The sequence below is a fragment of the Pinus tabuliformis genome, chromosome 2_1, assembly GCF_031772625.1.
Source record: "Pinus tabuliformis cultivar Carrire ecotype Pingquan chromosome 2_1, CPIR1, whole genome shotgun sequence".
Lineage (NCBI taxonomy): Eukaryota > Viridiplantae > Streptophyta > Pinopsida > Pinales > Pinaceae > Pinus > Pinus tabuliformis.
The window spans coordinates 4,981,949-5,054,037 of NC_142299.1; the positions used below are offsets into that span (position 1 = coordinate 4,981,949).

Consider the following 72,089-nt stretch of genomic DNA (forward strand, 5'->3'; position numbering starts at 1 on the left):
GACCTTTGTTGGTTAATATCCAAAGCATGGGTGCAATGGTATGTCGCAAAGTTTGTTCGAAGAAAGTCCTGGGTTCAACCCCCCAGCCTACCATAAAATTTTATGACTGCCCATAACCGGTCCTTTGGGGAGGGACACGTGGCAGCCTCTGGGCTTGCCACTTGTCCCCTCCTCATTGGTCCATTTTCAAACCAATCAAAACTTGCCAATGCACCAAACCTGATAACCAACAAAAACTTGACACTTAGCGAACTATGATTGAGCCATTGACCACCATTGACCTTGCACAGTCACCTGCCACGTCAGTAGTACGGATTGTTGACTGTGCAGTGACTGTGCATTTTTTTTCAAAAATTTCTTCTGTTTGGCAAAGCAGTCAGCAGGCTCTATCTTCTTCATACAAACTTTGTTTTGAACGAAACAAGTTGCGTTGGGATCGTTTTTCCGAGAGGGACGCGACTGTTCTGGTTTAAAGCAATTTCAAGCACTTTGATTTTTGAGCTAATTTTTGCCCCAAATCTAGATTCTGATCAGGGGCATACACCATCACCAAGGTTGTCGGTGACAATGCCTTCGAGGTCAGCATCCCCTCATTCCTTGATCCGTACCTAGTGTTTAATGTAGACCACCTTCAGCCATACTTTCCACTGTTGTTGGAGACATCTGATATTGCATAACAAATCACACCAACAGAGGTCAACCCAGACTACATGGAACAGGACACAACTGATCAGCGCATGGACATGCAGGTCAAGAACACTCCCAACAGAGGATCTAGCTATATTGAGTTGTCAAAGCAGTCCACCTCCTTCACCATGGCAAGTGGTTCACCAGGGACCAGGTTCAATAGACATTTCCTCACCTCATGGAGGCTCTGCACCTAATGGGGACCATTGCTTCCCAAGGGGGGAGGAGTGATCCAATTGGATATTGGTAGCAACCCGCCTATTCCACCTAGACCTCCAATCGGTTTCATCTGTTTCCTTATTTATTTCAGCAATTACTATTTTTAGTAGTTTTTTGGGTCTTGAACTTCCAATGTAGTTTTGACCCACTAAATGATGTTCTTTTCTCTATATGTCCATTGCCATAGGCAAGGCCTACGAAAAATCTTGTACTACTCAGAGAGGCCTTGCCAACAAGGTATCGTATGCGCCAAACGAAGATAATATGACCAAGTTACGACCTCAAGAAGTTGGTTGCCCATCTAACCCCAATGTGGCCCATAAACTCTTGGCGTTACATCTTCTCGGGTTAAGGTTTTGGTTGTTTAGGGTTTTCTCTTGTTATTCAATAATAAATATTAGGCCTTTGAGCCTCATTGTAACACAATTCAGAGGCATGTAGATGCCACATCTCTTCTCAGAGATAAGCTACCATCGCCCGAGCTAGTTTATTCCCATTATGTTTGTAAGCATAGTTCAATATTTTTCTATTAATGAAATGAAGTGTTATTTCTGCTGCATCTCTGTATTTATGTTTATATCTATAATTTGTTGTGTTTTGGTTTAAGTTCGGATCATGCAAACCATAAATATTTACCACCATTTTACCATGGATACCATTAATTTCTAAATAAGTTTTCTAACAATACCAAGAGCCAATATCACAACATATCAATACCACATACCCAAAGATCATAACTCTAGAACTTCTGGAATCCTGTGTATTATATTTGTAGAGCCCGACGTTTCAGGTGAATACTTCACCCATCTTCAGAGGCTCGCCTAGAAGGATCAAATCCCTTGAGATGCAAACCTCTTTTAGAGTAAAAAGAAATTTGATCGCTTTGAACACTGGGTAAATCCAGAGTTAAGCTAAATCTAAACTAATATAAAATATATTTAATTTATATATACTTGTTATATTAATTTCCATATATAATTAAAGATAAATCTAAATATGATTAAATTTGTATACTTTTATATTAATTTCCACTTTTCCATATATGAAGACAAGGTGATCCCTCTTTATTTTAACCCGGATTGTTTGCTAAACAGAAAAGGCCCTACCTAATCCACAAGTAATCTTTTGTTACTCTCTTTTGGGCTCCTTCAATGCTCAAATCTGACTACGAAGTGAATGAAAAAATAACGAAGGCCCCTTTTCCATGGCCATGGCCATGAATTGGAATAGGCACGATGTTAGGTGGATAAGACCAAATTTTCGAATGAATTATATTCTTCTACTTGTAAATGTGGGTTATAAAAAAAATATTATAAAGTTGTGTTATTAAATAATTGAAAAATGGTTGAATTGTTTTATTTAGCTAATTTAAATTTAATTATAAAATTATTCCTATTTTTATTATAAAATTTCAAAAATTTTGAAAAGAGAAAGAAAATTTTAATCATGGACCTGAATTGGTGTGCGCATATGAGATTAGAGAAGTTGTTGGCAGGTAAGACCTCATCATATCCCTATCTTATTTGATTATTAAATAGTAAATTTGGGTAGTTGAAAGATAAAGAAAGTCAATGGTTGATTTTTTTCAATCCATTAGATTTTATTTTAATTACACATTTTTTATTTAGATTTTATTTTATTTTAATTGATGATGATGATGATGATGATGGTTAACGTCCGCTGACCAAATAATGGTCTATCGGACCTAAAGAAACAAATTATCTATTTTGATTTAAGATTTTATTCCTATGCTCAAAAAGCTTGGAGAGAAGCCTCCCGAGCTCACTATAATTTTGACATTGTAAAAGGCTAGGAAGGTCAGTATTGTAACAAAGATTGTGAAACTGAGATCTAATGTGGTTATACGCGGGGCACTCTAAGAGGAAGTGGTTTTCATCCTCGATGTTCCTATTCTTACATATATGGCAGATCCTTTCCGTCCATGGCGTTTTAGGAACTGCCCAACGACCTGTTTCACTATGGAGCTCATGAGAATTCGTTCTAATCTTTGCTATATTAATTTTCTTCTTTGAGCTAGTTAAAATAGAGAGATACTTTTGATCTTCTAGGGTGGGGTTGATGACCTTCTTATAATAACTTAATTTTCTTTTAGCCGCTAAGTCTTTTTCACACCACATTTTTTCTTTGAACTTAGAAGTAACAATATCTTTAATGTTATTTATGTTTTGCAATGCATCATTTTCGTTGATCTCCCAATAGTTTAACTAGGCCCTTGTGTCTTTATGCCACCCTCGATTGAGCCTTAGGTGGTTTTGGCTAGAATTTAAAGCTAGCTTAGGAAGTCTATGATCGTTTATGTTACTGATTTTGTGCTTGTACAACAGAAACCTAAGCATAGCTAGGCTCTCAATAGGGGAAAGACCTGCTTCTATAAGGAGAATAGGATAGGGTGTATTACTTTTAATTTTCAGGTTATAAGTTATAAAACGCTTCTGGATTTGCTCAATCTTTCTCCATGATTCTCTGGAGATGCTGCAACCCCAAACCTCACAGCCATATAAGATAACAGGAGTGACTAAAGTTTCAAAGAGGAACTTCTTTTTATCCCACATTACAAGGTTTGCAATTTTACAATTATTTTCAAGACCATAGTAAGCTTTCCACCCCCCATTAATCTTTTTCTCAATGCTATGGTTCCAGTTGAGCTTGTGATGAATATCAATTCCTAGGTACTTGTAAGAATACACTTTCTCCAAGTTATTATTGTCATACATAAAATTAGTGTAAGTGTCCATACAAAATTTTTATTTTTATAACGCATTTTAAGCTATTTATTTTGAAAAAAAACAAAAAAAATTAAATCAACCATCTAACGTCACTTTCAAATTTCAGAAATATTTAATTCACACAAATCAAGTATAACTACAGGGTCCAGAAAGTCAACAATTAACCTTTTAGAGCGCTCAATTAACCTTCGGATGACCCAAATCTCAAATTAAGGTAACTACAGGCGGAGAGAGTAAGGCAATCCGATAGGCAGCTACACACATATGCCGAAGCTTCGTTCTTAAAAACAACTCAGCTTATTGATCTTTTCTACGTAGTTTTGTTTCTTAATTAATTTTAATTAAATATTAGTATGAAACTTTTGGAGCCATAAGTTAGGGTGTTTTCCGTATTTTATTTTGAGGGGCTGAATTTATTTATATTCATTTTAAATCACTTAAGTTCACTATTTTGCTAAAAATTGTTGTTAAAAATGGTTTTCTTAATGATTATTATCTTGCCAAGGTAAATGTTTTATCCCAGGTTAGCAATCACATGGTCTATGGTTTTATATGGGGAGTTTCCAATTTTCTAAATACTATTGTTTCTCTTCTAAAATCTTAATAAGGAAAAAATAAAATTTATTATAAATAATATTTTGTAATTTGGAAAAAAACATTTTGAAATATATATATATGATAGAATTTTATATATTAATTTTACTACTATACATTTTACTTATTACAATTATGAAATTATTATTAAATATTATCAAATAATATATTGTTAAAAATATCTATATTTATATTAATTGCATTTATTAAATTAATTATATCAATTTTACAAATTAATATAAGCTAACAAAATAATATACTAATAAAGAAAGAAAGAAAAAGATGTAATTTAAAAAATTAAAAATTTAACATGTAACATGAAAATTCATTGAACATACCAGTGGGGAGGTGGAGCGGCAAGCTGAAAGCAACCAACCAAACTACTTTCGCCATGGCTTTCATACACTCGTCTCCAATCAGTGCAAAGGGGGAACGCAGGGAGCCAATGCATGGATAGCTCACGATCTCAACCTACACGTTTTTTTACTCCGGAACTCCGTTGATAGCTCATGCACGTCTCGAGCTCTTTGTGCTCGCCACCTGCCAGTATATGACTCTCCTCCTCCATGCCATCCGATAGAATGACACGTTCACTCTTCCACTATCAAGCCTCGTTCCCTAGCAGCAGCTATAAGTTTCATCTCTGCAAGTAGTGTGAAAGTTTGGCAAGCTTTCCTCTTCCCCTGCGCGCTCTGGTGCAGGGACGTCCCTTCTGCTCGCTTTCTCATCATTCCTTTTCTCTCTCATCTCCGGCATCGTGGTTCTAGTCTGGGTCTCGCTGGAGGTTTACTGCTGCTCTACTCTCGGCATATGCTCTGTAAGAGGTCAGTTAGTCCAGTCCCTTATCACGTCTTTTAAATATTTTCACAGTTTAATTTTAATCTTACTAAAAGGCAGCCATATATTTCTGGAAATATTAAGTGCTTTTTAGTCTCAGTAAGCGAATTATAGTCTGTGTTTTTCACCTTAGTTTGCATGCTGGCAAAGATATATGTTTTGGGAAAAGCGTGAGAGTTTAAATTTCGAGCACTCCTTGCCCAAAGTCTGGTTTTACAGCATGTTTTGGTTTTTCCACAAACTGAAGCAATCTGTAGTTATCTATAAACCCTGTTCAAATTTTAGGATAAAGATTGGAGCCTGGTGGTGTATTTTTCAAATATATTGTTGTTGCATTGACTGCCATGATGCCTCATCTAGTTAACTCTCATAGGTTCAGATGACTCCATTGGATGCTTTGTTTGAAAGCTGGTTAGGAATTGTCTGTTGCCATAGTTCTTGAGCAAGAATCGGATCTTCCTCCTCCTCCCCTGCACAGGACCGGAAAACCACTTCCCGATGTTCGGTTCTTGGGATCCGGTTTTGTTTAACCCCAATTTTCGGTTCTGAGATCGCCCCCATCTCTCTTTGCCTAATTAAGTGCAGTAATTCTTAGTAAATGCTCTTTGGACAACTGTCCTTTTCTATTCCCACGCCTCCCTTGATCAACGAGTCCTCTGACAGAAGAGTCTTTATCATATCTCTAGCTATATTCTATCCAGGTCATATGTACAGGAACTAGCCAGGTCCTCATTTACTGCTGGTACTATATCCCGATTTGGCAATCCATCATCCTCGTGGTTATCCTTGGAAAAGAGGATTTTCTATATCTGAGCCCTTTAACATTCCCCTCCGAGACTCCAAATTGCCAGGTTGTTTGTCATAAGAGTCTTTTCCCCTTCAGGTGACAATATCTCTCCTGGGCCTTTCGTTTAGAGGTCGAACTGATGCTCTTTAAATTCTGGGTAAAAATCTTGATTTGAAAATCTTTTTAGGAAAATATCCCTTTGTCATAGCTTGGAGATCGAGCTAGTGGTGCATGGAGGGTGGGTCTGATGTATCGGCCACGGAGGCCATGATACGTGCTACCATACAAGCTGAGAAGGACTGGAGTGGTGCCACGAAAGTGGGTGACTGGCAAGCTACTTTGGATGACGTGGTAATTCAATCAACAATGCAAGTTGCTGACAAAGAGAGAGTCCGGTCACAAAAAGTCTCGTATGATGAGGCAAAATGATATAACAAAGCTCAGACCCCTGTAAGAACCACTCCTCCGCCTGCTGCTCTAAAAATGGACAATATCCACCTGTCTGAGCGCATAGAAAGCCTCCAAAACCTTGCCTTGGTGGGTAGATGGCATTTCTCAGAAATGGATGATGCCACAATGAGAAAATGGCTTGCATCCCAGTGGAAGCTGCTGATTGGATACTTCCCAATAGTATCAAAGCTCATGAAAGAATGGTATTGTTTTCATTGTTTAAAAGCTAGTGATGTAGAAGCCATCCAGAATGTCCCTTGGGTATATGGAAAAAGCTTCCTTGTTCTCCATAGATGGTATATCAGTTACAACCCATTTAAAAACACTCCCTCAAATAATTTGATCTGGGTAAAGCTCCTAAATCTTCCTCTGGAGTTCTGGTCTAGGGAGACTTTAACCGAGATAGGTAATCCAATTGGAAGATTTGTCTACGTTGACCCATGGTGTTTGGGGTAGAAAGACAAGTGCATTGCATGGATTCTCATCGAAAAGGCTTACAAGGGAGGTTTTCCAGATCATATAGAGATTGCCTGGAGGGACTTAAAAATAAATCAAAGGCTCGACTTCTGGGGTATTCCTTTTAGGTGTTCCACCTGTCACAAGACGGGACATCTAATAAAAAATTGTCCACAACGCCCGATTATAAAAAGAAGGATGTTTCATGATAAATTCCGGGTGGCCTCCCCTCTGTCCTCTGAAAAAGAGAAGCAATCTCCCACAGTCAGCTGGACTCAGACAGACCTGGAGGATGCACAGGTTTTCAAGAATCTAGAAAATGGAACCAATCTATCTCCCCAGTATTTCTCTCAAGACCGCTCTCTATGCCTTGGATCCAAGCCGGGATCCTCCAAGCCGGATTCATTGCCTATATCTGATTTTAGCGTCGAAAAAGAGTTTCAATTCCATTATTGTCATCATACCCCGGAACCTATAGAGGGAAATCCAATTCCTTCTCCCCCTCCGATCCCCAAACCAAAGAACTTTAAAGTGGGATCTCAAACCATCCTTATTTCATCATCTTCGCCTACTCCCGATAAAACCCAACATCCCTCCATTAAAGGTAAAGAACCGATGGTATCTGCCACCCCTTTAAACTCCCCGTCATCATCCCCACCAAATTTATATGACAGTGACTTGGATTTCCTTTTGAGCAAGAAATCTCTCGAGTTGGAGCCCTTAACCATACATAAGCCTCGGCTTCCTTCGCCCCCGCTCATTAGCCCTAACTCTGCAAAAAATATAACTGTAAGGAAGAAGAACAATGGTGGAAGCAGACATTATCGGGGGAGGACTAAAGATGCGGATAGTGGTATAAGGAACCTGTCACTTGTGGATGTTCCCATTTTTGACATGTCTGAGAAACAGCCTCTTAGAGCAAGCGCGGCTGCCCCCCCCCCAACAATGACTTTCATCATTTCAATGAACATACGAGGTCTGGGAGCAGATCTCAAATTTTTGGCGCTTAAAGACCTTTTCTTCTCTGCCATGCCAAAAATCATTCTTATACAAGAAACCATGCACAGCAAACAAGCGGCCATCTCCTATTTCAGGAAAATGTTTCCTTTGTGGCACATAGCAGCCTCGGAAGCCAATGGTCTTTCGGGGGGTCTAGCGGTTATGTGGGACCCTTCTTGGATCAATGCTAAAGCCTATAAATGCTTTGCAGGAATTCTCATCTCAGCAGTTATTAGAGGATATTCCAATCCCATCAATATCCTGAATATCTATGCCCCTTATAAAAACAGGTCTCACTTCTGGGAAAAGTTTTTTGATTCAGAAATATTTGACATTGATTCATTAATGATTGCAGGTGATCTTAATATTACTTTAAGTCCGGAAGAACGATGGGGCAAGTGCAGAAAGAGAGAACCGCTCTCTGATAGAATCAAGTATGAATTTCTTCACAGGAATCTTGTAGATGTTGTTCCAACCAAAATGATGCCTACGTGGAATAATGGAAGAATAGAAGAAGCCTATATTGCAAAAAGGATAGACCGGTTTATTGTCCATGTCAGCATCATTGATAAAATGGGAATGCCTTTCTCGACCATTGAAAATGCATTCATCTCCAACCATAGGCCAATATCTCTCTGTTGGAAGGAAAAGGGATTCAGGAGTGGGTACCCCTTTAAGTTTAACAGATCTTGCCTAGAGGACCCTGCGTTCGAGTTAGAAATATCAAAAGTCTGGAAGGAATTATCCGCTAACTGCTTGGCTCCTCCTTTTCTGACCTTTAGAGATAAGATGTCCTCATTGAGAAAAGTGGTAAAGGCATGGCAACACAAAAAAAGACAATCGGACAGATTGGCTCTTCAAGAAATACAAAAGGAGTTGGACGATATCTCCAAGTTATTGAAAGCCAACTCTCTCCCCTTCAGTTTGAAATGCCGAATAAATGAGCTTGAAAGGAAAAAACAGAATATTCTAAAGGAGGAGGAAGCCTTATGGAGGCTAAAGAGTAGGGCGATATGGCTCAAAGAAGGTGATAGGAACACCAAATTTTTTCACAGGTATGCAAATGCTAGGCAGGAGAGAAACACTATATGGAAAATTAGTGATGGACAGGGAGGTTTTCTCTTCTCTCACCAAGAAATTTCAAAGGAGGCAGTGAGACATTTTAAAGATCAATACAAAAGAAGAGAGAATTGCAGCTTTCAGGATATTCTATGGGGTATTGATCTGGTCCCCCAAATGTTTGATGATGAAAAAAATGAAGAGCTGTTCCGGCCATAACAGAGGAGGAACTTTTAGGAGTTATGAAGGCTTTTAAGAAGGATAAATGCCCTGGTCCGGATGGCTGGACAATAGAATTTTTCATCCACTTTTTTGACATCATCAAACTAGATCTCTTGAGGATGGTTGAGGCAGCAAGAATCTCTGGCAGCATCCATCACATTACTTCATCCACGCAGATAGCCCTCATCCCAAAGAAATTGGAAGTGGACACCTTTAAAGACTTCAGGCCGATCTCCTTGTGCAACATTACTTTCAAAATTATCACAAAAATTATAGCAGAGAGGATCAAAGCGACATTGGCCGGTTCATTAACAAGGGACCAACATGCTTTTTTGAAGGGTAGGAATATATTGGATGCAGTTGCCATCACTGAGGAAAGCCTATTCTCCATGCTCTCTAATCGATATGAAGCGGCCATTTTGAAAATAGATTTGAAAAGAGCCTTTGACTGTTTAGATTGGGGTTTTATGAGGTGTTTATTAGCAAAAATTGGTCTGAAATCAAATGTCATTAATTGGATTATGGCATGCATTGAGAACGTGAATTATGCAGTCATTATTAACAGGATCCCTTCCCCTTTTTTCTCAGCAGAAAAGGGGCAGCAAGGATGCCCTTTATCGCCACTGTTGTTCATCCTAGCAATGAACTCTTTGAGCCTTCATATCAAAAAGGTTGTTACAGAGAACACATGCAGGCCCGTGAAGATATGCCGGAACAATTTCGTTTCACACAATTTATTTGTTGATGATGTGCTTATTTTTGCAATGCTGTGCAGGATTACGTGGAGATGTCTAAACGACATTCTATACAGGTTTCAAAGGGCCACTGGTTTACAAATAAACAAGTCCAAATCCATTCTATACCACAACGACGCCAATATGGAATTGGTGGAATGGATTTCTGAGTTGTTTGGAGTCGGTATAAGGTCTATTAGGGATGGAGTAAAATATTTGGGTTTCCACCTAAAGGCAAAGGGTTATTCTAAAGATGACTGGAAATGGCTCATTGATAGATATTATAAAAAGATATCCGCCTGGGAATATAAATGTCTATCTCTGGCTGGAAGAATCGTCCTAACTCGAGCAGTACTTTTGCAACTTGCTGTATATTGGGCTCACATTTTCTTCCTCCTGGCAAGCATCATTCAGAAAATGAACAAGATCACTGCAAATTTTATATGGGGCGGCAATTCAGCTCAAGGAAAATATCATCTCGCCTCTTTGGAGAAGATTTCCAAACCAAAGTCTTCTGGTGGTTGGGGCTTATTGGATTTGAGGACCTTCGGGAAGGCACTCCTGTGCAAATCCTTGTGGAGGGGGATCTACGGGGAAGGACCTTGGAGCTATACCATTAAGATGAAATACATGAGAGGAAAAGGAATCGAATACTAGTTTCGTTTAGGAAGGATTGGGGCTAAGTGCGGCTCTGCCATCTGGCTCAGTTTCTGCAAAATAAAGAAGTATTTTTTAAGGAACCTGAAATGGTGCTTTCATTCTGGTAATAGAATCCTCATCGGAATTGATCCCATCATGAGCGGGCGTGAGATCATATCAATTCCCGATAGGATTCTATTTTTCCTCCATGGCAAAGGCTTCTTCACGTGGGATAAGTTGATTTCAGGTTGGCAAGGCCCCCTCCCTATATGGAAATCAGTTGTTGATCTTGGTTTGCCGGAGTCGTTGTTGAGCCAATGGGACTCAGTCAGGAACGTTCTGAGAAGCTACGGGTTTCTCACGTTCATGCCACAGGACTTTTTGGTCTGGAATCTGTCTAATGAAAATTTTCAGGTATGCGTAAAGGATATTTATGCTGATATGATTGGTTCAAAGTCTATGCTCTCTTATCCCACTTTCCCATCAGCGTTTTGGAAATCAGGTTGCGCATCCAAATTCATATACTTCTCATGGCTGGTGTTTTACAATAAAAATTTGTCCTGAGAGAATTTTAGGAAAAGAAAGTGGCATGGGCCGAGTAGGTGCCAGATGTGTGAATTAGAAGAGGAATCCAATCTTCACATGTTCTTCCAATGCAACTATATTCAAGAAATATGGTGGGATCTGGCATTTCTATATGGTTTCCCTCTTCTATCTCATGCTTCTACTCTTGCTACATTTGATTGGTGGAGTAGGCAAAGAGAATCATGGAGATCGATCATTATAATTGGTTTATGTGTTAGGATATTCCGACACATAGGAAATAGTTAAGTATAACTTGGTCTAGAATAGACTTAGGTAAAGTGTGTTTCTTTACTATGTACATTTTGTAACTTACAATCCGACAATCACGATATGTAGTGATCCGACGGTTCATTCTCTCCTCGGTATTACCGACACTTGATCCGTGGCTTAACACCCGATTGGTCCATGATCTCTATTTAAAGAGCATGGAGGGTCATTTGTAGGTTAATCGTCCACGAGAGAAGCTTATGTAAATTTTCATTCTTTTATTAATAAATTGCCTGAAGTGGCCGCGTTGGCTCAGGCCGTGGACTGTTTCCCTCTTTGAGGGTTTTAACCACATCAAAAGTACTGGTGTATTGATCTGTGATCTATTTGTGAGCGGTGTCCTTTGGTGTTCTGTCTGAGGAACTTACCCTGTAAATTCCTACATGGTATCAAAGCTATTTGAGGGCCGCGTTCGTTGGTGATCCAAATCTGAAGCTGGTAGAACTACATCCGACTGTCGTTTCCTAGATCTACTATTTATGACTACTTTTAGGCTGAGAGGACTACTCTATTGTGTTGGGAGCATCTGTTCCAGTGAGGAACCCCTTTCGTTTCATGCGAAAAGGTTTCTGGTAGCCCTAGCTACGTCATTTTTAAGATCTGGAGGTATACAGTGTTTATTTGCAGTTTACAGTTATTTTCTCTCTGTTTATTTCGGTTTCGGTTTATTTAGCATTTTTTTATTACTGGATCTATACCTTTCATTTTTGCATATTCTCTTTGCCCCGCGACTCTGTGCGATCTGCGCAAATCAGAAACATAAAGGAAAGATTTTTCTCATGCGTATGCTCTTTTCCGTTGCGCCTTAGTGTGATCTCGGAAAATCAGAAACATTGAGGAAAATATTTAGTTTCCGGCTAAAGCTAACTTTGAGCCGCAAGGTTCATTTTTTTTGTATGTCCGTGTTGGGTTTTGTGTTTTTTGTTTTGTAGGGAAAAATAGCTTTCTCAAAGCAAGCTCGCAACCCAAAGCTTCAACCCCCCCCCCCCCCCCCCCCCCCCTCTCTCTCTCTCTAACTTTTTGTATAGCTCACTTGGTCCAAAGCTAATTTATGAGAGTAGAGGTATTGAGTTCAAGTCTCCTTTTTGTGGGGGCAGATTTTTCATTTCTGCACATTCCCACACTTCGTCGGCATCTTCATCAAATTTTCTTCAAAAAGCCATAACTTCTTCATCCGGAAGCCGTTTTCAGAACCATTTTTTTTGAAACAACCTAATTTTTCGAGATCTTTCCATTGGAACACTTAGTTTCAACATATATAGCTTCAGTTTCTGTTAAAATGGAAAGTCCATGGCAAGTTATTCTTGACAGCACCAACTACTTCCAATGGTGGTCCTACATTGTGGATTTACTTAGAAGTAAAGGTCTCTATAGAATAGCCTCAGGCCAAGAAACCAAACCGAAAGATGAAGATAAGGTAGCTAAATGGGAAAATAGGCAAGATCAAGCACGTGGGTTGATAGGGATGTCTATTTCTCCAGATCTTAGATTCCATATTGCAGAACTTGATACTCCTGATGAAGCATTGAAATAGATTACTAAAGTTTTTGGAATAAAAAATGAACTTGAAAATGAGTTGCTTACATTGGACTCCAATAATTTTTCTTGCATTGAATATTTTTTGTCCAAGTTCAAGACCCTTAGAATTCTCTTGGAAGGTGTTAAGGTTAAAAAAGAAGATAGTAACCTTATCTATTCCATTCTTACTAAGTTGGGACCAACCTACTCTGTGTTTGTTTCCACCTTCCATTCTACAAGAGAATCCTTCATTTCTCAAGGACAAGACTACAAGTCCCCTTCCTTTGATTCTTTTTGTGATTCTTTAATAAGAGAACAATAAAAACTCTTACACCTTGGTCTTCTTAATCTTGGAAACTCTTCTAAGAAAGAGTTAGCCGCCCAGCAGCAACCAAATCCAAAAAATCCTAAGAAGTTGTATCCTAAAAGGAATGGTCCTAAACCAAACAAGGGTCCTAAACAATTTTAGCCTCAAAATGATAAGACAAATAAAAACAAAGGGAAGAAGACTGATAGACATTGCAACTTTTGTAATCGAGATGGCTATCTAGAATCCAAATGCTTTAAGAAGATGGACGCAATGGAAGCAGCAATGAAGAAGCATAACATCCATTTGGAGCACTCTTCAACTTCAACTTCATCTTCAGGAATGGCACTTTCTGCATGTGGTTGTCAAGCATCTCGGTCTGGCTATGCACTAAATGTATCTTCTTCTTCTCATTCTCATGAGTGGCTCATTGATTCTGGAGCTTCTTATCACATGGCAAAAAACAAAGCCATGTTTTCTTCTTTAAATGATTGTAACACCAAAAATATATATGTTGGTGATGATAGATCTCTTAGTGTTGTAGGGACTAGAACTGTTCATATAGACAATGGTCAATTTAATGATGTATTATGTGTTCCAACCTTATCCTGCAATATCTGTATATCAGATAACTCATTCAGGTGAAGGTAAAATCGTTGAATTTTCACCTCACGATGTTGTAATTAAGGACCTAAGAGAGCCTAGACAGATTTTAGCTTCTGACATTGCTGATGATTCTACAAGGTTGTATAAGTTTCACAACTTTGGGTCATCAAATCTTCCCTCGGTATTTGTTGCTCATAATGATGAAGTGAGCAAACTTTGGCATGAGCGATTTCGTCACTTAAACTATCACTCCCTTCAGAATCTATGTAAAGAAAATATGGTGACATGTCTTCCAATGGTATCTTGCAGAGATGGTGTTTGTTCCGGATGTGTACTCAGAAAACATCATCATGACAGTTTTGAAAAACGTGCCTCTTGGCATGCCTCAACCCCTTTACAGCTCGTGCATAGTGATTTATGTGGTCCACTTCCAGTTGTTTCATTCTCTGGCTACAAGTATTTCTTAACTTTCATTGATGATTTCTCCAGACGCACTTGGGTATACTTCTTAAAACTCAAGAGTGAAGTATTTAACATGTTCTTGGCCTTTAAGGCCTTTGTTGAAAAACAATCTGGACATCAAATTCTTAAGCTAAGATCTGATAATGGCGGAGAATATTTTAACAACAAATTCATCAACTTTTGCACTGAGAATGGAATTCAAATGCAACATACTGTTCCATATACTCCACAACAAAATGGTGTAGCTGAAAGGAAGAATCGCACCTTAAAGGAAATGGCTAATTGTATGCTTCAATCTAAAGGACTTAGTCTTAATTATTGGGCAGAAGCAATTAACTGTGCAAATTACATAATAAATCGCACTCCTACTAAGGTTTTAAAGAATATCACTCCAGAAGAAGCATGGAGCTCAATTAAACTAGATGTAAGTCACTTTCGTGTTTTTGGAAGTGAAGCATGGGCCCATCTTCCAGATGAGAAACATAAAGCTTTAGAACCTAAGAGTGAAAAATGTATTTTTGTTGGATATTCTGAAGATGTCAAAGGATATAGACTTATTCCACTTAAGTCCAAGAATGTTATCATTAGAAGAGATGTAAAGTTTGCTGAAAATATATCGGCCTACGAGCCTAGTTCGGCGGATGTGCCACCTCTTCCTATCTCTTCTACTTTTGAAAATATTTCTTCTTCAGATGATGAAAGCGAGGATGACAATCCTACCCCACCTTCTCAGGATCCTCCTTCAGCTCCTCAGCTTCCAAAATGGGTCTGTGCTACTCAGGATGCAGCAGGTGATCTTGCCGGTGATCCTACAGATCAGCGACGTACACGTTCTCAGTTTGATAGAGCCTCTTCTTTACTGGCTCAAGCTTCAGTGAATTATGATCCTGACACCTTTGCAGAAGCTTCAGGCCATCCAGATTGGGAAGCAGCTATGAATGAAGAATATCATTCATTATTGGCAAATGATACATGGGATATTGTTCCTCTACCAAAGGGACGGAAACTTGTTAGATGCAAATGGGTTTACAGAACCAAGTATGGACTAGATGGGAAAGTTGATAAACATAAAGCTCGTCTTGTTGCTAAGGGTTTTTCACAAGTTGAAGGCATTGACTACACTGAAACCTTCTCCCCTGTTGCCAAAATGAACTCTATCTGCCTTGTTCTTTCCCTTGCTGCCTCTTTCAAATGGGAAGTCCATCAGATGGATGTTAAATCTGCCTTCTTGCATGGGGACTTGCATGAAGAAATCTATATGGAACAACCTATTGGCTTTATAGAAATAGACTCCAGCCTTGTATGTCGGCTTAAGAAATCCCTTTATGGACTCAAGCAATCTCCTCGAGCTTGGTATGCCAAAATGGATAACTTTCTTTTAGAAAATGGATTTTTTAGGTGTCATTCTGACAATATTGTCTACACCAAGAAAGTGGGCAAGTCTCTTATCATTCTTGTTCTTTATGTTGATGATCTTATCATGACGGGTAGTGATCCCAACCTTATAAACCATATGAAGTCTAGCCTTAAAAGGAAGTTTGAAATGATAGACTTAGGACACTTACATTATTTTCTTGGTCTTCAAGTCTTGCAATCCAAGGAAGGTATTTCCCTTTCCCAGTCCAAGTATGCATGTGATATTCTACGCCATTTTCACATGGAAGACTGTAAGCCAGCCCCTTCTCCCTTTTAGTCTGGATTCAAACTTTCAGTCACTTTTACTTCTCCTGAAGTTGATGCTACCTTATACCGTCAACTTGTAGGAAAACTTTTGTATCTAACCCTTACTCATCCTGACCTTTCCTTTGTTGTTGGCCTTGTTGCTCGGTTTATGCAAAACCCACGTGAAATTCATTGGAAAGTAGCTAAAAGAATAGTTCGTTATGTTCGAGGTATAGTTCAGTTTGGGATTCATTACAGTGCCGAAGCATCTCCTCTATTGGTTGGTTTCACTGATTCCGATTGGGCTAGTGACCCTAATGATCGGAAGTCTACTGCAGGTTATGTGTTCACTCTTGGTTCAGGACCTATTACATGGGCTTGCAAGAAACAAGGTGCCATTTCTCTTTCTTCAGCAGAAGCAGAGTATCGTGGTGCCGTAGAAGCTAGTAAGGAAGCCTTGTGGCTTCGTCAGATCCTGTCAGAGTTTGGCTTTCAGTAGCAGCATCCGACTACACTTTGGTGTGATAATCAAAGTGCCATTCAACTATGCAAATATCCAGTCCAACATCAGCGCAACAAACACATTGAACTGCACATGCACTTCATCAGAAAGCTCATCCACGACTATGTTCTTGAAGTGCAATATTGTTCAACATATGATCAAGTTGCAGACATCTTTACAAAGGCTCTCACAGAGGCGAAGTTCACTAAACTTCAATTTATGGTTGGAGTTTAGGAAGTTGTCACTAAGGGGGGATAGGCTCTAGTGCCTCCTTCCTTCTCCTATTTGTGTCATATTTGTAAATCCTTCAATCCTATCCCAAGTTGTTCTTAAGGGGGGATGTTAGGATATTCCGACACATAGGAAATAGTTAAGTATAACTTGGTCTAGTATAGAGTTAGGTAAAGTGTGTTTCTTTACTATGTACATTTTGTAACTTACAATCCGACGGTCACGATATGTAGTGATCCGACGGTTCATTTTATCCTCAGTATTACCGACACTTGATCCGTGGCTTAACACCCGATTGGTCCATGATCTCTATTTAAAGAGCATGGAGGGTCATTTGTAGGTTAACCGTCCATGAGAGAAGCTTATGTAAATTTTCATTCTTTTATTAATAAATTGCCTGAAGTGGCCGCGTTGGCTCAGGCCGTGGACTGTTTCCCTCTTTGAGGGTTTTAACCACGTCAAAAGTACTGGTGTATTGATTTGTGATCTGTTTGTGAGCGGTGTCCTTTGGTGTTCTGTCTGAGGAAATTACCCTGTAAATTCCTACATTATGGTGTGCCTGGAGGTGGAGGAATAATAAAATCTTCAATGAAGCAAAGGAGCCCCTCATCGATATATTACATCACATAATTCTCATATATGACTCTGTCCCCAATAATCTTCCAAAATTGAAAAATGTCAACAGAAGTGGGCTGGCAGATTCTTTCCTCAAGACCCCGAGGGCCTTTTTTTACAGTGCTGCCCATAGAAAATTTTAGGGGTGAATGTTCGCCCTTTGGCGAAATTAAGGGGTTTTAAATTTTTAGTGGGCGAATATTTTGTATCATAGTACATTTTTACAAATCACCTCAAATAGCCCACCTTATTTTAAGGGAGAGGGTAAAAAAGGTAAATTTGGCCCTTGAAATTAGGAGTTACAACCTTCCATTCGCCCATTTTCAAGAATAGGTTTTATTTAAGTGAATCCATTCACCCATTTTCAAGAATAGGTTTTATTTAAGTGAATCCTATGGGCCAAAGGCCCAAATACCATATTTATAAAAGAGGTATGGTAAATAAATAAAACATTTTTTATATTTACTCCATAAGTCACCTTATATACATGCAAGGGTGTAAACAAATAAAAATATAAGTAAAGTGGAGGTATGGTAAATAAATAAAACGTCTTTTTATACTTACTCAAAAGGTATGGTAAATAAATAAAAATATAAATGAACTAGAGGCATGGTAAATAAATAAAACCTCTTTTTATATTTAGTCCATAACCCTCATTCTATTTATGAAGGCTCAAGAAAGAGGTTTTATTTAAGTGAATCCTATGGGCCAAATACCATATTTGTAAAAGAGGTATGGTAAATTAATAAAAATATAAATAAACGAGAGGTATCGTAAACAAATAAAACATTTTTTTATATTTACTCCATAAGTCACCTTATATTTACGAACACTCAAAAAATGCGTTATATTTAGGTGAAACCTATGGGTAAAATATTATGGGACAAATACCATGGACTAGATTGTTATTAATACCATGCAAAAAAACATTATTAACCCTAATATTAGTATTAATAAAAATAAAAATGGCACATGGTATTGACCCATGGTATTCACCAAAATGGCACATGGTATTGACCCATGGTATTCACCTGGAATGTAGCCTATTTAAATGGGGGAATTAAACCATGATAGATCCATCTTAATATCGTATCAAATATCGTGATATTTGATCCGATAATGTATGTTAAACATTTTAGCTTGGTTAAAATAAAAAATAAAATAAAAATCAACTATTAATTTTATTAATTTTTATAAATTACTAATAGTAATTTTTAAGCTCTAGGTTTATGATAACCCATGGTATTGACCCATGGTAATATGTGAGCATAGAATATTTAAAGGGGAAATTCTATCATCTTAGATCGATCTTAATTCTGGGTCTACCAAGTGCTTAGAGGGATAAATAGATTTCATCCCCCTAAGAGTGGTAGATGTGGAGTTAAGATGGATATAGGTTGGTTTTTATGATAATGAAGATATTAAATAGACTTAGGAAATTATATTGTAAAAACATCTTAAGGTGAATGGTTAAAGCATAGACATTGGACAAGTATATTTGTATACTTCTGTTTTAAACTGAAACAAATCCAGGGCTAAAAGGAATGGATTGCACTAGTCATCCTTCTATAACTTTCCAACATATGCTGGAGTAAACAGATTGTAATTTGAGTAACTTTTCTAATTGCAAACAGGAACATACTTGTGTATTGGCAAGGTGGTTACGAGGTCCCTAGAAGTGATGAATTTGAATTTTTCTTGGTTTTATATATAGTATTAGGTTTGTTCTCATGCTTTTTGTGAATGGCATGGGTGAATTTTACCCTACACCCACTAGGTTATCGATATGTAATTTCGGTAATTTTGATTTCAAAAGATATTTTAAAGAAATGCAATGATTTCATTTGTGTATTCAATAAACACAAGATTTTATCATTGAGTAAAATATTCGCCATTCCTAGTGAGAGATTCGCCAAAAAATATAGATACATATCATATTATTGATAAAATCGCCTTCCATTTTTCCTATATACCATGGAGATTCGCCCATTTATTATACATGTAAATTTGGGGGGGGGGGGGGTGGGTTCTTAAAATTTTCCCTGGTGCTGCCCAACAAAATTCATGCGGCTGTGGGGTGGTCATTATTATGGATGAGAATCTACATTACAGCCTGTCCTGGAACGCAGGTAAGGGTACAAACAGCTTGTCGGAGGCAAAGGCCCTCGCAGGTCTTCTCGCTTTCTGTATTTTTTTTACATCCATTCTATCTCAATCTTCAGGGACTCAAAATCTATGGTCGATCATGTCAATGGTAAAAGCCTCATCAGGTGCCCTCACCTCGCATGCTGGATAGATAGAATTATGTTTTTTTGGGGTCAAATGGGAGGGAGTTCCATTCAGCACGTCTACAGAGCCCGGAACCAGAAAGCGGATTGCTTGTCAAAGGAGGGCCTTCACCTCGGCTCAGGTTCATGGTCATTGAAGGTTTCAGATGGCAAGGAGTCTTTTTCCATTCAGGACTTCTGCATTCCATGTTTTTAGCTCTCTTTCTATCTGCCCTTATGATCTGTTTCTGGTTTCTCCTTTTTTATTTTTGATTTACCTAGTATCTGTCGGAATATGTATGGCTTCATCTATCACTGATTTCTTTCCCAGTTGGCGTTGGGGGTGTCCTTGCATCTGTGTATCTTCGATTTTTTGGCAATCTGCTCAGAAGAAACTCTCCTCTGGTTTTTGTCGTATGCTTGTCTTATTTGCATAATATGTACCCTCTGGAACTGTTTATACAGACTCAATATAATACAATATAGCTTTTCCTTTCTGAAAAATGAAAATTCATTAAATTACAGTAATATAGTAATATTACAAATTCAGAAAGATAATAATCCAATTCTAAGATAATGACATAATTACTTAAAATTTCAATAACATTAGTAATAAAAATAAACATAATCACGAGGCTTACCACATTTAATATTCATAATAGCACTAACCATCAAGCTTATCTGATTCATAGAGATTTAAAATTAAAAAATCAAAATGTCATCTTGGAATGAAAGGAATGAATATTCAAAATCGCAATGCCAGAGAGGAAAACGATACCAAACGATAGGACAAAGCGTATTGCAATAAGTTATTCTTGAACAAATTGGTATTCTGCCAATTCTAAATTCAAATCTAAATTTAGGCCGGAGAATGTGCCAAAAGCCATGAATATTGAGTTCAAGTTTGCATTCTTGTGAAATTTAGAATTCTGCTATTAACGCAGGTTTAACTGGTAAAAAATAAAGTAATTAATATCATTACACATTATGCAATCTCTGTGTGGCTCAGCGCACTTAATGTCACAACATTGAAATATGTATTATCGTATTTAAACCCAAGAGAATGCAAAACACGCGTTACCTGGGTACCAAATCTGTAATCGTAGCATCGGCATTAGACAAAGGAGCGTGAAATGAAGCAGATGACGCAGAAGAAATGCTGGCAGATTGTGAAATCCCAGAGCCACAACCGGTGGCCTTGCTGTTTTCGAAAACACAAGGATTCACAAAAGCAGGCTAGGTGGGATCCGGTAATGTCACAGAATGAGATGAAAGCATCAAAGTGATTAGAGACATTGATGGACGAAGTGATGAGTCAGCTTGTGTACATAAAAGAACAACATGAATGCATCTTAATGCTTCCTCCACGTTGCACATTACAATTATAGCTGGATCAATCATCTCCACAATATTTCCCCGTTTGTATAATCTCCACACCTGCAGCAACATCATAATGGATAGTCATTATGATATTAATGTAATTTCTTCTTCTAATTAATGTAGAAATTCTGAAATATTCTCCCAATGCTATAGCATTCATAATCAATTTAACTCATACTCCGCTGAACTAAATAACATGGCCTACATAGTGTAGCTATGTTCATGTGTAAATAAAGTGAGAATAGTATTAGTGTGTCTCACCCATGCTAGAAGCAACTGCATTTCAAGTGACAGATTAAAATTGGTGTTCTTTCTTCCTGTAATAAGTTCCAGGAGAAGAACGCCAAAGCTATAGACATCAGCTTTTACAGATAATTGCCCATGCATAGCATACTCTAGTGCCATATACCCATTGCATATCCAAGTTACAATGTCAAAGATTATATGGGATGGAAATTTTAGGAATTGAGTAACAATAAAGTGCAAGATTTTTGCAAAGGAAACTGTATTCCTACAAAATTAAAACATAATCAAGAAGGTATTCCCGGATCCTGGAAAATTAAAACATAACCAAGGTAAATCTGCAGAAGAAATTTTTCATAATGTAAAAATTTACAATACTTTCAATCCTCTTTAAGTCGACATCACAGAAGTAAAACATATACATCTCCAAATGTGAATAGCTTTTCACAGTGTGTAACGATGATAATTGTTTTGAAATCTTACTAAGTTCCAGCAACTCTTGTGCTGACATGACTCTGATATTCACGAAAGAGTCTTGCCAAGCTGAAATCTGCTATCTTAGCATTCAGATTTTTGTCCAACAAAATATTGCTTGCTTTTATAAATCCGTAGTTGAGAATCCTCGTGCAAATAGAGAAGCCCATGAGCTACTCCCACTATTATGTTGTAGCGTTTCTGCCAATCAAGCTGGTTGCGTTTGTTTGTATCTGTGTCCATGAATGATGGAGTACACTAATCAATTATCATGACATAATTATATATCAAAACAAAATGCGAATAAATTACCGAATAGGATTTTATCGAGACTCTTATTTGGTAAGTACTCATAAACAAGTGATGCAGGAGCATTTAGTGAAGGCCACCATGACCGGGTGTTGGTCTCCGCCAAGGTGGAAAGTTTTATCAGTGATTGGTTTTTTTATGTTTAAATAGTCAAATTAGAATGTAGGAATTTGTTTCTTTTTAATTTCAGTATGAGTTAGGGAACAGTGGTCATTGACTTGTCTGTCTTTAATAAACAATAGTTTTATAATTGTTTCTTTCATTTTAGAAAAAAAAAGACAAACATGTCAAATGTAAAATCTTGCAATGCAAGTAGAACCGAATGCATACACAGTTGTATAACTAATAGAATAGAGACTGAAAAGTAACTACGCACAGTTCAGATAACTGTGGACAAAAAGTACAAATGGGAGATTGTAAATCATTCTGAAGGTTCAGCGTACCAGCATAAGTAATAAAAAGTAGAGCAAACAATTTTTATTCATTCGAATCCATCTGTAACAGCCATTATAATATTTCTTTATTGTTTTCCTAATCATTGAACAACCAAAATAGCATACATGGTGCATGCAGACTATTTCATTTATTTTCTTTTCTAAAAGAACAGCACACAGACAACAAGGGTTGCACACCAGTTTCCAGAACGAAGGTTGGTAATCCACGAAGAGAGACCATGACTGAAACAGACAAGCGAAATTACAAACAGTTCGAGCAAAGGCGAGTATGTGAACGCTGGTAATAAAACCCCAGAACAGAGGTAATGGACATAAACTAAAACATTGTGATTTCTTTTCATTCCAGAACAAATATATATATATATATATATATATATATATATATATATATATATATATATATATATATATATATATATATATATATATGACAGAGGGTCTGGAGATAGCCAACTAACAGTTAAAGAGCCGAGTTAGCCATTAGAACCCTAGACGAGGGTTTCAGTTCCAGAAAGATATACATAAACATATTTAATTGTATACAACGAACAATTATCAAATCAAATTAACCAGTGGAACCCTAGAAGAGAGTTGTGAACAACCTCCAGGCAGTCTTTCAAAATCATTGTAACATTACAAAATTTCGCAGAGTCAAACGAGGGTTTGTGCCAACAGCCCAAGTCGCATAGCGATGACAAAGGCATATTAACAAAGAAATACCGGGACTCAATCCCATTAAACTGACACAAACTAAGCACAAGAAAATAAGTCGAGATAGTGGCAGATCCTACCGCAACAAGGACCGTGGCATTCATACCAAGCATGCCCACAAACCAAACCCCAACCTGCACAACCGAAACAGGGCAAGACTATTAGCAGAGTGTCAACTGAAAGAAATAAACAAAGGGTAGAGAATTTTCACTACATTAAGGGAAGAAATTACCTGGAGTATTGTACGCACAAGGAGAAAGCAAATCCAGAAGTCACGAGTCACAGTGACAACCAGAGATGGAGGAGCCAAGATCGTTATAACTAGCATAAGATGAAGAGAAGAAAAAAATCATGGAGGGTTAAGTTACCTGAGTGAAATCACTAATAGGAGGAGGCCACTGTAGACGTGACCTGTAGCATGCACAACATGAATCAACTCTAAATCAGTGAGATAACCATTAAAAAATAATAACAGTGAAGCGAGAACAAGCCAAACGACTGAATAGGACATACTGTGACTATGTCTCTACGCAAACGAGCAGAGTCATCACCTTGTGCTCAAGGAGCTGAGCCCACAAGTCACCCAGATAAATGCAGGTGCCACACTCACAGGCAGAGTAGTCCATGACCGGCGTGCACAGAATTGCAGCTTAATATCATACATTTGCAGCATAAGAATTTCCAGACCAAACCCTCATCACAGAAGAAATGCAGAGCAAAAATGACCGAGTAATGATAGGAGGAAGGGTTTTGGCATAGACCGAGGAGCAGGAAACGCAAACCAAGGTAAGTACTACCAGCACAGTGATGTTAAAGACTGTCATAAATGCCACCTTAACAAAGTCCAGAATCATCTGAAGATTAAACGTTAACCACAACTGTTAAGTCCACGAAATCATTATTTAATCATTTAATCAGTGATTAATGTAATATTTTATTATTTAAAATTTTTGTTGTGTGGAACTTTGGGCTGGTCCCATCATAGTGGTATCAGAGCAGGATTTAGAATTGGCTTGAGAAATGGAGGTAGGAAGACGAGGCCATGGAAGGGGTGCTCAGAGGATAGCAGAGGAAGGATTGAGAGAGGAGATCAAGATCCTTACTGCTCGTTTGGAGGCAGTTGAAGCAGGGAGAAGAAGGGGTCCGGAGGTAGGTGATGACAGCGAAGAGGAAGTTATAGTAACAACAGATGGATCGAATGAAGAAGGGCCGGAAGTGAGACTGTTGAGATTGGTCCTATTGGCGAGCAACAAACCTAAACCAGAAATCCCAAATTATGATGGCAGCTTGTCCACAGAAGTTCTGTTGGACTCGATCAGTGAGCTGGATAAGTATTTCAAGTGTGAAGAGGTCAGTGAAGACCGTAGAGTTAAGTTCGTTGTGACAAAGTTGAAGGGACACGTAGCCCTGTGGTGGGACAGTGTCCAAACAGAGAGAAGGAGGTTGAACAAGTTGCCAATCAAGAAATGGTCAAGGATGGTGGCCAAGGTTAAAGGCAAATTTCTGCCTAAGGATTACCAGATTGCACTACACAGGCAAGTGCAGAAACTAAAGCAGAAAGGGATGACAGTAAGGCAATACACTAAAGAGTTTTACTGAGTGAATTTAAGGGCCGGTTATACAAAGGACACCCCAGAGAAAACAACCAGGTATGTAAATGGCTTAAGGTTAGAAATATTATATCAACATTCTTTCTCTGAAAAGCATCGAAGAAGCATATCAAAGTGCTATGAAAGAAGAGGAGAAGATCGCTAGAAAAAAAAAATGCTAGGAGAGGATGGGGAACCGACAGAGGAAGAGGACAGTCTTATGGCAAAGGGCAAACTACTGGCAGTAATGAAGAAGTCAGTAGTTCCAAAGCTTCCGGAACAGCAGAGAAAGGTGACAACACGAGAGGTGGTAGGCCATATCAGCGAGGCAAGGGAAATGGCCGAGGCAAAGGAGCTAGTTATCAATGTTACAGGTGTCACAAGTGGGGGCACAGATCTTTTGAGTGACCTGAGGCGGAACAAGCTTGAAAGACAGATGCATATGTCGCACAACCAGAAGAAGTAGAGGCACCTCCCCAAGAAGCAGAAAATGTGCCAGAAATAGGGGAAGCCTTAGTTTTGAACAAGGTGTTGCTGAAAACATCCAAGGAAATACCTGAAAAAACTCAGCGGAAAGCTTTATTTCGGACAGTTTATAAGTCACACGGTAAGTGTTGTAAGCTTATTATTGATAGTGGAAGTACAAATAATTTGGTGGCCACGGAGATGGTGGAAAAGTTAGGGTTGAAGCGTTTGAAACACCCCACTCCTTACAAGGTATCATGGCTGCAAAAAGGCCATTAGTTGTTGGTAGATGAGCAATGCGAAGTGGAGTTTCATATCGACAGATATAAGGATAAAGTCATTTGTGACATAATGCCGATGGATGTATGTCACATACTGCTAGGCAAGCCATGGCAGTATGACAGGAAGGTGGTACATGACAGGAAGACAAACTGTTATAAGTTTGTCAAAGATGGGATCAAGCACACACTTGTGCCCATCAAGGAGGAAGAGACAGTGGGAACAAGTGAGATGAGAGTGTTGCTAATGAGCGGAAAGTAGTCTTTGAAACAAGTTGAAGATAGTGAGGTGAGCTATGTTGTTGTTAGAAGAGAAAAGATGGTGCTGCTACACATAGAGGTGTCAGATTTGCCCACAGAAATCCAACAGATGTTGCAGGAGTTTAGTGATATAGTGGTGGATGACTTGCTAGATAAACTGCCCCCTAAAAGAAGCATAAGTCATCATATTGACTTTATACCTGGAGAAAGTTTGCCGAATAAGGTAGCATATCGAATGAGCCCCAAAGACAATGAGGAGATTAGAAAACAGGTGTAGGAATTGCTAGACAAAGGGTTGATAAGGGAGAGTTTGAGCCCTTTCGCAATTATAATAGTTCTTGCTCCCAAGAAAGAAGGAGAATGGCGGATGTGCATAGATTCGAGGGCCATCAACAAGATCACCATCCAGTACAGATTTCCACTGCCACGGATGGATGACATGATGGATTGCCTGAGCGAGGCAGCATATTTTTCTAAGATTGATTTAAAGAGTGGGTATCATCAGATTCGAATTAGAGAGGGGATGAGTGGAAGACAGTCTTCAAGACTAACGAGGGATTGTATGAGTGGCTCGTAATGCCATTCGGACTGAGCAATGCACCCAATACCTTTATGTGGTTAATGAATGAAATGCTGAAAGAATACATCGGGAAGTTTGTGATAGTGTATCTAGACGACATATTAATTTTCAGCAAGACGAGGGAGGAACACTTTTGACATGTTCGAAAAGTGCTAGAAAAATTGAAGTAGAATAAGCTGCTGATAAATCTGAAAAAGTGTACTTTTCTGCAAAAAGAATTAGTTTATTTGGGCTTCGTAATAGCAGAAAACAAGTTGAAGATGGATCTAGAGAAGATTGCAGCGATATTCAATTGGCCATCCCCGAAAAGCTTATTTGAGGTACATAGTTTTCATGGGCTGGTGAGTTTTTATCGAAAATTTATAAGAAATTTCAGTGAAATCTGTGCACCTATGTTGGACACTATCAAAAAGGCAAGTCAGCCTTTTCGTTGGACCGAGGCAGCAGAGAGGAGTTTTCAGCTACTAAAGAAGAAGATCATAGAGAGACCGATCCTGAGATTGCCAGATTTTAAAAAGATTTTTCAGGCTCGCTGTGATGCAAGTGGTATGGCTATTGGAGCTGTACTTAACCAGGAGGATAAACCTGTTGCATTTTTCAGCGAGAAGTTGAATGAAAGCAGGTAGAAGTATTCATCCTACGACAAGGAATTCTATGCTATCGTCCAAGTGCTGAAGCATTGGAGACACTATTTGCTGGGGAATGAATTTTTTTGTTCTCGAACAATTCTGCACTACAGTATGTGATGCAACAGCACAAGTTGAATCACAAACATGCTAAGTGGGTTGAATATTTGCAAAGTTTCACCTTTGTGTTGAAACACATCAGCGGGCAGGCCAACAAGGTGGCAGATGCATTGAGCAGAAGAGCCCTACTCTTGCAGGAGAGTATACAAGTGTTGGGTTTTGAGCACTTGAAAGATTTGTATCAGACTGACGCAGATTCTTATGAAGCATGCCAGAATCCTTTGGTGAGAGACAATAATCCATGGTTGGACTATAATTTGTAGGAGAAGATGTTGTTTAGGGGAGGACAATTATGCATTCCTGACAGCTTGATGAGAGAGAATATCATTCGAGAGAAGCATAGTGGAGGTCTAGCCGGACATTTCGGCATAGACAAGACATTAGAGCAGCTCAACCATTTTTACTTTTGGCCAAAAATGTGAAGGGATGTACAGAGATTTGTGACCAGATGTAAAGTGTGTCAGTTGGCAAAAGGACACAGTCAAAACACGGGACTTTACACACCATTTCCTATTCCAAGTAGACTGTGGGACTCAGTCAGCTTGGACTTCGTCTTGGGTCTACCAAGGACACAGCGGGGTTATGACTCGGTGATGGTAGTAGTGGACCGGTTTTCGAAGATGGCGCATTTCATCCCTTGCAGAAAAACCAGCAATGCCACTCACGTGGCCCACTTGTTCTTTACAGAGATTGTCAGGCTACATGGTTTGCCTAAGTCTATTCTTTCTAACATGGATGTGAAGTTTATAGGGCACTTTTGGTGCACCCTGTGGAAGAATATAGACACATAGTTGAGTTAGAGCTTTGCTTATCACTCGCGGACCGACGGGAAAACAGAGGTGGTAAACAGAAGTCTAGGGAACCTGCTACAAATCTTGATTGGTGAGAATTCCAGATGTGGGATCGAGTACTTGCCCAGGCAGAGTTCGCTTATAACAACTTGCCTAATCGTAGCATGGGTTGTAGTCTTTTTCAGATTTTGTATGGCATGCATCCTCACGGAGTGCATGAGTTGCGAGATCTAGGACAACAGGAAAGGCGAAGTGCTGATGGGGAAGATTTCGCTAACGCGATGAAAGATTTGCATGAGTAGGTGAAAATTAAATTGCAGGACAACAGTCAAAAGTACAAGCAACAAGCAGATTTGAAACGAAGAGAAGTGCAGTTTAATGTAGGGGATGAAGTCCTCGTGAATTTGCGCAAGGAACATTTCCTTAGAGGTGCATACAACAAGCTGAAGTACAAGAAGATAGGTCCCTGCAAAGTCCTCCAGAAATTTTCAGCGAATGCCTATGAAATACAATTGCCACCAGGGATAGGCATTTCGCCCATCTTTAATGTGGCAGACCTGTTTCCCTACACTGCTGATCTAGAAGAAGAAGACAGAACCACATGGCCTACACGGGACACCCAAGATGGAAGTGAAACTTGGATGAGACAAATGCCTTACGTTCAGCCTCCCAAGATCGAGAGAATCCTCGACACTCAGGTGGCCAAACGAACTCGGCGGAAGGAGTATCTACAATATCTGGTCAAGTGGAAGAACCGTCCTATTGAGGACAGTTTATGGCTTGATGCCAAGCAGATAGAGCAGGCGGGGTCTTCAGTCGAGAAGCTCATGGACCGGAGTCATGATTTCTTTTTACCCCGAAAGCCTGATGCAGGAGCATCCAACTAAGGGCACCATGACCGGGATTTGGTCTCCACCAAGGTGGAAAGTTATATCAGTGATCGGTTTCTTTATGTTTAAATAGTCAAAGTAGAATGTAGGAATTTGTTTCTTTTTAATTTCAATATCAGTTAGGGAATAGTCTAGTCAGTTAGGGTCACTGTCTTGTCTGTCTTTAATAAACAATAGTTTTATAACTATTTCTTTCATTTTAGAAAATAAAAGACAAACATGTCAAATGTAAAATCTTGCAATGCAAGAAGAACCGAATGCATACACAGTTGTATAACTAATAGAATAGAAACTGAAAAGTAATTACGCACAATTCAGATAACTGTGGACAAAATGTACAAATAGAAGATTGTAAATCATTTTGAAGGTTCAGCGTACGAGCATAAGTAATAAAAAACAGAGTAGACAATTTTTATTCATTCAAATCCATCTGTAACAGCCATTATAATATTTCTTTATTGTTTTCCTAATCATTGAACAACCAGAATAACAGACATGGTGCATGCGTACTATTTCATTTATTTTCTTTTCTAAAAGAACAGCACGCAGACAACAAGTGTTGCATGCCAGTTTCCAGAACGAAAGTTGGTAATCCACAAAGAGAGACCACAACCAAAACAGACAAGAAAAATTACAAACAGTTCGAGCAAAAGCGAGTATGTGAACGTTGGTAATAAAACTCCGAAATAGAGGTAACAGACATAAACTAAAACATTGTGATTTCTTTTCATTCCAGAACAAATATATATATATATATATATATATATATATATATATATATATATATATATATATATATATATATATATATTCGCATACATCTGACAGAGGGTCTGGAGATAGCCAACTAACAGTTAAAGAGCCGAGTTAGCCATTAGAACCCTAGACGAGGGTTTCAGTTCCAGAAAGATATACATAAACATATTTGATTGTATACAACAAACATTTATCAAATCAAATTAACCAGTGGAACCCTAGAAGAGAGTTGCGAACAGCCTCCAGGCAATCTTTCAAAATCATTGTAACATTACAAAATTTCACAGAGTCAAACGAGGGTTTGTGCCAACAGCCCAGGTCACATAGCGACAACAGAGGCATATTAAGAAAGAAATACCGGGACTCAATCCCATTAAACCGACACAAAATAAGTACAAGAAAATAAGTCAAGACAGTGGCAGAGCCTAGCGGAACAAGGACAGTGGCGTTCATACCAAACACGCCCACGAACCAAACCCCAACCTACACAACCAAAACAGGGCAAGACTATTAGCAAACTGTCAACTGACAAAAATAAACGAAGGGTAGAGAATTGTCACTACATTAAGGGAAGAAATTACCTGGATTTTTGGCCACGCAAGGAGAAAGCAAAACCAGAAGTCACGAGCCATAGTGGCAACCTGAGACGGAGGAGCCAAGATCGTTAGAACTAGCGTAAGATGAGGAGAAGAAAAAAATCATGGAGAGTTAAGTTCCCTAAGCGAAATCGCGAACAGAAGGAGGCCACTGTAGACGTGACCTGTAGCATTCACAACAAAAATCAACTCTAAATCAGTCAGATAACCATTAAAGAACAATAACAGTGAAGTGAGAACAAGCCAAATAATTGAATAGGACATATTGTGACTATTTCTCGATGCAAACGAGCAGAGTCATCACCATGTGCTCAAGGAGCCGAGCCCACAAGTCACCCAGATAAACGTAGGTGCCACATTCACAAGCATAGTAGTCCATGACTGGCGCGCACATAATCGCAGCTTAATATCATACATTTGCAACATAAGAATTTCCAGACCAAACCCTCAACACAGAGGAAACCCAGAGCAAAAATGATCGAATAACAATGGAAAGAAGGGTTTTGGCATAGACCTGGGAGCGGGAAACGCAAACCAAGGTAAGTACCACCAGCACAGTGACATTAAAGACTGTCATAAATGCCACCTTAACAAAGTCTAGAATCATCTGAAGATTTAACGTTAACCACAAGTGTTAAGTCCACGAGAAAATCATTATTTAATCATTTAATCAGTGATTAATGTAATATTGTATTATTTAAAATTTTCGTTGTGCGGAACTTTGGGTTGGTCCCATCAACAAACAACCGTTTCGACCCCTCTGTGCAACAGCCTAGTAGGTTCACAAGATTCCCCTCTGTGCAACAGCCTAGTAGGTTCACAAGATTCCTATGTTGAATTTTGGCCACAGGTTTAACTTCATTTAGAAATTCTTTCTTTCCTTGCAGAGATTGTAAGGACAGCTTCTTCAAAGCTATTTCTTTTCCATTTTCAGTCGTTCCCTAAAAAGATTCAGACAAAAATATATGTATGAAGATAGTGTCTAAGGGTGCCGTGAGAGAAGCCCCGCCGAAAATGATAATTAAGGATTTTATAAACCAGTAGAATATTTCTTCGTCACTATTACCTTGTATACAGCGCCAAACCCACCTTCTCCAAGCTTATTATTCTCATGAAATTTATCCGTAGCAGTTATCAATGTGTCCATGGTAAACACAATTTGCCGATCCTGATCGATTAATGTCTCCTCCTCGACTTGTCCATGACCTATACAACCAAGATAAACAGCTAAATGTGAAAAATATAGGTGCAAAAATTGAATGTGTATAACTTGCTCTTGCAATCACTTGGCAGTTTTCTCGAAGAGGATTTGTGAAAAACCGGTTTTAAAAACTAAACTTTAACAATATTGTAACAGAGCAAATAAATTGTAAGGACGCATTCTATGTGTACACAAAGACTTGCTGGACCCAACCAAATAATTGATGCATTCCCTTCATATCTATTTCGAACTGCCGACTTCAATCTCCTTCCAGTTGCAAATACGCACACCAATAATAACACTACAAGCAAGCGGCCAGTAACACCTAAAATGATGGCTTACCTTTTGGAAGACATGTTGTCATGCGGCACCGGTGTATTCGCAGGGTTTGAAGTAAAGAATATATACATTTCGCAGCGAACTATGCAGCCTCCCATAAAATAACGGGATCCTTTCGTTCCAGCCGGACACTTGAAGAATATTATTTATTGTTTCTGACAGACATGATGTGCAGTTGTCAACAGACATATCTCTGGTGCACTGGACCAGACCGTACATGTCTCGACCCAAGGAATCATTACTCATTCCAGAAGCATATAATTTAGATCCAGATACTGCTTCAGCTTTCAACTTGTTCAATAGTTTACGAACAGCCTCATCAAATGAAAGGCATCGGGACTAGGATTAATATTCATTCCATTGTTAAGATACCATCCATCAGTGGTAGCCAATTGTCCGAAGAAACTATAGTTCTCATAACGTAAAAAACAGTAATCAAACCAAATTAAACCTCCGGCTGCATTACCACAACTTTGTCGAAGAGTAATGTTTGCTTGTTGTGAACAACTGTAGCACTGGTCGAGTGTTGTATCTCCCAGACATTGTAGGAGGCCATATATTTGGTTAGGACTTCGGCCATACTCAGAAGTGTTAAACCTTTTCTGGGCCGTGTCTTTAATAAGCGTATTCATCACTGTATTCAGATTTTCCTCAAACTTACTGCCTTTTGTATAGTTGACACTGTGGTGGCATGTAGAATAATTTTGTGCCTCGCAAATCTGCGACTGAAGAGAAGTGCCATTCCATAAGATAGTTTAATAGTCTCTCACGAGGAGAGTCGACCATGAGACTTTCCCATGGAGGATTGTCATGGCCAATGGAGAATGGAAAACCTACGGTGCAAGGATTTGCCAATATCAGTGCCTCTCAAAATTCTAATTTACTCTGCACTGATATCGTACGCTATGCATAGACCATGTTTGCAAGTTTCCCATAGGGATAAATAACGTATAGGGACTACCCAGAATCAATGAAACTATGTTAAATGTAGAATATGAAAATAAATAAATCGACGGAAACTCAAACTGTGATGCATGGGCAAATTCATGAAAACCAACGCGTAGTCTAACCAGGACGAGGAGTTGGCCAGACAGTTATGGAAATTCTGGTTATATTTAGAGAAAATTTTGTAACGATTTTTGTAAATCCAAATTATAGTTGTTAAACTTCAAAATTTTAGATATCTTGGACATTATTTAGATATCTTGGACATTTTAAAAGATATCTTGGACATTTTAAAATGGTGCTGAATCCATTTCCACCATACAAAACACGATTCAAACACTACCTTTATAAATTTTTTTTTGAAATTCCTCGACCTCATTAAACGACTCCGAAAACTAATGAAAACTATACCTGTGTTGCTTCGCCGGATTCAGGAATGGCTCACCCAAAATGACGCTTTCTGAGTGCCCACTGTCAAGCTCTGTACCCCGTGGTATGCCAGAATTGAAAACTATTATAAATTCTTCAACTTTCGAAGCTCCTCATCTTTATCAGGTGACTGACTGGACTCACTCGACGACTCGGAAATATTAGTAAAGTCCAAGTCGAAGTCTCTGCAGTGATAGAAAATAAATATTCAGTCCAGAGAATCCTGTACCTATCTTCTATTTTTAATTTAATGAGAACCGGTAAGATTTATTATAAAAATATAATTTAATATTAAGGACAGTTATCATGCGTTGTTTTTGTTATCGTGGTTATCTTATTATCATTAATTAATAATAATTATATTATCATATTTAGTAGGTATGGTATAAGTCAATCAATTTTGTTTTTAACGGATTATTAATTTGTTTTTATCTATTTTTTTTTTTAAATCTATAAAAAATCAATATTAATTTTGATTTTATAAATGATTTGTGATCTAATAAAAATTGTTAATTTTTAATTTTTTATTAAAACATAATATATAAAATCTATATCAATATGAAAAATAATCCATTCAAAGGTAAATGTGAAATTTCAATATTACTTTCATATAAATGAGATTAAATATAATTTTTTTTCTAATTATCATTGTTTCTTTTCTTTTTGGGTTACTATTTTTTCTTTTTCTTTTTGGTTTTATAATAGAAATATTAGGCTCAGTGGAAGTGGAAGAGAACTCTAACTGGTCTAAAGATTATGGATCTAGTTCCCTTGGATAAGATCATTGGCAACATTTGGATAGTTTACCATATTTTTAATGAATTACCTAAAAACATATGTAACCTCCAAATCACCATTCTTATTCACACTCCAGTATTTTATCTAAATCCAATATAAATTGCCCAAGTTGTTAAGAGATTGGGATTTGTGGTTTTATCAAAGTTGAATTTGGGATTGGCTGATATTTTATGAATGATATAGGGGGCTAGGTGTACAAAAGATAAGGCTTCAAATTCTCAATTGGCCTTCCTCATCCATTAGTCTGTGCTTATATCTTTAGTCAAGTATTACAACATTTGCTATTCTTAAAATTTAATTATTTTTAATTGGTATTTATAGGCTATACTTTGACTTAATTTAGGAACTGCAAAGATGAATATGAGATATATAAGATGTGCAATTATTCTTGTACTAATTGTTGCACTACAAATAGATGCAAATACTTTCTTTTCTGTGGAATTCGTTGGAAAAGAAGAGTTGTCACTAAAGCTCTGGAGTATGGCTTGGCACTTTTAACACTGCCAAAGATGCCTTTCTCTCTCCCATTTGACTGTGCTTCGTTCAACATCAGAGATCCAAGGATCGGCTTAATTCCCCTCTCTGACCTCTAATTCAGAGATAAATTTGTTTCCCTTGTTTTTTTGGAAGGATAATTTTAAAGGGGAGTTTTGTTATTTGGAATACAAATTGGTATTTTTTTCTTTTTTACCAAAGATAATTTTAAAGGAGAGTTTTGTTATTTGGAATACAAATTGGTTTTAGACAACTTAAACCTTTGAGGTTCACAAAGAATAACTAGTTTGTAAAATTTTTGAAAATTTATATATTTACCTAATTTTATAAAAAAATTTCATTCCATTGAAGTAATTCCACATATTCTTTATTCACATGCCTTATTAAATTCAAATATCTTTTATTTATCTTAGCCCAATTACATTTGATTATCTTATTACATTATATTTTGTTTATAGTTTACAATATAATATTTTTTTAATTGTTGAAATTGTATAAGTTGTGGTTTGAGATTTTTAAATATATTAAATAGATTTATTTAAATAATAATGATTTTAATTCAAAATTCAAATATAAATTACTATTTTTTTAAATGATAGAGAATTAATAAATTTAGAATCTCAACAAAATTCATAAAGACTTTGATTTTTTGTCTATTTCTATTGATTACACAATAAACATGAAACAAAGTCACCTAGTTTGCCATAATTTCAGCCTTAATGGATATATTATTTTTTCCCAAAAATTGAGTCAATGGATATATTAATTTAGTTGTTGGTAAAAAATTGATTCCCTAACTTAAACCTATCACTAAATAAAGTTATATAGTTTTATAACAGTTTCACTTTTCAACAATCCAAATTTCAATTTCCCTATATTTAAAGGCAAGTACTAGCTACCAAGTGGCACTTGTTATTATTGTTTTGATGACCAGTTTTGAGTGTGACTCAAAAACATCCACGATCAAAATACTATTTTTCAATCAATTTCCAAAACAACGTTTTTAAAAATTATATCATTTATCAATAATGCACAGGAATTTTCATTCTTGATGATGACTGATGATGGTTAACTTCCCCTGAGACCAAACTTTGATATATCAGACCTAAAGAAACAAATTATTTAGTTTGATTTAAGATTTTATTCCTATGCTCAAAAAGCTTGGAGAGAAGCCTCCCGAGCTTACTATAATTTTGACATGTAAAAGGCTAGGAAGGTCAGTATTGCAACAAAGATTATGAAACTGAGATCTAAAATGGTTGTACGCGGGGCACTCTAAGAGGAAGTGATTTTCATCCTCGATGTTCATATTGTCACAAAGATGGCAAATTCTTTCCATCCATGGTGTTTTTGGAACTGCCCAACGACCCATTTCACTATGGATCTCATGAGAGTTTATTCTATTCTTGGCTATATTAATTTTCTTCTTCAAGAGCTAGTTAAAACAGAGAGATACTTTTGATCTTCTAGGGTGGGGTTGATGACCTCCTTATAATACTTTAATTTTCTTTTAGCTGCTAAATCTTTCTCACACCACACTTTTTTTTGAACTTAGAAGTAACAATATTTTTATGTTTTGTAATGCAACATTCTCGTCGATCTCCCAATGGTTTAACCACGCACCAACCTTGTTTGAGCCTTAGGTGGTTTTGGCTATAATTTAAAGCTAGCTTAGGAAGTCTATGGTATCCTATGTTATTGAGCTTGTGCTTGTACAACAAAAGTCTAGTCATAGCTAGGCTCTCGATATGGGAAAGACCCACTTCTATAAGGAAAATAGGATAGGGTGTATTGCTTTTAATTTTGAGGTTATACGTGATAAAACACTACTAGATTTGCTCAATATTTCTCCTGGATTCTCTAGAGATGCTGCAACCCCAAACCTCACATCCATATAAGATAATAGGAGCGACTAAAGTTTCAAACAGGAACTTCTTCCTATCCCACATTACGAGGTTTGTCATTTTACAGTTATTTTCAAGACCAAAATAAGATTTCCACCCCCCATTAATCATTTTCTCAATGCTATAGTTCCAATTGAAATTGTGATGAATATCAATTCCTAGGTACTTGTAAGACGGCACTTCCTCCAAGTTACGATTGTCATACATAAAATTAGTGTAAGTGTCCTTCTTGGATTTGATAATCATAACTTTTGTTTTGTTAGTGTTAACAATCATACGCATGGTAGAGAAAAAATCCTTAAGAAGTCTAAGTTGCTTATCAAGATTAGATGGGCACCTAGCGAGAAGAATAATATCGTCAACATAGAGAAGAAGGATGATGACTATCCCAGCTAAGATCGTGCCAACACAACCTGCTTCCTCTAAACAACCTTCTAGCTTATCAATGTAAATGCCAAATAGGGTAGGGGAGCGGGGGCAACCTTGTTTAACTCCGATATTACACTTAATATCTTTCGACCACCCCTCATTGCTTTTTAACTTGGCAATTACATTCTCGTATAACCTTATAGCGACAATTCTCAACTCGAAAGGAACCTTTAGCTCTTCTAATCTATTCCATAGGTTGTTTCTAAGAATCTTATCGAAAGCCTTTCTAAAATCCACAAAGCAACAAAAGATATTGGATTTATCATTGCGACATTCCTCCACAATGATCCTAAGTGTAACGAGTTGGTCCGTTGTTGATTGTTGCCTTCTAAAACCTACTTGGCCTTTAGCCCGCTTACCTTCACTTTCAAGCCATATGCTCAACTTCTTTTCCAAAATAATACCATATAACTTGGCTAAGAGAGGGCTGATCATAATTGTCCGATAATTAGAGGGGTTATTTGTATCCCCACTTTTAAAAATAGGGATAATGAGGCTTTGAGTCGATGGTTTAGGGAAAGCTTGCTTGACTGCTTGATTGAAAAGCTTGTGGATGTGGGGGATGAGGACATGACCTCCAATTTTTAACACTTCCGCCTGGTAACCTTCAATATCCTTAGCTTTCCCATAACCCCAGAATCAATGTCTTCTAATGAGAAAACCTCTTTATCTTTATTTTTCCTAGTTAAAATCTGCCTCTAAAATTTCTTAAAACCTACGTTACAATATATTTTAAATAAAATTTTTAAAAATTAAAATTAATTAAAAACAAAAATTAATCTTTCAATTTCAAAAATTGTATAAAAAGTTATTTTCCATTTGATTATCACCGGGACTAACTCTTATCGTATCATCTCATCTAGATGATATAGGAACATCACACCTAACTTTATATATAAAATTCAAAAGTTCCTCATAATAAAAAAAAAACGTTTTATGTTTACAAAACTGAAATTAAAATTTTAAGTTTTATATATTTTTATTATTTTTTATTAACTTTATATATAAAATTCAAAAGTTCCTCATAATAAAAAAAACGTTTTATGTTTACAAAACTGAAATTAAAATTTTAAGTTTTCTATATTTTTATTATTTTTTAATTAAAATTTGTAAATATTATTATAGGTGTAAATTTTAATAATTTAAATGTTTCAAAAATGTTTAATTTTAAATTTATTTATACAATTTAAAATAATTTTTAAATAATAAATATATAAACTATAGAAAAATATTGCATACAAATATTATTTTTTATTATTATTTAATGAAAATTTTGATATTTTTATTGTTAAAGTAATAAAATAGAGTGTTATATATCTTTTTTATATTTTAAAGTTTTTTTATTATGAAATAATTTTTGGTTAAATCATGATTTTTTATTATTTAAAATGTGTTTTTGACTATATAAAGTCCCTAAATCATTTTTATTATAGTTCGCAACTCAAATTTATAATTTCAACAAATCTCTACCAAATCAAAAATCAAAAATCAAAAAATCAAAACAAAATATAAAATTTTAATATTGGATTTCAGACTTCTCCTTAATTTCTGTGGAGTTAAATTTGGGAATATCCACAATAGTGATCATACTTTGTCTGCGTTTCAAATCCCAAAGGGGATCCACCAGAATGAATGATAGAAGAGCTAAAGCGGAAGATGAATAAATAGTTATAGTTTTTAAGAAATTAAGGTTAGCTGCTCTTTGTGCTATTTTAATCCTAAAGTTTTTAAGTAAAGTGATCTCATTAGATGTATCCCCTCTGTTTACTTCTGTTGAGTTAAATTTGTTTCAGAATTCTGTGGTTAATTGCTATTGAGTTAAATTTCGGAATATCCATTGTACTAACCATACTTTGACAATCCCAAAGAGGATCCATCATACTTTCACAATACCAAAGGGGATCCATCATCAGGGCTTTTGAATGAATGATAGAAGAGCTAGAACTAAAGATAAATAAATAGTTAAGAAATTCAAGGTCCGCTTTCTTCGTGTAATTTCAATTCTAAATTTTTCTAGTAAAGTGATCACATTCCATGTATCCCTATAAATAAATAGTTAAAAAATTCAAGGTTAGTTGTTCTTCGTGCAATTTTAATCGTGAATTTTTCTGGTAAAGTGATCACATTCCATGTATCCCTTCCATACTAAATTCAAGGGAAGATAAATAAATAGTTAAGAAATTCAATATTCATTGTTCTTTGTGCAATTTTAATCCTAAATTTTTCTAGTAAAGTGTTCACATTCCATGTATCCCCTCTATAAAAAATTCAAGGGAAGATAAATAAATAGTTAAGAAATTCAAGGTCCATTGTTCTTCGTGCAACGTTAATCCTATTTTTTGGTAAAATGATCTCATTCCATGTATCCTCTCCTCTAACTCTTCTATAAATCATAGAAAAATCTTGATGATAAATCTTCTTTGAAATTCAAATCATTGACAAAATATAATTACTATTATAATATTTCGAAATTTAACTCAACAAAATTTTAATATTTTTATACTTTTATTTATTACCATACACAAACCAAGACAAATCATATTCCGAAATTGAACTCAACAAAATTTTAATATTTCTATTACTTTTATTTATTATCTTACACAAACCAATGCAAGTTATACACTCTCCGTAAAATTGAAAAGACCTAAATATTGACCAGAGTACTACTAGCCAATTAGATTTTTCACCTTATTATCTGGATTAAGGAAAAAAATATTCCCAAATGAGACAAAAAAAATAAAAAAAAAATAGCACATTCATTATTGGTCTGATTCCAACGAAGGCGGTGCAATTAAGTCAACACTTAGCTGGTGGACAGCTCATTTAGATAAATTAGTTTTTTTAGGGAATCATAGTGCGCCTCGTGTGGTTACCAAACTACCGTTTAGTATTTTGTGAACAGTGTACACATTCTTTTATTTCATCACAATTAAAAAATGATTTTATCAAAATTATAGAAATCCGTATCCGCCGACCCACGCTTCAAGATATTTTGAAGAGTTGGTTGAGTCTTTCACGTGTTGACCTTGTGACAACCAACCCGACAACTTTTAGCTTATGTTCATTCAATTTTTATTTTTTATTTATAAACCCCAATTTTATATTATTATTGGTAAATAGGTCAACAATCAGTTCGACCGGAGATATGTATGGAAAATTAATTAACTTAATTGATGTATATTCGTTATTTAATAACATATAATTATATGATTATAGAAAGATTTGGAAATCCGATTCTAACTTCATCGCGAAGACAACGATAGAGTTTGGATGAGTTATTTGCACGGGGTCAACTACATAGTTATTGGAAAGGAAGACAACTTAGTTAGATTCTTAGTTGAAGGTACACTTGAAGCAAAAGTAATGGGTGCTCAAAATTTTGTTGGATTTTTTTTAGATCAAGCTAAAAAAAACTAGGTATGGAAAATGTTTTTTTTTTTTTTCCATTTTCATCGTTTTCATTTTTGTTGGTGGGTTCTCTTAGTTTTGGGAGGTTGGGGAGGATCGGAATAGGTGTCTAGTAGTAGAGGCTTTACTACGGGCCATTGGGAACAAGAGGGTTTGAGGTGGGGGTGGACACCCTTTTTTAATTAGACATTGGAACTAAGGATGTGTTAGGGGTTTTGTCATTTATTTTGACTCACGCTTTTTATAACTTTTGAGGAGGTGATTTCATGGTCGATTTCATAGTTTTTTTTGGGAGAGTTTATATAAACATGGTGTTGGGAGAAGTTCCATTAGTCTCAATGAAGAACTGTCTTCAATGCAACATTTTGTTTCATTGCTTTGTAGCGGGGACATGAGGTTGGTGCACACAGGGCCACTAGCCTAACTCTATAGTTGAAGACGGAAGTGGTTGAGTATTTTAAGAAAACAGGGTATCTTAATGCCTGGAATGTTGGAGGGTTGAGTAGCATAGGAGATGGTGGGGACTCAACCGCTTTGCATGGTACTTTGGAAGAAGTAACACAATTTAAGAAACCAAAGGCCAAGTACCAAAATCATTTTCTTACAATTTCAATTGTTCAAGGCTCCTTCTCGTTGATCCTAGATTCAATTATGGGGCCTCTCAAGACTAAGGAGTTTAGGACAACTCATAGTTGAGATTTTGAAGTTGCTTCAATTGGGTCTCATGGTGTGGATGTTGGTATTCAATGGGTTTCCCATCTCACTTATTCTCCATGAGGGAGGGGTATAGGGAATACAAGGATTTTTCATTCTAGTAGAAAAAAAATTAGAACTGATCAAGGGTCATGTTATGGAGGATCATGGAGCATTGGGGAGTTTGGGAGCACCTTTTAGGAGGCACAAATGAGGCACATGCAATCTAAAAAAGTTCTACTACTTCTTTATTTCAAGTGCTCAGAGAGACCAAGCCCAGGATGGAGGTGGTCTAATGTTACCTCTCACTTGGAATGTTAGGGGGGTGCGAGGGGTCCCCAAAAAGAGTGCCCTTGAAAAGCTAATATAGGAAATTAGGTCGAATATAGTTCTTTTACAAGAAACAATATTTGAAGGTTCAAAGGTTGTCAATTTTCTCAAGGTTTTTGTCAAAGTGATAATTTAGCTCAATTGATGTCGCATGTCTTCCTAGAGGTCTTGTTACAACTTTGAATGAAGGCATAAGGAATGTGATCACCTTTACTTCTTTGGAAGGGATACACTTAGAAGGCTACTCTATTTGTGATCAATTTAATTTCAAACTCATTAATTGGTATGGCCCATATAATAATTGAGAGACCTTTTGGTTTTCAATGAAGGATTCATGCCATTTGAATGATTCCTACTATATCCTATGGGAGATCTAAATCTAATTTTGTAAGATATAGAAAATTGGGTCATGCATAAATCCCCTTTCTCCATTCTTTAGTGAGTTATTTGAATATTATAACCTATTTGATGTGGAAGCTAGAGCAATTGGACCAACCTGGATAAACAAATGGGATATGGAAGCTAGTTCTCTAAGCTTCTGGATAGATTTTTGGCGGCATAGAACATATTTTCACTAGTTGGGTCACAAAAAAGCTAGATAGTGAAGGAAGGTCATTCTATGAGGGTGTTTGATTATTCTATGATTGTTCTAAAACTTGGTAAACTTAGGGGGAAGAAAGAACCTTATAAATTTAACCCTATCTAGATCAAGGACACATCTTTGGGGAACTGGTAAAATCTATGTGGAATAAATTTGATCCATGTTTTCCACTTAAAACAACAGAATAGATGATGGAGGCTCTTAAACTAGTCAAACAACAAATTAATGAATGGGACACAAGGAAGAGATTTGAAGAAGAAAGGGAATTGCAGTTTCTAAATGATTAAATATTAGTTTTATTAAAAAAGTGCCCTATTAGTTTATTAGAGGAACAAGGGTTGTTAGGGCTACAATATTGGGAGGAAAAATGAGAGACTCTCCTCGTGAAGGGAGAAGGAAATTGGAGGATAAGGAGTTCTGCTATTTGGTTAACTAAAGGGGATAAAAACAAAAATAAAAATCATAGATTCACTGAGCATACATATGGAGTTAATACTATTTGGGTATTAAAATCAAAGGATGGAAACCTGATATCTACACAATGGGACCTATGAAAGGAGGGGGTCAAACATTTTCAACATATCTTCCAAGAGCATGTAATAAATCGTATCGTGGAATAGATGAACGTTGTTAGTGCATACCCTACACTTTTAGAGCTTGAGGTTAATCATTTTCTTGTCATGCCAATAACACAAGCAAAGATTCTAGGAGTGCTAAGGAAGGCTAAGAAATCCACGAGTCATGACTTGGATGGGTGGAAACGCTTCTAGGGGAATACCTGGTTAGAGTAATGGAGGAATTAAGACCATGAGGGAGAATTATAGGGGAATTGAATGCTACATTTTTTTCACTCATACCCAAGATTTCAAATCCTGATACTTTTGATGAATTTCATTCTATTTCATTGTGAATTTTTCTTTATAAAAGTAACTCGAAAATTTTATCTGACAAATTAAAGGACCATCTCTTAGAAGGGTTGTCCCCAGAATAGTTTGGTTTTCTAAAAAATACGAAAAATTATAGATGTGGTAGGTGCAACATAGGAAGGACTCCATACTCCCCAGAAAAATAAGCTACCTGGAATTATACTAAAATTGGATCTAGTCAAAGCCTATGATAGAGTTAACTTGGTATTTCTCAAACTCATTCTTCTTCAGATTGGACTCTTGTTGGAAGTGCTAAATTGGATAATGGCATGTGTCTCATCATCAAAATTTGTAGTATTAGTCAATGGATTTCCATCAAATTTCTTCAAATCCTCAAGGGTCATTGGGCAAGGATGTCCAATGTTTCCATTTTTGTTCATGTTGGTTGTGGAAAGCTTGAGCTACTTACTAAAACAAATGGTTAGGATGGACTCATAGAAGGAAAAAAAGTTTTAACTATGATACATCTTCTCTTTGTTGATGATGTTTTTGTTTTTGAATATGGGACAATGGAGGTTTGGATACATCTCCAGAGTATCCTAAATATTTTTTAGAATATCAGGGATGAATACCAGTTTAACGAATTCCTTTGTATTGTATAGTGGAGTTTCGGACCAATGCCTCAATATCATAAAATATTTCTTCCATTTCAATTTCGCCCAATTGAGTAAGTTTAAAGCATATGGGATTTCATCTCAAGGCTAACAAATACAACACAATAGGCTGAAATTGGATGGTAGGGCAAGTGGAATCTCGTCCCATGAACAGACAAGGTATTTTAACAACTCCATTTGTTGCCTCATACTAGGAAGCCATAATAATTTCAATAACCCACAATTTTTGAGTGCGTAGAAGGTAGCAGGGTCGTTTTTTGCATTCAAATATTGTTCCTCATGTTCTCTTTCTCACCAAATGAATCCAATTTTTTGCTAATGGGTACATGAGAAATCAACAAGGGATACATTAAGCTCTTTCCCATGCAAAAAACTTGACAAAATTTGAGGCAAAATTAAGAAAAAATTTAGGAAAATGCGCCCAACACACCCCAACAGTGTCTACTAGAGCATTGCACCTCTACCTACAGTGCTTCCCTACCCAGCTGCAACGCAGTTTCTGACACGGGGGGTGCATTGGTCCTAAGGCATTTTTTATGAACCCCTTTGGCCTAAAAACCTTAAATTTTTTGCATGAAATCAAGAAAATGGACCATAGAAAGATATATAAATGTCTCAGTTCCTACTTGGAAGCAACGAAACTTGAAATGGTTCCCTCTATTGGCCACAATTAGCTACAAAAGGTCAAGGTAAAAAGGGCTCCAAATACTCACTATTGAAGGTAAAATGGGAAATGGAAAAAATGACAAGTCATTTTGAATATTTATGGTCATTTTTCTCATTATTTTATTCATTTTTAGTGTTTTGACGTAGATATGCTTCATTTTTACTATGAAATAGGTACGTTTAATCCTTCTTGTGGTGTTATGAGTAGGTTGACAACTATTAGCATGTTAGGGTCCAACCCTAACCCCCTTATTTATGTAATATGGTCGAGTCATAGTTATAGTTCGTTAAAGAGTCAATAAAGCCCATATTAATAATTGCAAGTGGTTGATTAGCATTTAAAGAAGGGACCACAGTTAGTTGCAAATGGGCCATGGTATTAGATAGATGGTATTAATAAGAACCATGGTACTGACCCATGGTATTGCATGTATGAATCCTATATAAAGGATAGAGACTTCCCTTGAGGAGCGTCATGTCTTATTTTGTAATTGAGCCCAGCTCTATTGGAGGTTGCCCCCTCGAAGAGGCAAGTGAACATTGCTTTCCTTTATGAATAATAAAATACATGCTGTTATTTCTTATTGTTCTATGTTCTGGGTATATTTCTTCGCATATTTGGTACTCTGGTATCTTCTCGTAGGTCAAGAGCATAACAAGTGGTATCAGAGCACTTTCAAGGACCGGTGGGATCTCCATTTTTAGCAGATTTTTTTTTTGGCTAGAGACGTGTTCTGGCGTCTTTAAACCACGAGATTTGTCATTGAGTGCATAAACCTGCGGATTTGGTGAGGCATGCACGTAGGAAATACAAGAGGTGGTCACGCTTGTTGGAATCCCTTGTAACTCCTGTGGGTACCCCTTCGAGTAGTAGCACATTAGACAAAACTGCACATGGACTGTCTTCCAAGTGCCCTCTGGGTATATCGGAAGCCCCCTAGGATCCCTTGAAACCTCGCCATAGATAAACCGTCAGTCGTCTTGCTGCTACAGTACACTGAGAACAACACTCGGGGAGATTACTCGCGCGTACGATATGGTAATCGGGTTTTACGGCTAAGGGTACGGTTGATCCTCCTTGGTTAGTGCCTTGAAAGATTGGGTCGAGTACTATTGTCGGACCCTTATGTATATTGCGATCTATAGCACCTAACACTCCTTGAGACCATAGTTCCCTTGTCTCTCTCTCGATCACGCATCATCTTTTTCAGATTAGATCTAGCAGGTTGGGTTCGGTAGCAGTTGCAACAATCAGTTCCGCCATTCAGATTTATTTGATCCGCCAATAAGATCTATTAGATCCAGCAGTTTCGGTTCTGTAGCAGTCGCAATAGTCAGATCCGCCATTCAGATCTAGCAGCAGGGGTTCGATCACTGCTACGTTTCTACTCATACTCTGTGGTTGAGGGTTTCGCTGACAGATCTACCTGGGCATGATTCTCACAGGACATTGGGCAGAATTAACTTTTTTGGGAATCGGCTATTGCAGTATTCCTAAGCGAGGAGTAAAACTCCTTTCGGAGTAAAAATAAAAATAAAAAAATCAGGTCGATGCTTATAGGAGACTTAGCCCATAAGAATCAGGTCGACGGGCTGAGCAAGGTGGTACCATTCACTTGTCAGCGTCAAAATTTCGGGTGGTCCCAATTTTTTTTTTTTCACAGTAACGACAAGTGCACCAAATCTATGCATGGTACAAATCAGAGCTCAAGCTATGGCCAATGATAAGATAGACACCCTTGAAAAAAAGTTGGAGGCATTAACGAAGTAGATCCAGACCTTACATGACACAATCACAAAAGGCAAGTCAGGGGAACAATCGGAGGCATATGATTTTAATGAAAACCTTGAGGGTGAGTCTAGCCATTCTCTTCACTTCTATGGAAACCATCAACAGTCCTAGCCTCGACCACCCAAGCTAGACATGTATAAATTTGATGGCTCTCATCCAGCCACATGGCTAGCACAAATGGAGCAATATTTCACATTGAATCACATCAAAGATGATGCGACTAAGCTAAGTGTGGGAAGCCTGTACTTGGACCAAGAAAGATGGAAATGGTGGTAGTGGCATCAACACTGCTATGCAAGGCTAGTGACTTGGTAGATATTCTCAAAAGCCCTTTCTGATCACTTTGACCATGAATCTAAATTTTTGGGTCATCTTACTAAGCTCCGACAGACAGGCACAGTGCAAGAATATATTAAAGCCTTTGAATTCATCTGATAGACCTCTGCACAGGAGGTCTAGCAGATGAATTCTACTTGGAATGCTTTGTCAGTGGTCTCAAAGATGCCATACAAGCCCACGTCCGACTGAAACACCTAGTCTCATGGCTGGCAGCTTGTAAGATAGCCCGTGAAGTAGAACGCGCGTTAGTGGCCCAGTCGACGCGTCCAAATTTCATAGCCAAGAGACGCCCCACCCAGGCTCCGAGCACTACCCAAACGCTTAAGGTTCAAAAGGTTTCACCAGCGGAAATGGCGGAAAGAAGAAATCAAGGATTGTGTTACTACTGTGATGAGAAATACTCCCCGGGGCATAAATGCAAGGAACCCAAATTCTTTCAAATTGATGCTACTGATCACGGTTCATCTGAGGAAGCCACACCATTTAAGGGACCATAGGAGGAAGATGAGGAAAACCAGTCGGACAATGAGCTCCCAGCTACACCTGAAGAACCAGTTATCTCGCTTCATGCTTTGGCAGGAATTTTTTCTCCCCAAACTCTCAAAATCAGAGGTTTTATTAAGCATCACCCTGTAGTAGTCTTGATTGATAGTGGTAGTACGCATAACTTTATCCATCAAGGAGTTGCTGAAGCAGTGCATTGTTTTGTTAGAGTAGTTTCTAATTTCCAGGTCTAGATTGCTAATGGGGGGACAATGAAATGTGAAGGTCGCTGTGAAAATGTCAAACTTCAAATGGGGGATTATCACCTAAAGACCCACATGTTGGCCGTCAAAATGGGTGGATGTGACATTGTCTTGGGTGTTGAATGGCTCCGCACACTCGGCCCAATCACAATGGATTTCTAGGAGTTATATATGAGCTTTAAGCAGAACAACCACACACATACCCTCCACGGACTCCAGGCAGGTGCTCCTTCTATCATTAGCTCGCATAGGATGGAAAAATTGTTAAAAAAGGGCCACCATGGAGTTATAGCCCAATTTAATGCCATCTAGGCCTTCGAACCCACTTCTCTTCATATTCATCCTAAGATGCAACAAGTCTTAAACAACCATCTACCGGTCTTTGATAAACCTCATGAGCTTCCACCCTCGAGAGGGGAACATGATCATAGCATTACTTTGGTCCCAGGGGCACAACCACCAAATGTTTGCCCATATAGATATCCTTTCGCCCAAAAGAATGAAATTGAAAAAATCATCAAGGAACTCTTGGAAGTAGGTGTCATTCGTCCTAGCATTAGTCCTTATTCATCGCTTGTGGTCATGGTGCTAAAAAAAGATGGGGAATGGCATATGTGTCCAGACTTCAGGGGCCTCAACAAGCTAACGGTCAAAGATAAATTTCCCATCTTGGTTGTTGATGATTTGCTGGATGAACTAAATGGGGCTCAATTCTTTACTAATCTTGACCTTTGCTCGGGCTATCACCAAATTCGCATGAAAGAAGTAGACATTCCAAAGACTTCTTTCCGAACTCATGAAGGCCATTATGAATTCCCGGTCATGCCATTTGGTCTCTGTAATGCCCCATCCACTTTTCAGAGCCTCATGAATCACTTGCTCAAACCATATATCAGAAAATTTGTCCTTGTTTTCTTTGATGACATCCTCATCTACAGCGTCACCTGGGAAAAACATCTTCAACATGTAGATTTTCTCTTGCAACTGCTCTGGAAGCATAAATTATTTGTCAAATTGTCCAAATTCTCTTTTGGCATGGAAGAAGTTGAGTATTTGGGCCACATTGTGGAGCGTGAAGGTGTCAGGGTGGACCCCAGAAAGATCCAGGCAATGCAGGATTGGCCTCAACCAAAGACCTTGAAGAGCTTGAGAGGATGTTTGGGTCTCACTGGCTACTATCACAAATTTGTCCGCAATTATGGTCGTATTGCTAGACCCCTCACTCACCTTCTTAAGAAAAATTCATTCCTCTGGAATGATGAAGCACAACATGCATTTATAGCTCTCAAACATGCCATGTGTTCCACTCCCGTATTGGCACTACCCGACTTCACCAAATCTTTTGTGATTGAATGTGATGCTTCAGGTATGGGTATTGGGGCTGTCTTAATGTAGGAAGGTCGACCCTTGGCCTTCACTAGCCAACAACTAAGTGGGAAAAATCTGGGACAATCTACCTATGAGAAGGAGATGATGGCCATCTTACATGCAGTGGATACCTGGCGACCATACTTATTGGGGTGGCATTTCCAAATCCGCACAGACCATCAAAGCCTTAAATATTTTTTGGAGCAACGCCTATCCTCGCCACAAAAAAAAAATGGCTAGCCAAAATGTTGGGATATGATTATGAGATAATTTACAAGAAAGGACGCGAAAATATCGTAGCGGATGCTTTATCACGCCAATTTGAGGAGGAAAGCACCCTGCTAGCAATCTCTCTTCCCATTCCAGAGTGGATTGAAGAGGCTCGCAAGGAATGGCTTTCACATCCTTTGCTCTCCCAACTCATTAATAAATTGTAGGCAGATCCAAATTCCACAGCAGGCTACTCTTTGCAGAATGAGATTCTTCGCTACAAGGACAAAGTAGTGATATCACCAACATCCACCCTCAAAAGTCACATTTTGGCAGAGTTGTACTCATCTCCCACTGCAAGCCATTCAGGTTTTCAGAATACTTATGCTCGCACTTGACATTCATTCTTTTGGACAGGCATGAAAAAGGACATTCTTACTTTTGTAGCTGAGTGTGATGTGTGTCAGTGCCACAAAGGAGAAACAGTCAAATCCCTAGGCACATTACAGCCATTGCCCATCCCTGCCTCAATCTGGATGGAGGCTTCTATGGATTTCATTACAGGTCTTCCGAAGTCAGGCAACAAGTCAGTGATCATGGTGTTTGTGGACAGACTTTCTAAGTATGATCATTTTTGCACCCTACCCCACCCTTTTACACCAGCTTTGGTGGCTCAATATTTCATGGACCAGATCTTCAAATTGCATGGCATGCCCACTTCCATTGTGTCTGATCGTGACCCAATCTTCACTAGTAACTTTTGGCAAGAACTCTTCAGGCTACAAGGTACCCAACTACAACTCAGTACTTCCTATCATCCCCAAACTAATGGTCAAGCTGAAGCAGTCAACAAATGTCTGGAGACCTACCTCAGGTGTTTCACTTCAAGAAAACAACATCTATGGGTACAGTGGTTACCTCTAGCTGAATGGTGGTATAATACTAACTATCATGCCACCACCAAAATGACTCCATATGAAGCAGTTTATGGTCAACTCCCTCATTCACCTAATTCTTATATCTAGGGATGCTTGAAGGTATAAGAAATGGATCAAATCCTACAGAATCATGCAACCATGCTGGCCCACCTCAAAGAGAATCTCCATCAAGCTCAAAATCGCATGAACCAACAGGCAGACCAACATCATTCAGAGCGCAAATATCAAGAAGTGGATTAAGTATTCTTGAGGCTGACATATAAGCAAACATCACTCAAAGACAAGCGTTTTTAGAAATTATCTCCAAAATTCTATAGACCATATCAAATACTTCAGCACATCATAAAGTAGCCTATAAGCTAGCCTTGCCACCCATTGCAAAAATCCATCCCATATTCCATGTCTCATGCCTCAAAAAAGTGGCTGGGAACCATTGTAGAATTCAAACCAGTCTACCGGAATTGGATGAAGAAGGTTCAATCTGGCTCCAACCTGAACAAGTTCTTGACACGCAAGAAAGGCACCTGCGCAGTCGCACGATCAAGGAAGTCCTCATCAAGTGGAAAGACACCTCTCCAGAAGATTCGACCTAGGAACCAACCACTGTTCTTCAGTAGTTTCCGCAGCTTCAACCTTGAGGACAAGGATATTTTTATGGGGGAGGGCATGTTAGGGTCCAACCCTAACCCCCTTATTTATTTAATAGGGTTGAGTCATAGTTATAGTTTGTTAAAGAGTCAATAAAGCCCAAATTAATAATTGCAAGTGGTTGACCTGGATTTAAAGAAGGGACCATAGTTAGTTGCAAATGGGCCATGGTATTAGATAGATGGTATTAATAAGAACCATGGTACTAACCCATGGTATTGCATGTATGAATCCTATATAAAGGATAGAGACTCCCCTTAAGGAGCGTCATGTCTTATTTTGTAATTAAGCCCAGCTATATTGGAGGTTACCCCCTCGAAGAGGCAAGTGAACATTGCGTTCATTTTTGAATAATAAAATACATGCTGTTATTTCTTATTGTTCTGTGTTCTGGGTTTATTTCTTCGCATATTTGGTACTCTGGTATCTTCTCGCAGGTCAAGAGCATAACATAGCAGGTTTTCATCAATGTTTTGAAAAAGTTACTTTGACCAGAGAGTATACTTTTATCTCTTTTTCGGGATTTCTAAGCCCACGAAAAAGGAACCCCCCCACAGTCCTCTTTCAACGCTTTTTTAGTCTCCCAAAATATGAAAAGATTGGCGAACACTTGTCTTTTCGAACTTGTAAAATTAAATGAAAACACGTCTACTCAGTTTAAGTTTAACCCTTTTCTAGACTGAGATAGACTAACTAAAAAAAAGGAATACCTTAGTCGAACATGGCTAAGGGGCTCTATTGGGTATTGTTTTCTACCTTTTCGGACCTAAGGGACTACCCATGAAAGGGGACATCTAGAGTTTTCTTTTTTGCCTCTTTTTCAAACTCTCTAAACATGAAAAATATGTCGCGTTTTACCTTCGTTGGACTAGTTAAAACATCAAATAGTAGTGGACTTGTCGATCATGACGGGGCTGAATATCTTGGACATTTTAAAATGGTGCTGAATCCATTTCCACCATACAAAACACGATTCAAACACTACCTTTATAAATTTTTTTTTGAAATTCCTCGACCTCATTAAACGACTCCGAAAACTAATGAAAAAATGAAAACTATACCTGTGTTGCTTCGCCAGATTCAGGAATGGCTCACCCAAAATGACGCTTTCTGAGTGCCCACTGTCAAGCTCTGTACCCCGTGGTATGCCAGTATTGAAAACTATTATAAATTCTTCAACTTTCGAAGCTCCTCATCTTTATCATGTGACTGACTGAACTCACTCGACGAATCGGAAATATTAGTAAAGTCCAAGTTGAAGTCTCTGCAGTGATAGAAAATAAATATTGAAGGAAGGCCCGTACAATGTAGTTTTCAGTCCACCGAAGAGAATCCTGTACCTATCTTCTATTTTTAATTTAATGAGAACCGGTACGATTTATTATAAATATATAATTTAATATTAAGGACAATTATCGTGGGTTGTTTTTGTTATCGTGGTCAGCTTACTATCATTAAATTAATAATAACTATAGTATTATACTTGGTAGGTATGGTTTAAGGCATTCAATTTTTAATCCATTATTATTATTAATTTGTGTTTTATTTTCTTTTTATTTAATTTTATGAATTTTTTTATAATTATTTTGAAAAAAATTTAAAAGGAAAATCATAAAGCTTAGGATTTTTTAAAAACTTCTTTGAAAAAAACTATAAAAAATTTAATATTAATTTTGATTTTATAAATAATTTGTGATCTAATAAATTTTATTAGAAAATTGTTAATTTTTAATTTTCTATTAAAACATAATATATAAAATTCATATTAATATAAAAAAAATCCATTCAAAGGTGGATGTGAAATTTTAATATTACTCTCATATAAATGAGATTAAATATAAATTTTGTTTCTAATTATCACTGTTTTTTTTTTTTGGGCTACTGTTTCTTTCTTTTTTTGGTTTTATAATCGAAATATTAAGCTAAGTGGAAGTGGAAGAGAACTCCAATTGGTCTGAAAATTATGGATCTAGCTCCTTTGGATAAGATTATTGCCAACATTTGTATACTTTATACCATATTTTTAGTGAATTACCTGAAAACATATGTAACCTCCAAATCACCATTCTTATTCACGCTCTAGTATTTTATTTGTAAATCCAATATAAATTGCCCAAGTTGTTAAGAGATTGGTATTTGTGGTTGTATCAAAGTTGAATTTGGGATTGGCTGATATTTTATGAATGATATAGGGGGCTAGGTGTACAAAAGATAAGGCTTCAAATTCTCAATTGGCCTTCCTCATCCATTAGTCTGCGCTTATATCTTCAGTCAAGTATTACAACATTTGCTATTCTTAGAATTTAATTATTTTTAATTGGTATTTATAGGCTATACTTTGACTTAATTTAGGAATTGCAAAGATAAATATGAGATATATAAAATGTGCAATTATTCTTGTACTAATTGTTGCACTACAAATAGATGGAAATACTCTCTTTTCTGTGGAATTCGTCGGAAAAGAAGAGTTGTCACTAAAGCTCTGGAGTATGGCTGGGCACTTTTAACACTGCCAAAGATGCCTTTCTCTCTCCCATTTGACTGTGCTTCGTTCAACATCACAGATCCAGGATCGGGTTAATTCCCCCCTCTCTGGCCTCTAATTCAGAGATAAATTTTTTTCCCTTGTTTTTTTGGAAGGATAATTTTAAAGGGGAGTTTTGTTATTTGGAATACAAATTGGTATTTTTTTCTTTTTTACCAAAGATAATTTTAAAGGAGAGTTTTGTTATTTGGAATACAAATTGGTTTTAGACAACTTAAACCTAAGGTTCACAACTAATAACTATTTTGTAAATTTTTTGAAAATACCTAATTTTATAAAAAAAAATCATCCCATTGAAGTAATTCCACATATTCTTTATTCACACGCCTTATTGAATTCAAATATCTTTTATTTATCTTAGCCCAATTACATTCGATTATCTTATTACATTATATTTTGTTTATAGTTTACAATATAATATTTTTTTAATTGTTGAAATTGTATAAGTTGTGGTTTGAGAATTTTAAATATATTAAATAGATTTATTTAAATAATAATGATTTTAATTCAAAATTCAAATATAAATTACTAGTGTTTTTCCTAAATATTATTATTATTTTTTTTTAAATGATAGAGAATTAATAAATTTAGAATCTCAACAAAATTCATAAAGGCTTTGATTTTTTCTCTATTTCTATTGATTACACAATAAGCATGAAACAAAGTCACCTAGTTTGCCATAATTTAAGCGTTAATGGATATATTATTTTTTCCCAAAAATAGAGTCAATGGATATATTAATTTAGTTGTTGGTAAAAAATTGATTCCCTAACTTAAACCTATCACTAAATAAATTTATATAGTTTTCTAATAGTTTCACTTTTCAACAATCCAAATTTCAATTTCCCTATATTTAAAGGCAAGTACTAGCTACTACTTAGCACTTGTTATTATTGTTTTGATGACCAGTTTTGAGTGTGACTCAAAAACATCCACGATCAAAATACTATTTTTCAATCAATTTCCAAAACAACGTTTTTAAAAATTATATCATTTATCAATAGTGCACAGGAATTTTCATTCTTGATGATGACTGATGATGGTTAACGTCCCCTGACACCAAACTTTGATATATGAGACCTAAAGAAACAAATTATTTAGTTTGATTTAAGATTTTATTCCTATGCTCAAAAAGCTTGGAGAGAAGCCTCCCAAGCTTACTATAATTTTGACATCGTAAAAGGCTAGGAAGGTCAGTATTGCAACAAAGATTATGAAACTGAGATCTAATTTGGTATAATTTTGACATCGCAAAAGGCTAGGAAGGTCAGTATTGTAACAAAGATTATGAAACTGAGATCTAATTTGGTTGTACGCGGGGCACTCTAAGAGGAAGTGATTTTCATCCTTGATGTTCATATTGTCACAGAGATGGCAAATCCTTTCCATCCATGGTGTTTTGGGAACTGCCCAACGACCCATTTCACTGTGGAGCTCATGAGAGTTTGTTCTATTCTTGGCTATATTAATTTTCTTCTTTGAGCTAGTTAAAACAGAGAGATACTTTTGATCTTCTAGGGTGGGGTTGATGACCTCCTTATAATACCTTCATTTTCTTTTAGCTGCTAAATCTTTCTCACACCACATTTTTTTTTGAACTTAGAAGTAACAATATTTTTATGTTTTGTAATGCAACATTCTTGTCGATCTCCCAATGGTTTAACCACGCACCAACCTTGTTTGAGCCTTAAGTGGTTTTGGCTATAATTTAAAGCTAGCTTGGGAAGTCTATGGTATCCTATGTTATTGAGCTTGTGCTTGTACAACAAAAGCCTAGTCATAGCTAGGCTCTTGATAGGGGAAAGACCCACTTCTATAAGGAGAATAGGATAGGGTGTATTGCTTTTAATTTTGAGATTATACGTGATAAAACACTTTTGGATTTGCTCAATATTTCTCCTGGATTCTCTAGAGATGCTGCAACCCCAAACCTTACATCCATATAAGATAAAAGGAGCGACTAAAGTTTCAAATAGGAACTTCTTTCTATCCCACATTACGAGGTTTGTCGTTTTACAGTTATTTTCAAGACCAAAATAAGCTTTCCACCCCCCATTAATCCTTTTCTCAATGCTATAGTTCCAATTGAAATTTTGATGAATATCAATTCCTAAGTACTTGTAAGACGACACTTCCTCCAAGTTACGATTGTCATACATAAAATTAGCGTAAGTTTCCTTCTTGGATTTGATAATCATAACTTTTGTTTTGTCAGTGTTAACAATCATACCCATGGTAGAGAAAAAATCCTTAAGAAGTCTAAGTTTCTTATCAAGATTAGATGGGTACCTAGCGAGAAGAACAATATCGTCAACATAGAGAAGAAGGATGATGACTATCCCAGCTAAGATCGTGCCAGCACAACCTGCTTCCTCTAAACAACCTTCTAGCTTATCAATGTAAATGCCAAATAAGGTAGGGGAGAGGGAGCAACCTTGTTTAACTCTGATATTACACTTAATATCTTTCGACCACCCCTCATTGCTTTTTAACTTGGCAATTACATTCTCGTATAACCTTATAGCAACAACTCTCAACTCGAAAGGAACCTTTAGCTCTTCTAATCTATTCCATAGGTTGTTTCTAAGAATCGTATCGAAAGCCTTTCTACAATCCACAAAGCAACAAAAGATATTGGATTTATCATTGCGACATTCCTCCACAATGATCCTAAGCGTAACGAGGTGGTCCGTTGTTGAGTGTTGCCTTCTAAAACCTGCTTGGCCTTTAGCCCACTTACCTTCACTTTCAAGCCATATGCTCAACTTCTTTTCCAAAATAATACCATATAACTTGGCTATGAGAGGGCTGATCATAATTGTCCAATAATTAGAGGGGTTATTTGTATCCCCACTTTTAAAAGTAGGGATAATGAGGCTTTGAGTCGATGGTTTAGGGAAACCTTGCTTGACTGCTTGATTGAAAAGCTTGTGGATGTGGGGGATGAGGACATGACCTCCAATTTTTAAGACTTCCACTTGGTAACCTTCAATATCTTTAGCTTTCCCATTTGCCAAGTGTTTAACCCTAGAATCAATGTCTTCTAATGAGAAAACCTCTTTCCTTATGATTAGGGTTTCAAAGTTATCCGTGATATTTGGAGATTCATAAAGCTTTTTAAGATAGGAATTCCAGTTGTCTAAAACAATTTTATTATTATCTTTATTTTTCCTAGTTAAAATTCGCCTTTAAAATTTCTTAAAAACTACGTTACAATATATTTAAAATAAAATTTTTAAAAATTAAAATTAGTTAAAAACAAAAATTAATCTTTCAATTTCAAAAATTGTATAAAAAGTTATTATCCATTTGATTATCACGGGGACTAACTCTTATCATATCATCTCATCTAGATGATATAGGAACATCACACTTAACTTTATATATAAAATTCAAAATTTCCTCATAATTAAAAAAAAAACGTTTTATGTTTACAAAACTGAAATTAAAATTTTAAGTTTTCTATATTTTTATTATTTTTTATTAAATTTTGTAAAAATTATTATAGCTGTAAATTATCAATTTTAAGTTTTCTATATTTTTATTGTTTTTTATTAAATTTTGTAAATATTATTATAGGCGTAAATTTTAATAATTTAAATGTTTCAAAAATGTTTAATTTTAAATTTATTTATACATTTTAAAATAATATTTAAATAATAAACATGTAAGCTATGGAAACATATAGCATAAAAATATTATTTATTATTATTATTTAATGAAAATCTTAATATTTTTATTGTTAAAATAATAAAATATAGGGTTATATATCTTTTTTATATTTTAAAGTTTTTTTATTAGGCTTAATGAAATAATTTTTGGTTAAATCATGATTTTTTATTATTTAAAATGTTTTTTTGACTATATAAAGTCCCTAAATCATTTCTATTAGAGTTTGCAACTCAAATTTATAATTTCAACAAATCTCTACCACATTAAAAATAAAAAATAAAAAAAATCAAAACAAAATATAAAATTTTAATATTGGATTTCAGACTTCTCCTTAATTTCTTTGGAGTTAAATTTGGGAATATCCACAGTAGTGATCATACTTTGTCCACGTTTCAAATCCAAAAGAGGATCGACTCGAACGAATGATAGAAGAGCTAAAGCGGAAGATGAATAAATAGCTATAGTTTTAAAGAAATTAAGGTCAACTGCTCTTTGTGCTATTTTAATCCTACAGTTTTCAAGTAAAGTGATCTCATTAGATGTATCCCCTCTGTTTACTTCTGTTGAGTTAAATTTGTTTCAGAATTCTGTGGTTAATTTTTATTGAGTTAAATTTCAGAATATCCACTGTACTAACCATACTTTGACAATCCCAAAGGGGATCCATCATACTTTGACAATACCGAAGGGGATCCATCATCAGGACTTTTGAATGAATGATAGAAGAGCTAGAGCTAAAGATAAATAAATAGTTAAGAATTTCAAGGTCCGCTTTCTTCGTGCAATTTCAATTCTAAATTTTTCTAGTAAAGTGATCACATTCCATGTAAATAAATAGTTAAAAAATTCAAGGTTAGTTGTTCTTCGTGCAATTTTAATCGTGAATTTTTCTGGTAAAGTGATCACATTCCATGTATCCCTTGCATACTAAATTCAAGGGAAGATAAATAAATAGTTAAGAAATTCAATATTTGTTGTTATTTGGTCAATTTTAATCCTAAATTTTTCTAGTAAAGTGTTCATATTCCATGTATCCCCTCTATAAGAAATTCAAGGGAAGATAAATAAATAGTTAAGAAATTCAAGGTCCATTGTTGTTTGTGCAACATTAATCTTATTTTTTTAGTAAAGTGATCTCATTCCATGTATCCTCTCAATTTCAGACCTCTAACTCTTCTATAAATCATAGAAAAGTCTTGATGATAAATCTTTTTTGAAATTCAAAACATTAACAAAATATAATTACTATTATAATATTCCCAAATTTAACTCAACAAAATTTTAATATTTTTACGCCGTAAGGCGTTTCCCTTTGAAATGAATTGCCCCAGCCGCCGCCGTGTCCTATTGTTGACCGTGGATTTGTGGTGTTAGACGATTGAATGAAATGTGATCGTTGATCCAACACTGATCCAATGTGATCGTTGATCCAACACTGAATGGTTAATGAGTAAGGGGAACTGAACGGTTAATGAGGAAGCCGGACGGACGGAGCCATTCGTTTCGCAGCTGATATGTGCTTGGCTCGCACTGCCAACAAGGGCTCTGCCTGGACTCGACCTCTGGTTTTGCTGTCAATCTTGATGTTGGTAGGGTGTGAAGACACAGACAATACGTCGTGCATATCGTCCCTTAGCGCTTGTGCCCCTTATTTGAATGCCATCACCAAGCCCGATGCCACATGCTGCTCTGCTCTCATCTCTGTCATCGACAAGGACTCCCAATGCCTCTATAATCTTCTCAATAGTGACGCCGTTAAGCAGCTAGGCGTCAATGTTACCCAAGCCATGAAGCTGCCTGTCGAGTGTGGCAAGAATGTTAGCGCCAGCCAATGTAGCGAAAGTAAGTCTTTTCCCTTCCCCTATTTCTTGCATTTCTTTTCATATTTCTTCTCATGCTGCCTTCCTGCAATTCTTTTATTGTCATTTTTCATCTCATGCCGCCTTCTTTCCTCTGGATCTGTGATCTGCGCAACAGCGACTGCGGGTGGTTCGTCTACTGGCAAAACTCCAACTTCAACCACACCTTCATCTTCAGGTCAGGAATTCTCCTTTCCTTTGTTTGTCTCATCAATCGCCATTTCCTTCCCTTGAGAGATATTTAAGTTGAGAATTAATGAGAAAGGGGATTTTGTGTTGAGCAGTTTCTACTGCCACACCCTCAACAACCACAAGTACCAAATCAAACGCGATAGCGTCTGTGTCTGTGAAAATATTGCCGCTGGCTGCCTTGGTGTTTGTGGCAGTGGCATCAACTCTAGGATTAGAGGGCCCCTGCCTCCGTTGAATAATGAGCAAGATAGGGTTTCATTCATTACACTGGTTCATTCCTTACACTCTTGTTGTGCTGTGAGAATTGTGTACTCATTTCATCTGTGTGGATCCTGTTGTAAATTATTGTGTATGGCTCTCCCTCTGCTTTTGCCTACACAGTATTTACTAGGATTTTATAAATAGGGTTTTATAAATATTTTAACTCATTATGGCTTCGTCATCGTATTCTTGTAACTTTGGGTACAGGCTAAATTACTAGGGTTTTAATGTATATTTTTATTCGTTTTCATCTGTTGGGCTTTCATTTTTATCTTGGTTAACGACATGCAAGAGGCTGATTATGAATGCTAAGCTATTTAAACCACAATTTATACTGCTCCTCGACTTTCATTGGAACAAGCATCAGAACCAAAAACTTATCTAAGATTGGAACGGTACAAATTTTATATTGAAAAGCCTTCTTTAAATAATAGTTTCAGAACAAAAAACTTATCTGAGATTGGAATGCTACAAATTTTATATTGAAAAGTCTCTTTTAAATAATAGTTTCATAAAATTTGGAGATTGTTCAATAAGTAATTTGTTTTCATTGTTATTTGAGCAAAAATTTAAAAACCCTAAGCAACCAACTAATCTTTTCCTCGGAAATGTGTCATACAGCCTTGCAGTGGGCTAAAGCCAGTGTCTGTGTCATACAGCCTCCCAGTGAGCTAAAGCCATCCGGGAAGTGTTTTGGATAGCCTGGCAGTGGGTCAAACCAGGCTTTGTGTATACCTACACCCACACCTACCTTGTGGATATTTTTCTAAAGTAATTCGTTTTTATTGTTTATGACCAAAATTTAGAAACCCTAAAAGAATCTTCTGCTGTCCAGTGTTTTGGACAGCCTTGGATAGGCTAATACAAGTGTTTGTGTCCTATAGCCTTGGTGTGGTGTGGGCTAAACCCATCCAGAAAAATGTTTTGGGCAGCCTTGCAGTGGGCCAGGCCAGGCTCTCTCTATCTTCCACTCACACTCACACCCACACCCACACCCACCTATCTGTGCCTTTTGAGTAATGGCCCTGCTCGCTTTGACAGATGGCTGGAATTCTGCACTATCAAGTATTTAAGTGGCATGTGATTGCTCACGTCAGAATTTGATGCCCATTATTTTATTTGAATATTGTCGCTCATAATTGTATCTGTATCGTAGAAATATTGGTTTTATTGGCGAGCAATAACCACTCTTATACATGTATAGATGTGATGTGGGTTGAACCACACCCTGCCAACTGGTTAAATCTTGTATAGTCTAACCATCCTGTTACGCAGTATAAAAATGCTATGCAATTAAATGTTGGATGGGTCGCACCATTCTCGTACACGCAATATAAAAAAAAATGTTCCATGGGTCATATAAATGCTATATAGATGATGTATAATTAATAAAAAAATGTTGCAGGGCGTGGTGCATAAAACAAAAGTTAGATGGATTATGTAAATGAGTTGTTTTTTGTGTAATTTTTTGTACTTTCTGGTGCCAGAACACTGTGGAAAAATTTGAGGTGAAATTTTGATTTGTGTTATATAAACTAGTTTTTTGACTTTATATATATGGACTCAGCACCCTGGAAAACCCCTCGGGCACTTCGATTGCACAGGTTTACTCATCAAGCTTGTGATTTCAATAAATTCCTACTGGATTTTAGAGGATTTTGACCAAAAAATGCACCGGAAAAGCTTCCAAAACGTCGCACTAAAGACAACTCATGTAAATGCTGTATAGGTGGTGTATAAATATTGCTGCTTTAAATTCTTATCTGTAAAACATGTAAATGCTGTATAGGTGGTGTATAAATATTGCTGCTTTAAATTCTTATTTGTAAAACATATACATCATCTAGTCTCACGCAACATTCATAATTGTTGCATCTAATACATTCCCTTGCAACTTTCATAGTTTATAAATAATCCTTATAAAGGGCGTGAGGAGAATTTGAGCAAAAATATTTCAAGAAATTTTGCAGTAGCAATGTTTGAATCCTGTTTTTGATGGTGGAAATAGATTCAGTACCATCAAAAACTTTTGGGGCATCTGAAATCTTAAATCATGTTTATTGAAACACCCAAAATCTTAAATTTTGACAGCTATAACTTTAACCACTGTAACTTAAGTTTACAAAAATACTTACCAAATTTTATTTAAAAATCCATATAACTTAAATTCCATAATTAAAAAAAAAAAACCATATAACTTAAATTCCATAATTTTCAAGGAAAAAAACAATATAGTTAAAGTACTGCCTTGTGGCATCGTCTACTTACCCATTCAATATTCATAGCCATCCCCAAACAGTATTGATGAGCATCATCAAAATGTACTGAAAATGATCATCGTCAAAATGTACCCAAAAAGGTAGCCAACGATTTCATTTATTCACACCAACTAGCTTACTTTTTTAAATCGTTCTTTGATGTTGATGCTTCAACGATGGCTTAATACTTCATGGATTCCAACGTGTTCGTAATTTTTAATCTAAATTAAAATCCCCTCGTACTTCTATGAAATGTCGAAGTTGCAATTAAATCTTCTGAAATTTTTAAATCTATTATATGGTATCTTCTCACAGGTCAAGAGCATAACAAGTGGTATCAGAGCACTTTCAAGGACCAGTGGGATCTCCATTTTTAGCAGATTTTTTTTTTGGCTAGAGACGTGTTCTGGCGTCTTTAAACCACGGGGTCTGTCATTGAGTGCATAAATCTGCGGATTTGGTGAGGCATGCATGTAGGAAATACAAGAGGTGGTCACGCTTGTTGGAATCCCTTATTAGACAAAACTGCACATGGACTGTCTTCCAAGTTCCCTTTGGGTATATCGAAAGCCCCCTAGGATCCCTTGAAACCTCGCCATAGATAAACCACCAGCCGTCTTGCTGCTACAGTACACCGAGAACAACACTCGGGGAGATTACTCACGCATACGATATGGTAGTCAGGTTTTACGGCTAAGGGTACGGTTGATCCTCCTTGGTTAATGCCTTGAAAGATTGGGCCAAGTACTATTGTCGGACCCTTATGTATATTGCGATCTGTAGCACCTGACACTCCTTGAGACCATAGTTCTCTTGTCTCTCTCTCGATCACGCATCATCTTTGCCAGATTAGATCTAGCAGGTTGGGTTCGGTAGCAGCTGCAACAATCAGTTCTGCCATTCAGATCTATTTGATCCGCCAATAAGATCTATCAGATCCAGTAGTTTGGGTTCTGTAGCAGTCGCAACAGTCACATCCGCCATTTAGATCTAGCAGCAGGGGTTCGATCACTGCTACATTTCTACTCATACTCTGTGATTGATGGTTTCGCTGACAGATCTAACTATTTGTGTGGCTCCTATACCTGGGAATGATTCTCGCAGAACATTGGGTAGAATTAACTTTTTTGGGAATCGGCTATTGCAGTATTCCTAAGTGAGGAGTAAAACTCCTTTCAGAGTAAAAATAAAAATCAAAAAAATCAGGTCGACGCTTATAGGAGACTTAGCCCATAAGAATCGGGTCGACGGGCTGAGCACGGTGGTACCATTCACTTGTCAGCGTCAAAATTTCGTGTGGTCCCAAATTTTTTTTTTTTTTCACAGTAACGACAAGTGCACCAAATCTGTGCATGGTACAAACGAGAGCTCAAGCTATGGCCAATGATAAGATAGACACCCTTGAAAAAAATTTGGAGGCATTAACGAAGTAGATCCAGACCTTACATGACACAATCACAAAGGGCAAGTTGGGGGAACAATCGGAGGCATATGATTTTAATGAAAACCTTGAGGGCGAGTCTAGCCATTCTCTTCACTTGTATGGAAACCACCAACAGTCCTAGCCTCGACCACCCAACCTAGACATGTATAAATTTGATGGCTCTCATCTAGCCACATGGCTAGCACAAATGGAGCAATATTTCACATTGAATCACATCAAAGATGATGCGACTGAGCTAAGTGTGGGAAGCCTATACTTGGACCAAGAAAGATGGCAATGGTGGTAGTGGCATCAACGCTGCTATGCAAGGCCAATGACTTGGCAGATATTCTCAAAAGCCCTTTCTGATCACTTTGACCATGAATCTAACTTTTTGGGTCATCTTACTAAGCTCTGACAGATAGGCACAATGCAAGAATATATTAAAGCCTTTGAAGCATTAGCCTTCCGCACAGGAGGTCTAGCAGATGAATTCTACTTGGAATGTTTTGTCAGTGGTCTCAAAGATGCCATACAAGCCCACGTCCAATTGAAACACCTAGTCTCATGGCTGGCAACTTGTAAGATAGCTTGTGAAGTAGAACGCGCGTTAGTGGCCCAGTCGACGCGTCCAAATTTCATAGCCAAGAGATGCCCCACCCAAGCTCCGAGCACTACCCAAACGCTTAAGGTTCAAAAGGTTTCACTAGTGGAAATGGTGGAAAGAAGAAATCAAGGATTGTGTTACTACTGTGATGATAAATACTCCCCAGGGCATAAATGCAAGGAACCCAAATTCTTTCAAATTGATGTTACTGATCACGGTTCATCTGAGGAAGCCACACCATTTAAGGGACCAGAGGAGGAAGATGAGGAAAACCAGTCGAACAATGAGCTCCCAGCTACACCTGAAGAACCAGTTATCTCGCTTCATTCTTTGGTAGGAATTTTTTCTCCCCAAACTCTCAAAATCAGAGGTTTTATCAAGCATCACCCTGTAGTAGTCTTAATTGATAGTGGCAGTACGCATAACTTTATCCATCAAAGAGTTGCTAAAGCAGTGCATTGTTTTGTTAGAGTAGTCTCTAATTTCCAGGTCCAGATTGCTAATGGGGGGACAATGAAATGTGAAGGCCATTGTGAAAATGTCAAACTTCAAATGGGGGATTATCACCTAAAGACCCAGATGTTGGCCATCACCATGGGTGGATGTGACATTGTCTTGGGTGATGAATGGATCCGCACACTCGGCCCAATCACAATGGATTTCCAGGAGTTATATATGAGCTTTAATCAGAACAACCACACACATACCCTCCGCGAACTACAGGCAGGTGCTCCTTCTATCATTAGCTCGCATAGGATGGAAAAATTGTTAAAAAAGGGCCACCATGGAGTTATAGCCCAATTTAATGCCATCTTGGCCTTCGAACCCACTTCTCTTCATATTCATCCTAAGATGCGACAGGTCTTAAAAAACCATCTGCCGGTCTTTGATAAGCCTTATGAGCTTCCACCCTCGAGAGGGGAACATGATCATAGCATTACTTTGGTCCCAGGGGCACAACCTCCAAATGTATGCCCATATAGATATCCTTTCACCCAAAAGAATGAAATTGAAAAAATCATCAAGGAACTCTTAGAAGCAGGTGTCATTCGTCCTAGCATTAGTCCTTATTCATCGCTTGTGGTCATGGTGCTCAAAAAAGATGGGGAATGTCATATGTGTCCAGACTTTAGGGTCCTCAACAAGCTGATAGTCAAAGATAAATTTTCCATCCTGGTTGTTGATGATTTGCTGGATGAACTAAATGGGGCTCAATTCTTTACTAAGCTTGACCTTTGCTCGGGCTATCACCAAATTCGTATGAAAGAAGTAGACATTCCAAAGATTTCTTTCCGAACTCATGAAGGCCATTATGAATTCCTGGTCATGCCATTTGGTCTCTGTAATGCCCCATCCACTTTTCAGAGCCTCATGAATCACCTGCTCAAACCATATCTAAGAAAATTTGTCCTTGTTTTCTTTGATGACATCCTCATCTACAGCCTCACCTGGGAAAAACATCTTCAACATGTAGATTTTCTCTTTCAACTACTCTGGAAGCATAAATTATTTGTCAAATTGTCCAAGTGCTCTTTTGGCATGGAAGAAGTTGAGTATTTGGGCCACATTGTGGGGCGTGAAGGGGTCAAGGTGGACCCCAAAAGATCCAGGCAATGCAGGATTGGCCTCAACCAAAGACCTTGAAGAGCTTGAGAGGATGTTTGTGTGTCACTGGCTACTATCACAAATTTGTCCGCAATTATGGTCGTGTTGCTAGACCCCTCACTCACCTTCTCAAGAAAGATTCATTCCTCTAGAATGATGAAGCGCAACATGCATTTATAGCTCTCAAACATGCCATGTGTTCCACTACTGTATTGGCACTATCGGACTTCACCAAATCTTTTGTGATTGAATGTGATGCTTCAGGTATGGGTATTGGGGCTATCTTAATGCAGGAAGGTCGACCCTTGGCCTTCACTAGCAAACAACTAAGTGGGAAAAATCTAGGACAATCTACCTATGAGAAGGAGATGATGGCCATCTTACATGCAGTGGATACCTGGTGACCATGCTTATTGGGGTGGCTTTTCCAAATCCGCACAGACCATCAAAGCCTTAAATATTTTTTGGAGCAATTCCTATCCTCCCCGCAACAAAATAAATGGCTAGCCAAAATGTTGGGATATGATTATGAGATAATTTACAAGAAAGGGCATGGAAATGTCGTAGCGAATGCTTTATCATGCCAATTTGAGGAGGAAAGCACCCTGCTAGCAATATCTCTTCCCATTCCATAGTGGATTGAAGAGGCTCGCAAGGAATGGTTTTCACATCCTTTGCTCTCCCAACTCATTAATAAATTGTAGTCAGATCCAAATTCCACAGCGGGCTACTCTTTGGAGAATGAGATTCTTCGCTACAAGGACAAAGTAGTGATATCACCAACATCCACCTTCAAAAGTCACATTTTGGCAGAGTTGTACTCATCTCCCACTGCAAGCGATTCAGGTTTTCAGAATACTTATGCTCGCACTCGACGTTCATTCTTTTGGACAGGCATGAAAAAGGACATTCTTACTTTTATAGCTGAGTGTGATGTGTGTCAGTGCCACAAATGAGAAACAGTCAAAGCCCAAGGCACATTAGAGCCATTGCCCATCCCTACCTCAATCTGGATGGAGGCTTCTATGGATTTCATTATGGGTCTTCCAAAGTCAGGCAATAAGTCAGTCATCATGGTGGTTGTGGACAGACTTTCTAAGTATGATCATTTTTGCACCCTACCCCACCCTTTTACACCAGCTTTGGTGGCTCAATCTTTCATGGACCAGATCTTCAAATTGCATGGCATGCCCACTTCCATTGTGACTGATCGTGACCCAATCTTCAGCAGTAACTTTTGGCAGGAACTCTTCAGGATACAAGGTACCTAACTACAACTCAGTAATTCCTATCATCCCCAAACTAATGGTCAAGCTGAAGCAGTCAACAAATGTCTGGAGACCTACCTCAGGTGTTTCACTTCAGAAAAACAACATCTATGGGTACAGTGGTTACCTCTAGCTGAATGGTGGTATAATACTAACTATCATGCCACCACCAAAATGACTCCATATGAAGCAGTTTATGGTCAACTCCCTCCTTCACCTACTTCTTATATCTAGGGATGCTCGAAGGTACAAGCAGTGGATCAAATCCTACAGAACCGTGAAACCATGCTGGCCCACCTCAAAGAGAATCTCCATCAAGCTCAAAATCGCATGAACCAACAGGCAGACCAACATAATTCAGAGTGCAAATATCAAGAAGTGGATCAAGTATTCTTGAGGCTGCAACCATATAAGAAAACATCACTCAAAGACAAGAGTTTTCAGAAATTATCTCCAAAATTCTACAGACCATATCAAATACTTCAGTGCATTAGAGAAGTAGCCTATAAGCTAGCCTTGCCACCCACTGCAAAAATCCATCCCATCTTCCATGTATCATGCCTCAAGAAAGTTGTTGGGAACCATTGCAGAATTCAAGCCAGTCTACCGGAATTGGATGAAGAATGTTCAATCTGGCTCCAACCTGAACTGGTTCTTGACACGCAAGAAAGTAACCTGTGCAGTCGCACGATCAAGGAAGTCCTTGTCAAGTGGAAAGACACCTCTCCAGCAGATTCGACCTAGGAACCAGTCACTGTTCTTCAACAGTTTCCATAGCTTCAACCTTGAGGACAAGGATATTTTTATGGGGGAGGGCATGTTAGGGTCCAACCCTAACCCCCTTATTTATTTAATAGGGTTAAGTCATAGTTATAGTTTGTTAAAGAATCAATAAAGCCAAAATTAATAATTGCAAGTGGTTGACTTGCATTTAAAGAAGGGACCATAGTTAATTGCAAATGGGCCATGGTATTAGATAGATGGTATTAATAAGAAACATGGTACTGACCCATGGTATTGCATGTATGAATCCTATATAAAGGATAGAGACTCCTCTTAAGGAGCGTCATGTCTTATTTTGTAATTAAGCCCAGCTATATTGGAGGTTGCCCCCTCGAAGAGGCAAGTGAACATTGCTTTCGTTTCTGGATAATAAAATACATGCTGTTATTTCTTATTGTTCTGTGTTCTAGGTATATTTCTTTGCATATTTGGTACTCTGATATCTTCTCACAGGTCAAGAGCATAACATAGCAAGTTTTCATCAATGTTTTGAACAAGTTACTTTGACCATAGAGTATACTTTTATCTCTTTTTCGGGATTTCTAAGCCCACGAAAAAGGAACCCCCCCACAATCCTCTTTCAACGATTTTTCAAACTCCTAAAATATGAAAAGATTGTCGAACACTTGTCTTTTCGAACTTGTAAAATTAAATGAAAACACGTCTACTTAGTTTAAGTTTAACCCTTTTCCAGACTGAGATAGACTAACTAAAAAAAAGGAATACCTTAGTCGAACATGGCTAAGGGGCTCTATTGGGTATTGTTTTCTACCTTTTCGGACCTAAGAGACTACCTACAAAAGGGGACATCTGGAGTTTTCTTTTTTGCCTCTTTTTCAAACTCTCTAAACATGGAAACTATGTCGAGTTTTACCTTCGTTGGACTAGTTAAAACATCAAATAGCAGTGGACTTGTCGATCATGACGGGGCTGAGCCAATCCTTCTTAGGGTTCATTAAATATACTCAGAGGGATTGATCTCAAGGATGAACTTACAGATAAACATATGTTTTCATCCTCAAGCTTGTTAAAAAATAATGAGGCACTGACCAGTATGGCTGGGGAAATTGGGAAAATAAGGGATTCCATTTTTCTAATGGTAGCAAGTCGCTCTTGAACACGATACTCTTCCACTTCATCTCCATGGATGTTGGGTTGAGTAAACTTCTTGTCTTTCAATTATCATACCATTTTCAGAGCCTCCATTTTAGTTTTGGGTCAATGCTTCCAAATCCATTTAGTGTAGCCGTTGTGTTCAAGAGAAGTCATCCATTTGATCTTCGCTAAAATAATCTTAAGCCTTCATTTCATGTCTACATTTCCTGATCCAGTTCCATATCAGCATCATTATGATCATTTTGTCTCAATCATCATATTTTTTTCGTGTCATTGATGGGGAATACATCAAGGCCCTCCCACGACGAGTCGCTTCCTCTTGACATCAACACGCCATCTAGGAAGTTGACTTAGAAAAACCCCTTGCTACCTTGGTGCTTGCATACATCAATGGAAATTTTCCTTGCTCTCAGTGAAAGTTTTACATCAATGTCCTTGGACTAAAATATTCGGTGTGGTGTTAGAAATCAACTCATTTATTCACACCATACAGATTGTACTATAGTACCTTGAGAGTCATTAACATCATCAGTTGTTTCTCTCGCATCTGTTAACAACTTACATCATTTACGAGTGATCAGATGGTGTCTACCATGTTCAAGTCTAGCTCATTCATTCACATGATTAGACTCGTACATTGGTTGGTCGTGTGAACGAGATAGAAGACCCCATATCTAGTTTCATCCATCCGGGTTGCGGTTTAAGGATTATGCAAGGATCACAATGTATGATGGTCATGATCATATTTACAGTCATCTAGTCATGGGTCCACTAGTTGCATTTGTGGATGCATCATTTGATCATTATATATGTTATGTTAGCTTATGAGCTGAGTATGGGTATGCCTCCCTCAAAAAACAAAGATGTCATGTTATAAATTTATTGTAACAGATGAAGCTTGCCGGCTGTCCTTGATCCTTACTTGTCACAAGGTAAAGCACTTAAGTCATTAGTCATCATGTCTAACTTTGTGTTTTAGGGGGAATTCTATTATAGGCCATTTTGTCACATCCGATTAGTGAGCCTCCTAATGGGATCAATAAACATCCTATTCCCCCCTTGTCACCATCTTGCACAAAGCTGTAAGAATGTACCTTCCATTTCCCATAGTTTTAGCCCTAAACTGCTTCTTTTGTGCCATTTTAAGGACCAATGCTCCCTGTAAGCCTACTGGGGTTATTGGGCATGGAATCCCCCCCAAGGCATGTTTTGGGGCTAGTTTTGATCTAATCTTGTTGTAAAGTCTCCGCGAATTGTGGGCACGGAGCACAAAATGTATGATAGAGTCACAGGGTTGTTCGCCCTAGTCTTGTAATGTAATGTTAGCCTACCCATGGTCCACAAACCAGGGATTGTATAAATAGAGTGAGACTCTAAGTGTAAAATATAGCAAAGTAATAGATAGTGAAGTAGAAGCGAAGAGCAAGAATCTAAGTGTGTCTTGGGTCGTAGAGTAGGAGAAGGCTCTACAGCTGAGTGTGCAAAGGCCTAGTTGTCCGTAGCTGAGTGCATGGACCCCTGCAGCTGAGTGCACAGGGCGGAGTCGATTCTGTAACCAAAGAAGAGAATAATAAAGAGAAGTTGTATCCAAATTCTGTGTATCTGACCTTGAGTTATTACATGTTTGATATCAATTGCAAATATACTGTTTATTTACTACGCGCACTTGTATGAATGAATTATATTGCTAAGTATAACTTAACACATACCAGTAGGCTAAGTTAATCAACTAACCATGGAACACTAGTAAGAAATTGGGTAATAATAGCGTTCAGCCCCCGAGTAGGGTTGTGTTGGCTTAGTGGGGCTTGACCCAGGTTCAAAAGTGATTTAGCTAAGAAAATCCTAGTACCACTAGCCCTTTCGGCAATAATTTGCGGAGTGCGGACTGAGGTCTCACCCGAAGTAGTATGGGAGGGTGCTATAACCAGGTTTCCGCACCCTTGGGATGTATAATTTGATGGACTTGGTACGCGGTCCAACCTTCGCACTTACTATGCTACGCGCACCAACGGGCACCTCGCGCCATGAGATACTGTCTTCGTGTAGTTCTAGCCGCAGCGCGACTCGTGTTATTTACCCAAGTTGTTCTTAATTATGCACTATTAGCTGATTACTTAGATTATTTTCATATATAAGCTTTCCGAACCATACAAGTATTTATCCAATTATGTGCAGTAAGAAAACAGAGTAAAATTAATGCATAACAACAAAATAGGGATTCAAGAATAGATGCACACAGTAAACTTCTCTTTATTATCTTTCAATCCCAATTACAGACTCGACTCCGCCTTTCGCACTCAGCTGTAGGGGTCCGCGCACTCAGTTGCGGACTCTTTTGTGCCTCTACGCTGATGGTTTCATTTAGGAAGTGTGTTCCACTGTCACTCATTAAGATTCTCAGGCAACCAAATTGTGTCAACACGTTGTCGAACAAAAACTTCCCAGCCGTAGCGGCCATGCGGTCCTTAACTGGTTGCGCTTCCACCCATCGTGTCAAGTACTCCATCACAGTGATGATGTAGTGCGTACCTGTCTTTCCCAGAGGTTTGATTGGTCCCACAAAGTTAATTGCCCATTTTTCAAATGGTTGCAGTGTCATTTGTGGATTTAGTGGCGTCTCATCCCTTTGTGATGGTTTTCCAGTCCTTTGACATATGTTGCAGGCCCGACAGTGTGCTTTTGAATCTTGGTGCAGGGTTGGCCACCATAACCCAGCGCAAAGAATATTCTGTGTAGTCGGATGTCTTACATAGTGTCCTCTTGTAGCACCCCCATGTGCTTCCATGAGGATTTGACCTCGTTCAAATTCAGGTACATATCTTCGTAATATCTTATTGTTTCCCATTTTGTAGAGGTGGCCCGCAATAACAGAAAATTCCATCGCGCGCACCACCAATTCCTTCTTTTGTTGGACTGAGTATTCCTTTGGTGCAGTTCATGTGGTTAAAAAATGGATTATATCTTCGAAATGGCCATCTGCGACACGTATTGCAAAGAGCTATGCATCAGGTAGTCCCTCCTCCAAGTTTCTTGGCTCGTCACCTATCTCAATTCGTGACAAGTGATCTGGTCCTGCATTTAGGCATCCCAGCTTGATGATGACCTCAAAGTCATATTCTTGAAACAATAAAATCCATTTGCATATGCGCACCCCCAACACAGGCGTGTTCACTAGGTATTTCAACGCGGAATGATCGGTATACATCTTGAAATGCCCACCAAGTAAATAGTGTCAGTATTTTTGGAGTGCGTACACCATTGCCAGCCCTTCACACTCAGTAGTAGAGTATTTCTTTTCAGATTTGGACAATCTCCGAATTGCGAACGCGATTGGGTGATCCACACCTTCCGCAGCTTCCTGCGTGAGTATGGCTCCCAACGCAATACATGACGCATCAACATGTACATGAAATTCCACGTCCCATTTTGGGAAGACCACGATGGGAGTAGATGCCAGTTTCTCCTTGAGGACATCCAAGCTTTTCATGCAATCATCATTCCAACAATATGTAGCATCCTTCTTCAATAATTTTTCATCGGCACTGTTATTTGGGTGTAGCTCTTGATAAACTTCCTATAGTAACCAGTGTGCCCCAAAGCAGCACGTAATTGTTTGACACTTCACGATGCTTCCAGATTCAGAATAACAATAGTCTTCGCAGGGTCCACCATCAGGCCTTGTTTGCAAACCACATGGCCCAGTAGGTTTCCAAAGGGAACGAGGAAGGTGCACTTTTTGAGATTCAGCGCAATTTGGTGTTGGCGGAAAGTATCCAGCATCAAACGTAAGCTTGCCACATGGGGTTTAACTAATCCAAAGACAGTCCAATCATCCAGATAGACCTCCAAGAACTTATGGATGTATTTTTTGAACGTGGCCACCACTATGCATGAAAATATCGCTGGCGCGTTCTTCAGTCCAAAGGGCATAACGGTGTATTGAAAGCAGCCCCATTCTATTGTGAAGGTTGTTTTGCTCCTATCTTCTCGCATGATCTTGATCTGATGGTACCCTGAGAAGCCATCCGTGAATGAGTAAGCTTCCTGGCCACCAACATTCTCCAATACTTCACCTGTGAATGGTGTCAGGAATGGATCGTGAACACAGGTGTCGTTAAGCTTCCTGAGGTCCACGCATATTCTTATTTCACCTTTCTGTTTTTTCTCCTGCACTACCATAGGACTCACCTAGTCGGATTCTTCTACTGGTTCAATAATTCTGGCTACGAGAATTTTGTATAATTTGTTGTGGACCTTTTCTTTATATTTTGGATTCAAGCGGTAAGGCCACTGCTTAACTGGCTTTGCGTTCAGTTTCAGAGTGATCTTCATCATCCCCAAGTCATCAATGATCCCTTTTAAGTCTGTGATTTTGGTCGGGAACAAGTCTTGGTATTCGCGGAGTAACTCAGCGACCTTATCTACAACGTCCCAATAGTCTCCAAGCGTCATGTACTTCGGCTCTGCTTCTGTGCCAATGTTTACATGCTTTGTTTTTAGCGACGCGATTGTGTTGGGATCCTCAATTGATTTTCCTCTAACCTCGCGACGGCCTTTGGTTTCTGGAATATTAATATTTCAGGGGTCTTCATCATCCTCCTCCACCTGCACATTATAACATTCTAGGTCACTACTTAACTGGGTCGCACATACTGGTTGAAGTATTTCCAGTGGCTCCTGTGCATTTTTGAATGTTAGGCCA

The 72,089-nt window shown here is 37.7% G+C and overlaps 1 protein-coding gene and 1 pseudogene across 1 annotated transcript; one reads left to right on the forward strand and one right to left on the reverse strand.

Annotated features, from left to right (window-relative positions):
• Positions 1-21,557: 21,557 nt before the first annotated feature.
• Positions 21,558-32,148, reverse strand: LOC149198408 (cysteine-rich receptor-like protein kinase 43; annotated as a pseudogene).
• Positions 32,149-57,526: 25,378 nt separating this feature from the next.
• On the forward strand, positions 57,527-58,449 carry LOC149198409 (non-specific lipid transfer protein GPI-anchored 3-like). Its single transcript, XM_089403691.1, has 3 exons — positions 57,527-57,854; positions 57,990-58,049; positions 58,156-58,449. The coding sequence occupies exons 1-3, from the start codon at positions 57,527-57,529 to the stop codon at positions 58,296-58,298; spliced, it is 531 nt and encodes a 176-aa protein (XP_089259817.1). The 3' UTR covers positions 58,299-58,449.
• The last annotated feature ends 13,640 nt before the right edge of the window (positions 58,450-72,089 follow it).

Bases quoted from the DNA above. Each gene is read 5' to 3' on its own strand.
- LOC149198409 (XM_089403691.1), top strand. From the start codon at position 57,527: ATGTGCTTGGCTCGCACTGCCAACAAGGGCTCTGCCTGGACTCGACCT. The intron at 57,855-57,989 runs GTAAGTCTTTTC...TCTGCGCAACAG, and splicing joins CGCCAGCCAATGTAGCGAAA to CGACTGCGGGTGGTTCGTCT. The intron at 58,050-58,155 runs GTCAGGAATTCT...TGTGTTGAGCAG, and splicing joins AACCACACCTTCATCTTCAG to TTTCTACTGCCACACCCTCA.